At 41.5% G+C, this 72,089-nt stretch overlaps 6 non-coding genes across 6 annotated transcripts; 2 read left to right on the top strand and 4 right to left on the bottom strand.

The window, feature by feature from the left end:
• Positions 1-56,001: 56,001 nt before the first annotated feature.
• On the bottom strand, positions 56,002-56,074 carry trnav-aac. The gene has a single exon. It is a non-coding gene; the product is annotated as a tRNA-Val (tRNA).
• A 1,795-nt stretch (positions 56,075-57,869) lies between these two features.
• trnar-acg lies at positions 57,870-57,942 on the top strand. Its single transcript has one exon. It is a non-coding gene; the product is annotated as a tRNA-Arg (tRNA).
• A 1,324-nt stretch (positions 57,943-59,266) lies between these two features.
• On the bottom strand, positions 59,267-59,338 carry trnah-gug. Its single transcript has one exon. It is a non-coding gene; the product is annotated as a tRNA-His (tRNA).
• A 477-nt stretch (positions 59,339-59,815) lies between these two features.
• Positions 59,816-59,888, bottom strand: trnav-aac. The gene has a single exon. It is a non-coding gene; the product is annotated as a tRNA-Val (tRNA).
• An 827-nt stretch (positions 59,889-60,715) lies between these two features.
• Positions 60,716-60,787, bottom strand: trnae-cuc. Its single transcript has one exon. It is a non-coding gene; the product is annotated as a tRNA-Glu (tRNA).
• Positions 60,788-61,816: 1,029 nt separating this feature from the next.
• Positions 61,817-61,889, top strand: trnar-acg. Its single transcript has one exon. It is a non-coding gene; the product is annotated as a tRNA-Arg (tRNA).
• The last annotated feature ends 10,200 nt before the right edge of the window (positions 61,890-72,089 follow it).

The following is a 72,089-nucleotide window of genomic DNA, read 5'->3' as shown; positions in this document are numbered from 1 at the left end:
TGGATGATATTGATAAATTTGGCAGATGCTTATCTGCACATACTGATCAGAAGATTTGCTTCAGAGATGGGCCATTTTCAGTTTTCAAGTCTTCTACTTGGCCTCTCAATGAGAGTTTTTACAAAAGTTCTGGTTCTACTATTAGCAAACATAAGGGAACAGGGTGTGAGAATATTTCATTATCTGGATGATTTGAACTGTTGTCATTTTCAGACCAGGTAGATGAAAAGAGTTATTCAGAGGTTGCAGAGTCATGGTTGGGTGATAAATTATCAGAAAAGTCATTTAATACTGACCCAGTACCTAATTTATTTGGGAACCCTGTTTTTAAAACAAGAAAGGGGATTGTATCCCTTTCAGATGCCAGAAGATAAAGGTGGTGGCAGAAGTCACATCTTTGATTCACAAATTTTGGATACCAGCAAGACATTATATGAGAATATTAGGTCTTCTAACAGCAACTATTCAAATAGTCCCTTGGGCAAGATGACACATGAGGTATTTCAAAAAAATTTCCTGAGTCAATTGAACAAGAGGAGTTTGGGTCAAAAGATTATTCTCCCAGACAAATGGAAGATGGAGTTATCCTGGTGGCTGTCTCACCACAATCTGAGGAGGGGGTGCAGCTGCTCAGACCAGAATGGGAGATCTTAGTCTCAGGTGCCAGCACACCTGGCAAGCTTTAATAAAAATTAATGTAAACAAGGCTCCAGGGCCTGATGGCATACACCCCTGGATTCTAAGAGAGCTTAGTTCAGTTTTAGACCAGCCCCTATTTCTGATTTTCTCCAATTCACTTTCATCTGGTATGGTACCTATGGATTGGAGAAAAGCTGATGTTATTCCAATATTTAAAAAGGGATTACGATCTCAGCCTGGCAATTATAGGCCAGTAAGCTTGACATCTGTGGTGGGCAAATTATTTGAAGGCTTGTTGAAGGATAGGTCATGTCAGACAAATTTGATTGCTTTTTATGATGAGATAAGTAAGATGCTGGACAGTGGGGGCACATTTTTCTCAGAGCAAAAAGTTAAGAACAGCCAGAGAGGCATCGGTAGCTTTGGCACCAAAGATCAGGGGCATTGGTAAAGACTAGGTAAAGATTTTGATGGACAGCAAGACTGCACGTAGCAAAGCGGGGAGGAACACAAAGTCTGGTTCTTTAAGTGAAACAGAGGTAATCATGCTATGGGCAGAGAGGTGTTTGAAGAACATCACGGCAGTGTATTTGCCAGGCAAGAAGAATTTTCTGGCAGACAATTTCTGGACAGACACAAATGGTCTTTAACTCCCCAGGTGTTTCAGCAAGTGGTGTGAAGGTTTGGCTGTCCAGTTTTGGATGTATTGGCCTCATCAGAAAATACAAAGCTATCAAGGTTTTTCTCAAGAAAATTCTGCACTGAGGCAGAAATCACAGATGTCCTTGGCCAGAACAGTTACTGTACATGTTTCCACCTGGACCTCTGATTTTACCATTACACTGAAAAAGACAGAGAATCAGAGCCTCAGTCATAGCGATTATCCCATATTGGCCTTGATGCCCATGGTTTCCACTACTGTTGGAACTGAGTTGCGATCATCCTTGGCCTCTGCTGCAGAGATCAAATTTATAGATAGATGACAGACTCCTTCACCCAGCCCTTCAGAATTTGAAACTGATGGCATGGAGCCTGAGCGGAGACACTTAAGAGAACAGGGTATCTCAATGGAGGTAGTAAATCAGCTGCCAAAGCCAGAAAACAGTCAACAAATAGGATATATTCTAGGATTTGGCAAGTCTTTACATCCTGGGCAAAGCAAAGATGTTTACAATCTACACCATCAGTGTCAGATATCTTGTGCTTTAATCAGTCAGGATATGAGAAAGAACTAAGTGTCAGTGCCTTAAAGACTCAGGTGGCAGCCTTGTCAGCTTTAACAAAAAAGCTTTGAGCTATAGAAACCCCGATAATGCAATATTTTCAGGCTGTATTAAAGGAGAGACCTCCACAAAAACATTTTTTTCCTAAATTGAATCTTCAGGTGGTGCTGGAATATTTAACTTTCCACAACATTTGAACCAATTCAAGAAACAAGTTTACAGCTTTATCATTTAAGCTTTTGTTTCTAATTACTATAGCATCTGCAAAGAGAATGTGAATTGGGAGCCTTATCAATTGAGGAACCATTTATGGGCTTTTTTAATGATAAAGTAAAATTTAGGCTCGATCCAAGTTTTGCTGAAAGTAATCTCTGTATGTTATATTGGTCAAGAGATTGCATTGCCAATAATCAAGAAGACAGCAGAAGATAGACTTGCAAGTCTTGAGGTTGCTTGATGTCTTATCTGGACAGAATTGGACAGTTACATAAAGACAAAACAGCTTTTTTTTCCTTCCAGTCGGTCCAAGAAAGAGACAGCAATCCTCAACAGCTCCATTTTCCAGATGGTCAATATCCATGATTAAGGGAGCCTAGATTTCAAAGTGACTCAAAATACCCAGTGGGTTGAAGGCACATTCGACTAGGTCAATGGTAACTTCATGGGCAGCTGAGTCAGACCAAATTTGCTCAGTGGCTTCCTGGTCTTCTCGGAAGACATTTATAAACCATTATAAGCTGGATGTCAAGTCAACAGCAGAAGCCTTATTTGAAGAATCAGTTATCAGAACAGCTGCTAATAGATGCTAAGAGACATACATTAAATAATTGAGCATGAGAAGACTTGTATTGTATTTATGTTTTCGCCCCTCCACATTTGTGATACTGCTGTAGGAGTTCCCATTAGTGTGCTGCCATGGAGATGGCTGGGAAAATTAGAAATTCCCTATCATACTTACTGTAATTTTCTTTTCCCAGCTATCCTCCATGGCAGAACAATATTCCCTCCCTGTTGATGGTTGGCCATAAGAATTGTGATTAGAGACACTGGGGATGGGGCAGGACTCCTTAAATTAAGTGAGGGGTGGGATCCTTCTATCCATTGGCAAGCACGGAATATACCTATTAGTGTGCTGCCATGGAGGATAGTTGGGAAAAGAAAATAACAATAAGTATGAAAGGGAATCTAGTGGCATTCCCCTTAGGTGTAATTCCTCAGTGGCCACTAGATGGAGGCACTGCATTAAAAATACTAGTTCCCAGTACCTTTCACATAGCGAAGGGAATTTAGGCCCTGGATGGTGAGAAGTATTTGCTTATTTAGGAGAGTGTACATCCTACTCTACAGCATGGTAGCGAAAAGGGTTACACATATAAAACATGTATATGTTAAAAATGACAAAAAAAATATTTCTAAAACCTCTATGTGAGGAAGAATAAAGCATAGCTTATAGGCAGGTATATATCTCAGACAGACAGAACACAGAAAGAAATCGTCAGCGCTCGGTCTAACTCACGCTGTGGCGTTGACCAGCTGCTGTAGACAACATTGTCCCAGCGCTCGGACTAACCCACATTCTGGAGTTGACCAGCTGCCGAAAACAATAAAAAGCCAATATTTGTATACAAAGAGAAAGAGAAAATTTGCCAGCGCTCGATTTGCCTTTAAAAAATAATTACAAAAAATGAGGTGTTAGTACCATACTTTGGCCAAAATGAGCTTACATATTTTGGCCAAAGTGTGGTACTAACACCTCATTTTTTGTAATTATTTTTTAAAGGCAAATCGAGCGCTGGCAAATTTTCTCTTTCTCTTTATATATCTCTGACAGTTTCCCATTAAGGAAGAGGACAATGATACATATTAAATATCTTTGAAATTATCAGATGGACACATGGAACCTCCTAGATATACACAAGAAAATACTTCCGCAGCACTCCGATTATGGTGAGAAAATTGTTGCTACAACAATGCACAATAATTTGTTCACCATAATCGGAGTGCTGCGGAAGTATTTTCTTGTACGTGAATCAGACCTGGGCAGACAGGGTCACAGACGGCACCCGACGCTGCAAAGAGCGGTGAGAGTGTGTGTGTAGCACTACTTTGTGTTTCCTAGATATACACAGATACCCAATCACACACAGATCATCAGAAATGCACAAGTGTATCACTTACCTTGTACCTGTAATTATACATCTCTCTGTTCATTCTATTAGTTTCCATACCAAGTGACTGATGTGTAGAACTTAGTGCTCTAATAAACAAAATATTAGCAACTAACATGTTTATAGTATGAAGTGGAGAATTATATTGAGGAATTTCTGAAAGGCTTTCTTTTCCAGTGCAATTGTGCAGAGGTGTTGAATATTTTCTCATAAATAACTCATTCTTTTTGGGATTTTTTGAAAAACATAAATAATATAGCATCCAAATGTCTTCAAGTAACTTGTCATCAGGGAACCTTGATGGATGGCGCCTGTTTGTAAACTGTGCATATAGGGGATTACTGGGGTTGTTTGCTCTATTCTGCATTATTAACAAACTGCCATTGAAAACGGCACAGGAAAAACATAAAATATGATTATAGTATAACCAGTTTGGTGTAAAGATAAATGTCTTTTCAATGAGGATGTTATCTCGATAATCAAACTGCTTATACATTTGTAAATTAACTGTTCCACAGAAAATAATAACATTTGTTGAGGATTTCTTTGCTATCTCCGTGTTCCTTTTGTTCTCCTGAATTACACTAGTTATCTTTAGTGTGAACTCAATGCAGATGTTTTCACTAGAGAGATAATATTTCAGCAGTTGGAGATCTCGCTCTCCCCTCTCATCATCAAATAATATAATTCCAACCCAGTTCCAATGGAAATACTTTGCTATTTTGCTTATAACAAAATAATAACTGTCATCACTTCCTGTTGTCCGAAAAAAGTATGGGAAGTTCAATCTGTCGCTCAACACTGGGTCTGTAGCTCCGTAACTGATCTGTGAATATAGAAAGGAGATGAAACACTGACATTATTTGGATTTCTTCAGATTCTACAAGTGGTATTTATTTGTGTATCACAACTATGTAGCCTTTCACTTTATACAGTTGTAGCGCTGTAGTAAATTGAGTGCATCTTACTCTACTATAAGCTTCACTCCCAGTACATATGCTCCGGATGAGACCTTAAAATCTTAGGGAGTGAGTCTTTGCATCGATGTGGAAGCAGGGTGTAGTGCAACTGTAACTGTATTCAGGGTGCAAATAATTGGGCGCCAGTGGTTCTTATAATTTAACCATAGAACAGATTTATTGAGCATAATATACAATCCTCAGTGGAGTGTACATAAAGAGAACATTTGCAGGTTCATACAGTACATTGAATAGGCAGTACTCACAACACCTTTGGTCAGGATGATTCTCCTCAGAGATAGGAACAATACATGCAGCTTTGAGGAGGTACATCCAGCTTTCAGCCTTTTCCCTAATTGGAACCTGAGGGGAATCTATCTACCCTAGGTCTGTACACTTAGTCCCTACTTCTGGGAAATTAGTACCCTGGGATCTTAATCCCACTACAATCCTCGTAGGAGCCTCAAGCTGCTCAGCTAAATATCCCGACTGTCTGTCACTCCTAGAGTGACCTATAAAGGTGAGTAGCCTATTCTTACTAAAACTGACCTGTCTAGGTTCCACTCAAGCTCTGCCTCCTGCTCAGGCTAGAGCCAGCACAAGATGGACCCTGAAAACATGGCTTCAGAGCCTTTTAAACTCTAGCACAATACCATCTGCTGGTCACTGTGAGAAACAGCAAGGGGCATAGCTTAAAGCAGGAAAAGCAAAACAGTACCCCTTCCAACAGTACCCCAGTTAGGTGTCTATAACATGGAGGGACTGCCTGCACATAATACTAGGGGTAGCTATTTTATACACATAGACTTCTGTAGGGTGAATTCACAGACCTCTATCCATGGGAGAAATTCACTAAAGGACTTTGCCAAATTTCGCGCCACTTTGTTAGATGTTTATTCGCAGTGTATTCACTAATTCATCATCAAGTGCAAAGTTGGGTCTCTGCTGCCGAATGCTGGTGAAGTTCCCTAGAGTTAATTCATCAACACGAACATTTCATAGCGAACTTTCGCTAACGTTCATTTTTGCCTAGCAAAACCTATGTAGTAGTTACTTAGTTACTTATTATTATATTAGTTACTTATTAGTAAAAATATCCAAAATAGACAAAAGAGATCCTCTAATACCCTAAAATATGAAAAAATGCCAGTGTTTTTTTTTCTTTTTTAAAACTTTCCAGCGTACGGGATGTAGCTTCATCTTATCAGTTCTCCGGTTCTAACCTGGAGAAGGAAACTCTGGTGAAAGGATTAAATGAAGTCTATTTTCAGAGTAAAGATTGTTTGCCTGAGTAAAAATTAGCCTTGCGAAAGGGTAGGAAACTTTGCAATTAACTCTTTTGCTAGTAAGTTGCTAGTGATTGTATTTCTTAGAGACTCTGTAGAACTGACCATCCTGAGGTTTAAGATGTACTGGTTGTCCACCGGAGGCCAATCACACCCAGCTGGTCAGCCTGAAGCACTTCACTCTGTTACATACATATATACATACATATAAACATACATATATACATACATACATACATACATACATACATCAGTGGCACATATTGTTGGATTTTTCCTATATTTTATAGAGACCGGCCATTTCCAAAGATATAGTCCCCTTTCATTTGGTATTTTCAAAACCCACAGTGCGGCACACATTGTACACTGGGCCAGACAGACCAAATATTATATGTATAGGGACCCCTAGTGTTAAATCCCCTAATTGTATTTGTCTGTAACCTGGATGCCTGGGTGGGATAGAACTTCCTGCTGGCCCAGGATGGTTATGACTACTTCCTACACTTGTCAGAGCTGTACACACATGTATACACAAACACACACTTATAGGATCTTTTTACTTTTTTTTTTAGTTCTTCATTTTATCAGTTTCCCTCTTGTTATTCCCTAAAAAACTGTTGCTTTACCAGTGTGACTAGTGGATCAAGCATTCTGACCACTAACCACACTGTTGTATTTGATTTTTGTGGTTTTTATGCTTTCATTGTTGTTCCTTACAATTTTTTAGAGTCATTTGCTCTTTGATCATTTGGAGTACAAATACATTTTTAGCAATTTTGGGTTTGTCAGAATGTGTACTTTCCAAATATATATGGTTTTGGGTGTCCTTGTGCCGCTAGGAGGGTCTTGTGGCACACAATGCGCAGTCAAAGGTCTTTGTTCACAGAAGGCGAATCAGCAGCTGAGAAAATTCATATGCACTTTTGTATTTGGGGTCCGCACATGCCAGCTGCTTTGGTATATCTATGCATATTGGGCATTAAACTGTTCAGTAGACCCTTGGCATCAATATTTAGGGTGTTTTACAATTGTATGTAAGAAATTGGATGAGAAAAATGCAGCCAATTGCAATATTTTAGGTGATTTTTTTAGAAATGTCATAAAAACCACAGCATTTAGCGTAGCTTTGCAGTATGGTACTTTGGAGTAGAAAGACATGCATACCCAATTTGTATTCGGGGGAATGTGTACTTTCCGAAAATATAGCGTGTTCTGGAGTGAAATTACTCTTTTCTAACTTTGCCCCCCTCAAAATGATGTAAATGTGTTGCTTTTGTGGTACCTGAAATGACAGACCATATGGGTGTCTTCGTTTTGGGGCCCCTATATGCCACGTGCTTGGGTACACCTATATACATGTATACATATTGGGCATCAAACTGTTCAGAGGACCCTAGGCTTTCATATTTGGGGTGATTTCTCATGATACCTAAAAGTATGTGGGTAATACGATGCTGCAGGTTAGAAATTATGAGGTGATTTTTGGAAATGTCACCAAAATCACCAAATTTAGGAATGGTTTGTGGCTTGGTACTTTGGAGTACAAAGACAGGCATACCCAATTTAGATTTGTGGGAATGTGTACTTTCCAAAAATATATGTTTTTCTGGGGTAAACTTACTTTTTTCTACTTTTGCCCCCCCAAAAACGATGCAAATGTGTTGATTTTGCTGTACCTGAAATGACAGACCATATGGGGGTCTTCCTTTTGGGGCCCCTGTATGCCACGTGCTTGGGTACACCTATACATATTGGGCATCAAACTGTTCAGAGGACCCTAGGCTTTCATATTTGGGGTGATTTCTCTTGATACCTAAAAGTATGTGGGTAATATGATGCTGCAGGGTAGAAATTTGGAGGTGATTTTTGGAAATGTCACCAAATACACCAAATTAAGGAATGGTTTGCTGCTTGGTACTTTGGAGTACAAAGACACACATACCCAATTTAGATTTGTGGGAATGTGTACTTTCCGAAAATATATGGTTTTCTGGGGTGAACTTACCTTTTTCTACTGTTACCCCCCCCCAAAACAATTTAAATGTGTTGATTTTGCAGTATCTGGAATTACAGAACTGATAGCTCAAATGAGGTGTCTACATTTTAGTGGCCCTATATACCACATGCTTGGGTACACCTATATATATTGGGCATCAAACTGTTCAGTGGTCCCTAGGCTTTCATATTTGGGGTGTTTTACATTGGTACCTAATGATGTGTGGGAGATATGATTCTGTAGAGTGGAAGCTTTGAGGTAATTTTTCAAAAAATTTACCAATTTCTATAAAACATTATAACTTTAGGAAACAATTGCAACTTGGTAGTTTGGAGTACAAAGATATATTTACCCATTTTTGATTCACCAGAATCTGTTCTTTCTAATAATGAGTAGTTTTCTAGGGTAAACCTACTGTTAGCGGAATGTTTGGCCTTGAAATCAGAAGTATGCCGTTTGGGGAGCGGTGCTTTGGAAATTTGCTAGTGTACTGCTTGTAGATTTTGATCTATACAAGTGAGAAATCTCCATAAAACTATATATATTTGGTATTGCAGCGTTCAGGAGACATAGACCTTTCCAAATCGGCTGTGTTTTCATACATAAAATAAATGATGTTAAAATTAAAGAGTGCAAAATATCTAAAAACTGCTTGGCAGTAGATGTTCGCATCTAGGACAAAACGGCTGGCAGGGAAAGGGTTAAAGGCTTGAAGGAAGTGACAATGCATGGGGTCAGGCCTCCCCCCAGCAACAGTCCTACATGTGTGAATACTTTAACATAAACAAACCCTTGTGCATTAAAATGCAAATGAGCTGAGGCCATGTCAATGGTTAAACAATGCCCTGTACTGCTTAGATATAATTAGTACAAATCTCCTAAAGTCAATCACAGGACTCTGATGAAGTGTCAAGTCTTCTGACACGAAACGCGTATATTGGCATCAATATTTAGGGTGTTTTACAATTGTATGTAAGAAATTGGATGAGAAAAATGCAGCCAATTGCAATATTTTAGGTGATTTTTTTAGAAATGTCATAAAAACCACAGCATTTAGCGTAGCTTTGCAGTATGGTACTTTGGAGTAGAAAGACATGCATACCCAATTTGTATTCGGGGGAATGTGTACTTTCCGAAAATATAGCGTGTTCTGGAGTGAAATTACTCTTTTCTAACTTTGCCCCCCTCAAAATGATGTAAATGTGTTGCTTTTGTGGTACCTGAAATGACAGACCATATGGGTGTCTTCGTTTTGGGGCCCCTATATGCCACGTGCTTGGGTACACCTATATACATGTATACATATTGGGCATCAAACTGTTCAGAGGACCCTAGGCTTTCATATTTGGGGTGATTTCTCATGATACCTAAAAGTATGTGGGTAATACGATGCTGCAGGTTAGAAATTATGAGGTGATTTTTGGAAATGTCACCAAAATCACCAAATTTAGGAATGGTTTGTGGCTTGGTACTTTGGAGTACAAAGACAGGCATACCCAATTTAGATTTGTGGGAATGTGTACTTTCCAAAAATATATGTTTTTCTGGGGTAAACTTACTTTTTTCTACTTTTGCCCCCCCAAAAACGATGCAAATGTGTTGATTTTGCTGTACCTGAAATGACAGACCATATGGGGGTCTTCCTTTTGGGGCCCCTGTATGCCACGTGCTTGGTACACCTATACATATTGGGCATCAAACTGTTCAGAGGACCCTAGGCTTTCATATTTGGGGTGATTTCTCTTGATACCTAAAAGTATGTGGGTAATATGATGCTGCAGGGTAGAAATTTGGAGGTGATTTTTGGAAATGTCACCAAATACACCAAATTAAGGAATGGTTTGCTGCTTGGTACTTTGGAGTACAAAGACACACATACCCAATTTAGATTTGTGGGAATGTGTACTTTCCGAAAATATATGGTTTTCTGGGGTGAACTTACCTTTTTCTACTGTTACCCCCCCCAAAACAATTTAAATGTGTTGATTTTGCAGTATCTGGAATTACAGAACTGATAGCTCAAATGAGGTGTCTACATTTTAGTGGCCCTATATACCACATGCTTGGGTACACCTATATATATTGGGCATCAAACTGTTCAGTGGTCCCTAGGCTTTCATATTTGGGGTGTTTTACATTGGTACCTAATGATGTGTGGGAGATATGATTCTGTAGAGTGGAAGCTTTGAGGTAATTTTTCAAAAAATTTACCAATTTCTATAAAACATTATAACTTTAGGAAACAATTGCAACTTGGTAGTTTGGAGTACAAAGATATATTTACCCATTTTTGATTCACCAGAATCTGTTCTTTCTAATAATGAGTAGTTTTCTAGGGTAAACCTACTGTTAGCGGAATGTTTGGCCTTGAAATCAGAAGTATGCCGTTTGGGGAGCGGTGCTTTGGAAATTTGCTAGTGTACTGCTTGTAGATTTTGATCTATACAAGTGAGAAATCTCCATAAAACTATATATATTTGGTATTGCAGCGTTCAGGAGACATAGACCTTTCCAAATCGGCTGTGTTTTCATACATAAAATAAATGATGTTAAAATTAAAGAGTGCAAAATATCTAAAAACTGCTTGGCAGTAGATGTTCGCATCTAGGACAAAACGGCTGGCAGGGAAAGGGTTAAAGGCTTGAAGGAAGTGACAATGCATGGGGTCAGGCCTCCCCCCAGCAACAGTCCTACATGTGTGAATACTTTAACATAAACAAACCCTTGTGCATTAAAATGCAAATGAGCTGAGGCCATGTCAATGGTTAAACAATGCCCTGTACTGCTTAGATATAATTAGTACAAATCTCCTAAAGTCAATCACAGGACTCTGATGAAGTGTCAAGTCTTCTGACACGAAACGCGTTAGATGTAAATCCCCTCCTTCGTAATTTTAAAAAGCGCATAAATAAAGCCGACGCATTGATATTAACCTATCAGACTCCAACAATGCTTTGATCAGGGCTCCGCAGTGGTAACAGAGGTTTGATGGTCAATCACAGAAATGAACAATTAAGGTGATTAAGGGGTGGGGGTTGTGTGCTGTTGTATACCTTGTGTGTGCCAAGAAGAGAAGTGTCAGACCATTCAAATTTAGAAGGCCCTCAATTCTTTGTGCAGAGATTTACCAAAGATTGATTAGGCCTATGGCACACAGTAAAGTTGGCCATACACGGGCAGAAAAAGCTGCCGATATCAGTCCTTTAGACCAATTTGACAGTTTATCTGCCAGTGTATGGGGGCTTCCAACAGGTCTTCCTGATCGATGTCTGGCCATGATATCAGGAAGGTTTAATTTTTCCTGCGACAGACCCATCGGAGCCCATTGTGCCTCGTTGTAATCCGATCGTCCGGCCCTAGGGTCAAATGATCGGATTAACCCAATATATAGCCAGACGAGTGGATACATGGTATTCAAACACACATTGGATATCTCCTTAGTGTAGTTGTGCCAATCGTTCAATCATACAGTGGTGGAGTTCGCCAAGTCCACATGAACTTCAGGATACAAATAATAATTCCACTGGAGAGCTGGTTACAATGCAGTGTTGTGTTTTATTGGAGATACATAAGCACTACATGTTTCAGACCTCTAGGGTCCTTCCTCTGGTGCAGTTAAAGAAATTAAAGTGAAGTGTGCCTTTTTAAAGGCCTTCATCCCCCACAACCCATCATGTGACCAATTAAAAGTGAAAAAAAGAAACAAAGTACAAATAAACAATTCTTTCCAGGTACACCTGCTCCATCTAGTGGCCAGGTGTATGTATATACATTTCGGAAACTACCATTGGTCTATCAAATAACCAACACATGGTAACAAATAGTGTTTAACCATCTCAATATGTAACAAAAATATATTCATTCCTACCATCTGTTAGAGTTCAGTCCATAGTTAATGTCCTTATAGGATAATTCAGATGGTGGAAAACCTGTGAAAAGAGTTTTTTTACTTTAGTAATAGTAAATTGATTATTTAATGATATACTTATAAAAAGCATTTCAGGCTCCATGCCTCATTCATCCCTTTTGGTTCAATAGTTTGTAACTTTTCAATCCATTTTGCCTCCAATGTTAGAAGCAATGTTTTCCTGTCTCCCCCTCTGCTTGGTAACTCAATATGTTGCAAGACCATCCAGCGTAAGCTTGCTGCATTATGCTTTTCATTCAAAAAATGCCTGCCCACTGGTGTATGTGTTTTTGTTTTAGTGGGTGTAATAAAACCTACCTGCCCTGGTGGTCTAGTGGGGCAGCGGGGACGCCCGCCGTGTGGTCCTCTTCCTGCACCATCTTACCTTCCTTATGGCATGCGCGGCGTGCTTCTGTGTTGTTTATAGGCGCAAACACGCTGTCATGTTTGCGCCAGCGCGTTTTGGCGCGCATTCTTTCCCCTATAAAAGGCCCATTCTGACTGCAGACAGAGGCCTATGATAGAACTTGGTTTCTAGTGGTTCCTGAGCCTTGTGCATCTGATCTGTATCATGTTTGTTTGATTACCCGTGTTTGACCCAGCCTGTTCTTGACTACTCTGCATTCTGTATCCTGACCCTTGCCTGCCTACGACAACTTTTCCTGCTTAACCCCTTGATTGACAACCCGGTTTGACCCTTGCCTGCCTGACGATTCTGATATCCGCCTGCCTCGACCCAGCCTGTCTGACCATCCTTCTGCCTAATCCTTTTGTACCGTGACCTTCGGCCCAAAAGACTTTGCTACCAGCCGTGCCCCTTTGCCAGCTAGAACATCTCGTCTTGTACCCCTCGTTAAGTCCAGGTGGCTCCTCCCGAAGCCCAACGGTGGTCACACTACTGGTGAAGCTGAGCCGAGATCAGGGTACTTGGCACTTGTTCTGGTATTGGGTGCCGGTCGTGATATTATCACGGGCCATGGAGGACAAAAGTCACAATGAAGCTGCTGCTGCTCCTCCAACTACCACCGAATCGCTTCTTACCACACTGTTACAGCGCTTGGATGACCATGAACAGAAACAAAATGATCTCCTGCAGGGTTTCCACAACCTAACCCGACAGCTGGAGACTACGCAAGCTTCACAGCAGCAATCTGTTCCTGTTCCTGCTCCTCTTCCTCCTCCTGTGGGTTCAACTAGACACCATGAACCCAAAATTGTATTCCCCCGAAAAGTTCAGTGGGGATTGCACTAAATTTTTTGTCTTTAAAGAGGCATGCAAGCTGTACCTTAGTTTCTTTCCTCACTCTTTCCAATCTGGTGAGGAGAAAGTAAGGTTCGTCATGACCCTGCTTTTGGGTGACCCCCAAATTTGGGCCCTCAGGCTGCCTTCCTCTGACCCTGCTCGTTATTCCCTTGACACTTTCTTTAACAGAATGGCAATTCTTTACGATGACCTCGATCGTGCATCTTCTGCCGATACCGTGATTCATAAGTTGCATCAAGGGAAAAGGGATGTGGAGGTGTACTGCACCGAATTCCGCCGGTGGGCAGTGGAAACTGGGTGGAACGATTTGGCTCTATGGAGTCAATTACGTTTGGGGTTATCTGATTCAGTAAAAGATAGTCTGGTTAATTACCCCCTACCTTCTAACCTGGATGGTCTCATGTCCCTCGCCATCCAGGTAGATAGAAGGCAAAGGGAGAGAAGGGGTGAGACGAGTACAAATTTCTCTGGGGTTACTAATATAAGATCTAATGTGGTGACCAATGTAAAATCTTCTAACCCCTCTGTGCCTCTACCTCAGGAGGAGCCTATGCAATTAGGCATATCCCATCTAACTCCTGAGGAAAAGGCACGCAGGCGTTCCCTGGGTCTTTGCATGTACTGTGGTGAAAAGGGACATTTTCTAAATCAATGCTCTAAGAGGCCGGGAAACTCTGAAGCCTAAATGGAGATGGGGAACTCCATTTGGGTGCAGGAATTTCCTCTCCCCAATTTGCCGCTAAGGTTCTGCTACCAGTCAAACTAACCTGGCCTACGGGCTCTGTCAAGGTGTCCACTTTTGTGGATTCAGAGGCAGAGGGGAACTTTTTGGATGCTGCATTTGCAGCCAAACACAACATTCCTTTGGTTCCTCTAAGTTCCCCCCTGAAAATTTGGGCAGTGGACAAAAGACCCTTAGGGTCAGGTATAGTATCTCAGAAAACTGTTTTACTTTCTATGTCTGTAAATAATCTGCATGGTGAGGAGATAGCATTGTACCTCATTGAGGGTGCTACTTCTCCTCTCATCTTGGGGTTACCATGACTCCAGAGGCATAACCCTTTAATTGATTGGGTTTCAAAAAGGGTAGTTCAATGGGGTTCAGAGTGTGAGGGGGTCTGTATTCCTCAGGTAGTAGCTACTACCTCTCTAGAAGGGTTACCTGCAGATTATGCTGAGTTTGAGGATGTTTTCTCTTAAAAGGCTGCTGAGACCTTACCCCCACACCGGCCATACGATTGCCCAATTGATCTCATCCGAGGGGAACTAACGTGTTAGTTCTTCGCACTCCCACTTTTGCTGTACCACAATGTATGTTAAATAAAGCCGTATATTGATATTATTCCTACCGCCTCCCGTGTATATGTCTACCTGCGCTGCCAGCGGATATTTGGTTGGATGTATTGGAGTACTCGGTTGAGAGTTACCGAGATCCCGCGATAGCTGCACTGGACGAGGGAGAGAGGAAGGAGTGAGGAGAGCTGCGCCATCGACTCCTCTTTTGTTATCGGTGTTAGACGCTTAACTTTATCAAGAGGACAAACCTGGCGTGGGAGGCCCTCCAATATAGAACAGGCAATACAGACGGATCGATCGACATTGAGGAGACATTCAGGTACGCATTGCCTTTACATTGGATAATGAATATGGCAGATAACATACATACAAGTGGTGTAGTGGGAGTAGCGGTTACTATGGATCAGGGCTTAGAAACTTCACAGCGTGCACATGCTAATAGACTGACTAAAGCCCGAGCGATATTTGATGATGTTACTAGCACTGAAACAGCAGAAGGTGCATCCGCTAATGATACTAAGGATCAAACGGATACCAGCATGCAATCACTGTTTAAACAATTACAAAAAGTATTGATTAAGGAGATAAAACTCTGGTGGGAAATTACAACGTTACAAAATTACATTAAAGTTAAAAGAGTACCCAGAGGATTGAGAATTAAAAAGTTTCCAGCATTTGAGATACAGGATAAGGATTTAATGACTGAGTGGTATGAAGCACTTACGGACTGCTCGCTGAAATTAATGGGGATCTTAGTAATGAAATATCAAACGGAACAGGGGAGATTGGAGGCGGAGATCAGTCAGCTGGAAGTAACATTGAATGCTTATAAAGATACTCCTGACTATGATAAAATGAATAAGAGAATTGTGGATGATTTGTCTATACTTGAAAGAAAGATTATGGATACCAAACAGAAATTTTTTTTGTGGGGGATGAAATTAAATACCCAGAGAGGCAGGTGGGAACGCTTGAGGCCTTCTCTGAAAATCGACAGGGGATGAAGGCAGAATGATAGAGGCAATAATATGACTTGTGATGAATATGACAGTGTCTCCCCCAGTGTGTCTTTTTTAGTGACATCAGCAAGCGATCTGGATGTAAGCCAGGACGACGAACAAGGAGAAATGGAGTACAACATGAAAAGGAAGAAGAAAACAAGAAGAGAAGAAAGAGAGGCACAAGGGGAGGAACTAACAAATGGAAAAAGAGAGACAAGATCAAAGAAAGGGAGAGAGAAGGGATCGATCAAGAATTATTATTATTAACATGTATTTATATAGCGCCAACATATTGCGTAGCACTGTAAAGTAAATGTGATTATACAACTAAATCACATGAATTACATACATAGAATATATGGAGTAACAAACATCACAATCAATACAGGTACAAAAAGGTGAGGAAGGCCCTATGCATAGGCATACAGTCTAAAGGGAAGGGAGTAATACACAAGGTGTGGGAGTGGGCAAGATCGAATTAAGTGGGTGAGAAATGTGGTATTGTATGTGCTGTTGCGTTTGGTAGTTAAGCAGAGTGAGGGGAGGCTTCTCGAAAGAAGTGCGTTTTCAGAGATTTTTTGAAAGCAGAAAGGTAAGGAGAAAGTCGGACAGACCGTGGGAGAGAGTTCCAGAGGAGGGGTGCAGCCCTTGCAAAGTCTTGAATGCGAGCATGTGAGGAGGTAATGAGAGAAGAGTTGAGTAGCAGGTCAGTAGAGGAGCGTAGTAAGCGAGTGGGTGAGTATATAGAGATGAGTTCAGAGATGTAGGGTGGGGAAGAGTTGTAAAGTGCTTTGAAAGTCAGTGTCATTAATTTGAATTTGATTCTGAAAGGTAATGGAAGCCAGTGCAGGGATTGACAGAATGGCGAGGCAGAGGAGGAGCGGTTGCTGAGGTGTATGAGCCTCGCAGCAGTGTTCATTATGGACTGGAGAGCTGACAGTCTCTGGAGGGGGAGGCCAATTAAAAGAGAGTTACAGTAGTCTAGACGCGATATGATGAGAGAGTGAATAAGAATTTTGGCAGCATCTTGGGTGATAAATGATCGTATTTTAGATATGTTCCTTAGGTGGAAGTGACATGATTTAATAAGTGACTGGATATGAGGAGTGAATGACAGGGCAGAATCTAGGATAACCCCAAGGCACCGGGCCTGGGTAGAGGGGGTGATAGTGGAATTGTTAACTATGATGGATACTTTGGGGATGCTACTGGTGTTAGTTGGAGGAAAGAGAACCATTTCAGTTTTTGAGAGGTTTAATTTAAGGTAGCGTTGCGACATCCAGGTAGAGATAGCGGACAGGAAGGAGGAGACGCGAGTTAGGAGTTCTGGGTGAATCGTTAGACACCATCGATAAAGACATTGAGGATCTGGTAATTAATCTATCTGATTACACATTGACTTTAGATGAGAGATCCTTATTGAACAAAGGTCTAACATTTTGTCCGACCACACATTTTTCTTTATTGGATACTATTATAGATGTGAATCGATTAACCAGACAGTTAGCTTTAAAGAGATTTTTTTGCCCCAAGGACACTGTACAATATGATTTATTACAAGCAGAGGCTAATAATGATCATCAAACACAAGATGTCTTAGAGGTAATAGAACGGATGAATGAGGAGAATGATCATATAGCCAGCCAACCGGTTAGAACACCAGAAGTAATGGATACCGTAAGGGGCGTAATACATACAGACCTTAGGAGCAAGTCACACTTTAACCCAATAGGACACAGAGGTCCGTTTGTAGAGAGGTTCTATGAACTGGTTGTAGGTGATTTAAAGAAATTGGCCAATTCCCGTGAATCAGTGCATACAAATTTGAGTAATAAGATGACACACAACTTATCTAAACAGGAATATTTAGCTATAAGGACCCTCACAGAAAACCCAGAAATTGTGGTGAGAAATTCTGATAAGGGGGGATCTATTGTGGTATTAAATAGACAATATTATGGATCTGATATTAAACAACAATTATCGAATGAGGACAACTATTTGAAATTGAATTCCGATCCAACAGGGTGATTCCAAACTAAATTAAAGAGTCTGTTACAATACGGTAGAGAAATGGGAATCCTAAATGACAATGAGGTCAATTATATCTGGGTTGAATGCCCCAGGATCCCCATTTTTCATACCTTTCCCAAGATACATAAGGATCCTGTACAACCTAAAGGTAGGCCAATAGTGGCCGGAATAGGCTCCCTGAATGAGAGACTAAGTGATTGTGAATATATAGATAAACTTATACAACCTATGGTAATACAAATGGCATCCTATCTTTGAGACAGTGGGGACATTATCAATAAGATCAGTGATATGGAATGGAGACAGGACTATCTATGGGTTACTATGGATGTGACAGCGTTGTATTCCTCCATTAGACATAATGATGGCCTGCAAGCAGTACACTATTGGCTGAGAGAAATAGATATGTATGCACCAGAATAAAATCAATTTATTATACAAGCTATTGACTACTTGCTGAGCCATAATTATTTTATGTTCGGAAATGACTATTACTTGCAGAAGTGTGGGACAGCTATGGGGGCCCGATTTGCGCCCTCATATGCCAATCTTTTTATGGGGTGGTTAGAAAAGGTGTAAATCTTTAAAGAAGATACAATATATCTGAATAACATCAAGAGATATTATCGTTATATTGACGATCTCATATTGATATGAGAGGGTACTGAAATACAACTACAACAGTTTGTTGATTATTGTAATGATAATGGGAAGAATATCTTTTTTACACATAAATCCAACCCTTCCACAATTGAGTTTTTGGATATCCAATTCTCCTCCCAGGAAGATGAGATACACACGGATATATATAGGAAAAGTATTAGTAGAAATGCCCTGTTGCAGTGACGGAGCTGTCATCCTGAGCCTCTGCTGGAGAACATACCAGTTGGGCAGTTCATCAGGTTACGGAGGAGCTGCTCGACTTGGGATGCTTTCCAGCAGAGAGCTATGGAACTATGGGATAGACTACTTGATAGAGTGTTTGATACGAACTCAATAAAAAAAGCATATGATAGGGCGGTATTAAGTGATAGGAATGACTTACTTAGAGCATATAGAGACAATAACATTTTGAGGAAAGAACGAGGGAAACAAAAAAATGAAAAGAATGAGGTTTATTTCAACTTATAACATTGAGGCAAGAAAAATACAACATATAGTTAACAGACACTGGCAGTTATTGAAGTCGGACCCGTTACTCTCACAATTGGACTTGGGGACACCACAATTCACGTATAGACGAGGTTATAATTTGAGGGATAAGTTATCACCAAGTATGTTACCTGATAGAATGAATGAGAATAGAAATTGGTTACATACAGTAGGAATATTTTTTATAAATCTGTTTTTATTGATTTTTCAAAAGGGGGAAAATAAAAAATAAAATAAAAAAAAAAACAGGTATACAACAGCACAGTCAATACAGAGATAGAGCACCAGGAACAATACAGATAATAGCATCAGTCAGATAACCAAGCACAAACGCAGAATGACTCCACATCAACAATCTCAGGAAACCAGACCGTAATGAGCAGCATGTCGAGTCTCGCTCGCCACATGTTCATGGTTACGCATGGCGATGGCCACAAAAGCATAAACAAAGGCATTGTAAATAACTCAAGAGTCGATAGAGCTGTTCAATCTTCGCATTATCATGGTTACGCAAAACAACATATAGCCTGGGGTGCTAGAAGTTTGACCATAGAGTGCCGATGTAGCCGGTTTTGGATTCAGTACGCAGAGGGTACAGTGAGAAAGAGGGGAGAAAAGAGGGAGGGAAGGGGGTCTGGGTAGAGGGAGGTAAAGGGAAGGTAAGGGGGGGGAAAGGAAGGGGAAAAAGAGAAGAAGCTAACAGAAATGGCATACCGGCCTGGGGATATCCAAAGTCGTATATGACGTGGTCGAGCTCAAGTCAACTTATCACTGATTGGAACCTGCTAGGGGTGGAAAAAGATCCAAAATAAGCATTATAACGATTCTACTTGTCTGGATGCGCCATATGGGCAGGTACCGCTGGAACCCATCGCCTCCCCAGGGAACTCAAGAAAGAGAAAATGGAGAGTTATAGATAAAATATCAGGTCGAATCTCACACGGTGCACAATTGGACATAAGAATCTGAATTGGTAAATGCAATCCAGTGATACCATTTAGCCATGAAATTCTGGAAATCACTAGCCGTTTCAGTCTTCAGCTCCTCTAATTTATGTATCTCTTTGATCTTAAGCAACCAATCTTTCACGGACGGACTGTCTGTCTGTCTCCATTTAAGGGGAATTAATGCCTTGGCGGCGTCTAGCATTATGGGAGCAAGAGATTTCTTGTATGTCTTTAGTGGCAATGATGTGTCATGTAAGAGGACGGCCAAAGGGTTATCAAGTATTTCTATATCTGTAACAGTTTTGATAGTGTTGCGTATTGAGGTCCAAAAAGAGTTGAGTATAGGGCAATCCCAAAAAATATGCGTTAGGGTACAGAGATGTTCCTTACATCTCCAGCATGCGGGGGAGACTGCCTTGTAGATCTTGCTCAACTTGGTAGGGTAACGGTACCACTTAGTTAGTAATTTATAGTTAAGTTCTTGGAGTTTAGCGCATTTAGAGGATTGGTGTACCAATAGAGTGATTTTTGCCCATTGGGCATGTACGAGACAGGCATGGTCACATCTCGTTGGCTCTTGTCTTTAAGGATAGGGAGTGGGGTCGGTTTAAGGTCTATAATGTGTTTGTATATCCGAGAAATCGCACGGCTTGGTGGGTTTTCCTGGGACCAAATATGTTCCATGGGAGTGAGGGTAGGTCTGTCTTTATGGGGTGGAAATGTTGCCTGTAGAAAGTGCCTGATTTGTCGATACTTATATTATACTGATATTATTACTTATACTGATATTAGGCAATAGTTCGTCCAGGTTTTTCAATTTGCCTCGACGGTAAAATTAATCAGCTCCTGCGTGTAAGAGAATGTCCCATCCCCTGTAGTTATCTAAATTCAGGCCTGGTGTGAAGGTAGGATTGCCAAGAACCGGAGATAAAGGGGAGGGGGAGTTGATCCATTTGCGTGATTTAGCTAGGTTGTCCCAGGTGTCTAACGTGTATTTAAGTTTAGCATCTGTTCTTTCTCTATACATTCTGTTAGCTGGAGATAACAGGGAGCCGCCCACAAAGCGGTTACTAGGGATTCCTGCTCTATCTGTATCCACAATTTGGTCTTCCTGTAAAAGGCCCAGTCTAGGCATCTGTTTATAATTGTGGCTTGATGGTATATCTGCCAATCTGGAAGACTTAAACCACCCTGTGTTTTAGATGCTGTTAGTGTTGACCTCGCCAATCTCGGGTTTTTATCCGCCCAAATGAACTGTTTCGTGAGAGTATGCAGTGTTTGTAAGGTCCCCTTGGGAGGGGGGTATGGTATGGCCTGTCAAACATATAGGAAGCGGGGGAGAATGTTCATTTTAAGGGAATTAACGCGGCCAAACCACGATAACGTTTTAGTTGTCCAATCCCTTGATGGAATTTAAGAGATCACTATAATTTCTAAGGACAATTTGTTTCACATCTGGAAATATTTTTATGCCAAGGTAGGTGAAGCATGTAGTGGATGTCCTGATCGGAAGTAGTAGCAGCTGAAAACTCTTCCCGGGGAATAGAGACATTTTGAGCGACAGATTTAGTCAGATTTATTTTAAAGTTACTAACCGAATTAAATTTGTGCAATTCCGCTACTAAGTTTGGAAGCGAGATCCTGGGGTTCCGCAAAAAGAAAAGCAGATCGTCTGTGTATGCAGCGATCTTGTGTTCCATAGAACCAATTGTGACTCCATTAATGTTTAGGTCCTTTCGAACCCTGTTGAGAAAGCTCTCGAGCGAGAGGATGAAAAGGAGGGGGGAGAGTGGGCAGCCTTGACGAGTCCCGTTATGTATTCTAAATGATTGCGAGTATTCCCCATTAACCCTAAGTTTAGCAGATGGATTGGTATATACGGTAGTTATCCACGATAGCATTCTAGGTCCTAAGTTTATGTGTTGTAGGGTGGCTCGTAAAAATGTCCAGTCTACCCTGTCGAAAGCCTTCTCGGCGTCAGTGCATAAGAGCATAACAGGGATAGAGCGGCTTTTACAGTAATGGATGATACTAAAGAGTCGGTTCGTGTTGTCACTGGCCTCTCTATGCGGGACGAAGCCTACCTGTTCCGGTGAGATCAGGGAGGTTAGGACTTGATTTAACCTGGTGGCTAGTACCTTCGCATATAACTTGGTATCGACATTTAGTAGGGAAATGGGACAGAAACTGCCAGGATCTGTGGGGTCTTTACCTTTTTTATGAATTAAGGTTATATGTGCCGCTAGGGCTCCTGAGGGGATCGTATTAGTGGCTGTGATGGAGTTAGTAGCGGCAACCAAGTATGGAAGGAGGCAGTGATTCAGTTCCTTATAGTATGATATTGAAAAGCCATCGGGCCCTGGGGCCTTACCGGCTTTAGTAGTCTTAATGGCTGCAGTAAACTCGTCTATAGTCAAAGGGGAATCTAGGGTCTTTCGAATATCGTCAGATAATCTCGGGAGATCGGAGTCCACAATATAGTCAGCGCATTTAGTTAAAGTATCAAGGGTTTTGTTTTGTGTTTTGATAAAGTTTAGTATAATATTGACGAAAAACTTCCGCTATGTCCGTGGAGGTGTGCACCATTTTCCCATCCAATGTTCGAATTTTAGGAATATAGTTTCGTAACTGTTTTTTCTTCAATGCAGCAGCTAAAAGACGGCCACATTTGTTGCCGTGTTCGAAATAGAGTTTTTTATGAATTTCAACGGCTCTAGTCATGTACGCCGAATATGTGTCCCTGAGATCTTTCCTAGCTTGTGTCAGTTCGGCAAGTATGTGTGTGAATTTGGAGTATTTATGTTGCGCCTCGAGAGATCGGATTCTAGTTATCATCTGTTGTATTTTAGCGTCGCGTTCTCTCTTTTTGCGCGCTCCCAATTGTATCAGTTCCCCTCTAATGACACATTTGTGGGCCAACCATAAAGTCCATGGTTCAGTCTGTTCTAGGTTATTTTCTTGAAAATAATTCTGAAGCTTTTGGGTAAGGTCCCTCTTCGTAGTTTCCTCTCGGAGAAGGGAATCGTTTAATCTCCAGGAGACCCGTCGCAAAAGAGTGCACGTAATGGGGGCGTGGTCCGACCAAGTTATAGTGTCTATTGTAGCGTCTTTGAGAAGATTAATATCTGCATGGCGGATGAAAATGTAATCCAGTCTACTATAGGTATCATGCGGATGGGAGTAGAAAGTATAATCACGTACAGTGGGTTGCGTGAGGCGCCAGGTGTCCACTAAAGTGAGGGATCTAAGCTGTTGTTTAAAAACTTCAATTTTCCTATGTGGTATGCTAGATCGTGCGGTAGAGGAATCCAGTAATGGTTCAAGCGTCATGTTTAAATCACCACCCATAATGAGCATACCTTCCTCAAAATCTGTCATAGCATGAAGTGTTTGCGTTAGGGCAGGTAGTTGCTCATTGGGAGGGAGATAGACTGAGGCCAGAGTGTACATGCAGTCATTGATATTCCCCTTGACAAAAAGGTAAGTGCCTGCCTTATCTGATTTGGTCGCTATGGAAGTGAAGCCCACAGAATCAGCTACCATAATCATGACCCCCCTTGTTTTGGTGGTTAAAGGAGTGCTATGAAAGATGGCCGAGAAACCTTTAAATCTGAGGAGCGGAGTTTGTTGCTTTTTAAAATGGGTTTCCTGGATGAAAACTATATCTAGTTTAAGTCGTTTTATGTCCCGTGCGAGATTGTACCTTTTGATGGGAGCATTCAATCCCTTCACATTTAATGATCCAACTCGGATGTCAGTCATCATTCACCGTGGATACTGAGGGGGTCCAGCAGTAGTGCCCCATGGCAGGAGAGGCTCGTGTGCGGTAAGGGTGCAGGTATGACGGAAACCCAGGCCGGATGCCAAGAGAGAAAAGTAAAGAGAGAAAGTTGAAGTACACAAAAAATAAACATAATCAAAACAAGCAAGATAATAACAAAATGTAGCTGGGGTGGGATTGACCGAACAGCGAGTGGGGGAATTCCCCTTCCCACACTCGAGGTTAACCCAAAGGTCTGAGGTTGGGAGTACGTGAGAGTGGCGCGCAAAAGGAGCGTCATCCAACCTCCCGTACCCGAACTGCCACGTAGACGTGGCGAAAGAGTCTCTATAAGCAAAGTTATAAACAACAACATAATAAAAATATCAACAGTATGACCTCTACTGGCGGGAATACCACAAGGGGATTGGGGGGCCATAATTAAGTGAAATCATTCAAAAACATGCAAATATTATCCCTTGATACACAATAGAAAGATTGCAAACATAGGACAAGGAAGGGAGCTGCCGAAGGTTGGTAGGAGTTAAGCTAGATGGCGACCCTTGTTATAAGAGAGAAGTAGATCTAAAATAAGTGTTAAGCAGTGGACCGGAGAGTGAGTGAGGGGCATGGGTGATGGGGGGCCTAAGGTAATGCCAACAGTAACAACATATGGAAATGAACCAGCTGTTAAGCTACCGTATCCTCATAATCAGAGTGAGCTGAAGAGATCGATGAGCTGCAAAAGGAATGAATCTACTGCGCCTGAAAAAAAAAAGAAATCAGTCAAAATAAGGTGTAAGTGGGATATGCGGCACTGTCCAAAGTTGCTCCGGCAGATGTGATTTCAGGAAAAAAAAGTGCAAATTGCATGACAAGTGAGTCCGAGAACTCCTCTCAGCAAAAGATAGCTAAGAAGGCCAATGATCCGGAGAAATAATGAGTCTCAGTGCTAGAACAGAAGCCGCTCAAAAAGTTACTCAGGGAAGGGTTGTAACAATATCCAAAACGGTTCAGCCGTCGAAAATGTGGCAAAGTCTGGAAATGTCCAGAGTACCGGTATCAGTCTTCCATTATGAGAATCCAATGTCCCCATATGAGCAGAAATCAAACCGATCCAAAGGGTCAAACAGTAGTAGGAGAAAAATCAGTAAGGCAATAAACCAGCATGGGTAGGTATAGGCTGGGTGTGCGAAGGTTTTGCCATTACTATATAATTTTTTTTTTTTCCCCCTCTTCCCCCCAAACTTCCTTCATCTCTCCTGTTATCCTCTCCCATCGCCTCTCCGAGTCTTTGCCAGGACGTGTCCCTCCTAGAAAACAGAGGTGCGTAGGTGCGACAAAATGGTGCCCATAGGCCAGCATCGTATTGTGTGAGCAAAGGCCTCAGAATCAATCCATGCGCCTAGGGGTGGAAGGGCTAGAAGGTTTACTCATTCTGCTCCTGCAAATCCACTATTCCATTTCTAGAGTGTCCACCAGGTCTCCATTGTAGGCCAGTTCCCTCCATTCTTTAAGGTCAATAGAGGGCAATCCTAAAGCTCTCACAAAGTCCTCCAGGCCGTCTGGTTCCTTCAGACTGTATTGCCTGCCCTCCTTCACAACAGTGAGGGCAAACGGGAAGCTCCACCGATATTTTGGGCTCGCAGGACCGTGGTAAGTGGCCTAAGGGCTCTGCGTTGCTGGATTGTGAGCCACGCCAGGTCCTGAAAGATGGAGACTTCATAATCCTGGTACTTAAAAAGCTCCACATTCCGCAATGCGCGGGTAATGTCCTCTTTAATAGTGAATTTGTGGACACAGCATACCACGTCCCGGGGTCGTTCTGATCTAAACCTCAGGGTACCCAGAGCACGATGGACTCTAATTCAAGAGGGCTGGAGGGATCTCTGCCCAATATAGAATTAAAGATGGCTCTTACCGTGTCGCCAAGATCTGCTGCGGCAACGGAGTCGGGAATACCTCTAATCCTGAGGTTATTGCGGCGGCCTCTATTGTCCAGATCCTCCATGTGTTTCCGGAGTAGGTAGATAAACCTATGATGGTCATTAGATCTGTGGATTAGATGATTATGGGCCTGTTCCGCCTTGCCGAGCCTGTCGTCCATCTTACTGTAGGCCTCGCCTATACTGCGTAGCTCTGCTTTGATTTCCGCAAGGTCTGCTTTCTGCGACTCTCGTAGCGTTTTCGCCATCGCCCTTAAATCATCCTTGGTCGGTAAGGCAGACAACAAGGAGCGGATGTCCGTGCGCGTTGAGGCAGTGCTATAGCCGGAGGCCGTAGACCCAACTGGGCTTGGACTGCGCGCGGCCGACTCCGCCATCTTGGATGTGCGTCCATCCGAGCGGTGAGAGGATTTCTTGCCAAGAAATGGTGACATCGTGCTTTGAGCGGACTGTGAGGCACTTTGTGGTGTCTGCTCTGCTTTCTTGCCGTGTTTCCCCATAGTAGTGCGGGTCAGGTACTGCGTAGAGAAATGCTTCTGGCAGTTCGGGACGGGAGAGTGTATCAGGTGCGACCTCTCAGCATGCCATCTTGCCACGCCCCCCCACAGTAGGAATATATATGTGTGGTGCCAATATTTGTAAATGCTGCAAATTCATAAAAGTATCTAAGGAAATATGCAGTACAAGTAATGGCAAGATACATAAGAATGAAACATACGCTAACTGTCGAACTACGAATGTTATATATCTTGCCACATGTCGATGTGGAAAGCAGTATGTGGGCAAGACAAAGAGGAGACTTAAGGATAGAGTTCTGGAACACCTAGCCTGCGTAAATAGGAAGGATATCTTGTGGGTAACAGTATATACAGACCATAAAAACCTGATTTACATAGAATCGGCCACACGGCTAAATCCTAGGCAAGCTAGATGGGCATTGTTCTTCACCAGGTTTAACTTGCTGATGCACTCTCTAGGAGTTTTGAATCTACCTCCTCTGACTCTAGTGAGTGCATCCCCATCATTCCTAGGGAGTTGATTGTAGCCGCATTGGATTCTGACCTCTCCACCTTGTTATCCCCTGTCCAAGCTTCTGCTCCTGCAGACACTCCTGGGAGAATGTTTGTGCCTGAGGAGCTGAGGGAACAAGTTCTGGAAGAGGTTCATAACTTAGATTCCTCTGTAATCCCTCTGCTAATTCCTCTGTCAATCATTTTTCTAAGGTTTGGTCTCAAGTTCATCATTCTCTTTTTGCAGCTTCCTCTGCTCAAAAGAAAGCTGCAGATAGATCTCGTAGAGAGGCTCCTCAATACAAAGTGGGAGATTCTGTTTGGCTATCTACCAAAAATATTAAGTTGAAGGTCCCCTCTCTCAAACTGGGGCCCAGGTTCATTGGTCCATACCCAATAACTGAAATAATCAATTCTTCTTCTGTTCGTCTCCAATTACCTGCAGAGTATAAAATATCTAATTCTTTTCATGTTTCTCTCCTAAAACCAGCTACTCAAGTCTGTCATATTCCTATTCCTCCCCCAGTGTTAGTGTAAGGCAGGGGTCCCCAACCTTTTTCACCTGTGAGCAACATTCAGATGTAAAAAGAGTTGGGGAGCAAAACAAGCATAAATTCCTGGGGTGCACTGACAAATAAGGGCTGTGATTGGCTATTGGTAGCCCCTATGTGGATTGGCAGCCTACAAGAGGCTCTGTTTGGCAGTACCCCTTGTTATTATGCAACCAAAACTTGCCTCCAAACCTGGAATTCAAAAATAAGCACCTGCTTTGAGGTCACTGGGAGCAACATTTAAGTGGTGGGAGAGCAACATGTTGCTCACGAGCTACTGGTTGGGGATCACTGGTGTAAGGTCAGACTGAATTTGAGATCCAGGAGTTCCTCGACTCTCGTTTGTTACGGGTTAAGCTCCAGTATCTTATTAAGTGGAAGGGCTATGGCCCAGAGGAGAACTCCTGGGTCTCAGTCGATGACATCAAGGCTGATCAACTCACAAAGAAATTCCATCAAAAATTTCCTGAGAAGCCTGGGGATCCAGTGCCCCCCCCCTAGAGGGGGGCAATGTAATAAAACCTACCTGCCCTGGTGGTCTAGTGGGGGCGGCAGGGACGAAGGTTGATTTCTATAAATTTATTAGAAGGCTCAAACTTAAGATGTTGTTTTTGAACAAAAAAGTGGGTCCCAGTGTATATATGCACAAAAGTGAAGCACTAAAAAACAAAAGTGAATATATACCAGATATCATATGCCCGGCTCTAGAAACCTTTCAAAATGTTGTCTTACATGAGTTTTCTGAAGAATAAGAGAAACAAGACATACAGAAAAAGCCCTTAAAATATAACATTACGAAAAGAAGCATTTAAATCACTAGTAAATAATGATAAAATAGTGATTAAAAAAGCGGATAAAGGGGGGAGTATAGTCATCCAAAACAAAAAGGATTACATAACTGAAGCAAATCGGCAATTTAACATCCCAGGGCTCTATAAATATATAGATCATGACCCTACTTGGGAAATAAATAAAAAAGTGGATGACACTATAGCTTATGCATTTAAAGCAGGAATTATCAATGCAACTACTAAAGAGTTTTTAACTACCCCACATCCAAGAACCCCGCTCATATACCTGCTTCCTAAAGTACATAAAAGCTTGACTAACCCACCAGGTCGCCCAATAGTCTCTGGGATGGGATCGGTACTACAACCACTCTCACAGTATGTAGATACATTCTTACAAGAAATTGTGATTCAATTACCCCAGTGCCTTAAACATACCATCGATTTTTTGACTCGATTATCTAACTTAGGCACAATGAAAGAGAATTGTATACTATGTAGCATAGATGTCCAATCCCTATATACATCCATACCCCATGATGAAGGGATGAAATACATTGAAGAGAATTTGCTACTTGAAAACATACCACATGCCAAAATTTACTTCCTATTAGACTTAATTGCACTTGTACTTAAACAGAATTACTTTAGGTTTAACCAAGACCACTATATACAAATGCAAGGGACGGCTATGGAAAGTAATCTGGCCCCTAGTTACGCTAATATCTTTATGGATGCCATTGAGCATAAACTAATTCTTGATAATCCCATATACAAAGCCAAGATTGCGTGCTACTATCGTTTTGTGGACGATATTTTCTTAATATGGGAATCCACGGAGGCAGAGTTGGAAAATTTTGTGGCCACCCTGAATACACAACATCCAACCATAAAATTCACAGCGGAATACAGTGAACATAAAATACATTACCTTGATGTACAAATAAATAACCAAAAAGGGCCACTAACTACAGAACTGTATACGAAACCCCTTGAAAGGAACAACACATTATGTCATGATAGTTTCCACACACCAGGCACAATTAGAGGGATACCGAAAGGACAATTCTTGTGTATCAGAAGGATTTCTAATGATGATGAAAAGTATATGGAAGCCTCTGATACCTTAATTAAAAAATTCTCTGAAAGGGGATACGACAGCCGTCAATTAAACCTAACAAGGGATGAGGTCCTTAGGATACCACGTAATACCCTACTAAATGCCAAAAAGAAAGATAAAGTGTGTGAAAAAATTCCATTTGTAATGGAACATGGACCAGTAAGTAAGAAAGTGGAACAAATTGTTAAAAAACATTGGTCCCTATTGGGACAAGACTTTACATATGGAAAAGCTTTTAATGAGACCCCCCTGTTTTCATATAAACGAGGGAAAAATATAGCAAATTTTGTGGTAAGGGCAGTATTAACAACAAGTGGGAATACTAACAAAAAAACAAGATTTTTGGCCAAACCAAAGAATGGCACCTTCCCATGCCTCAACTGCAACTCGATCATAAAGGGTGACAATATTACACATCCGCATAAAGATATAAGATCCCCATTAAAGATTATTACACTTGCAATACAGAATATTTACTATATGCCCTTAAATGTCCATGTGGAAAACTGTACGTGGGACAAACATCACGTACAGTGAAAACCAAAATTGGTGAACATAAATGATCCATATCAAATTTTGACCCCACTAAAACAAAAACACATACACCAGTGGGCAGGCATTTTTTGAATGAAAAGCATAATGAAGCAAGCTTACGCTGGATGGTCTTGCAACATATTGAGTTACCAAGCAGAGGGGGAGACAGGAAAACATTGCTTCTAACATTGGAGGCAAAATGGATTGAAAAGTTACAAACTATTGAACCAAAAGGGATGAATGAGGCATGGAGCCTGAAATGCTTTTTATAAGTATATCATTAAATAATCAATTTACTATTACTAAAGTAAAAAAACTCTTTTCACAGGTTTTCCACCATCTGAATTATCCTATAAGGACATTAACTATGGACTGAACTCTAACAGATGGTAGGAATGAATACATTTTTGTTACATATTGAGATGGTTAAACACTATTTGTTACCATGTGTTGGTTATTTGATAGACCAATGGTAGTTTCTGAAATGTATATACATACACCTGGCCACTAGATGGAGCTGATGTACCTGGGAAGAATTGTTTATTTGTACTTTGTTTCTTTTTTTCACTTTTAATTGGTCACATGATGGGTTGTGGGGGGTGAAGGCCTTTAAAAAGGCACACTTCACTTTAATTTCTTTAACTGCACCAGAGGAAGGACCCTAGAGGTCCGAAACATGTAGTGCTTATGTATCTCCAATAAAACACAACACTGTATTGTAACCAGCTCTCCAGTGGAATTATTATTTGTATCCTGGAGTTACATGGTATATATAACCAGGCATGGATTTCCCCAGAGTTCTCCCAGAGGCCTGCATCCTCCGGCACCCCCGTCCCTCCCAAAAGATTGCGCTCATACTTTCTTATTGGAACACTAAATGTCTAGCCAGGGTCCCAGTGCCCACCAGAGCTGCTTCCTCAGGGACCCCTGTGCGTGTATATATGTAATGCCACCCTAGGCCCAGGCCTTTGCGATCTTTCAGCAAATTAGGGCCTGTATATAACGGCATACAGAGATGGCCAATAACATACAGTGAATGAAAGGGCAAGGGCAAGACAAATGGATTATATGCAGGCTGCTCCCCTTCTCTTTCTGTAGGCAGGGTGGATTTTGGCACAATGCAAAAAGGTGGGGGCTGTTTGGGCCTCTGTACTTGAAATGCCAGGTTCTATATTGAAGCCCAGCCCAGGCCTGATAAAGCAAATTCTCTGGGTGCATCAGTGTGACAAATAGTCAGTGAGAAGGGATAAATCAGTAGGAGGGAGACTGTCTCGGGAGAAGGGTGATATTTAACCAACAATCCAGAAAAGAGGGACGAGGCATTAGCAAGGGCATACAGAGGGGCCCATTTACTTAGTTCAAGTGAAGGAATATAGGAAAAATAGTTCAAATTTCGAATGATCGAATATGGCTACTTCGACCATCGACTACGATCTTTCACTTCGAATCAAACGATCCAAACTAAAAATCATTCGACTATTCGACCATTCGATAGTTGAAGTACTGTCTCTTTACAAAATTCTTCGACCCCCTAGTTCGCCACCTCAAACCTACCGAGGCCAATGTTATGGTCCCCATAGGCTTTCTAACAATTTCCTGATCGAAGGAATATCCTTCGATTGTTGGATTAAAATCCTTCAAATCGTTCGATTCGAAGGATTTACTCATTCGATCGAACGATTATTCCTTTGATCATTCGATCGTAGGAATAACGGTAAATCCTTTGACTTCGATATTCGAGGTCGAAGGATTTTACTTCGAAGGTAGAATATCGAGGGTTAATTAACCCTCGATAGTCAACCCTAGGTAAATGTGCCCCAGAGTGTTGGCTCTGTTGCTCTCAGGCTGAGAAAAGTAGTGTGGCCAGTCCAACCCTGGAAATGTTATATTTAGTTTATGCATCAGATTTTTTGATCAGTCCCATGATATTTTGACCCATGTGACGCCATCCAATTTGTCGGTTGCGGTTGGTCGGAAATCCGACACCATCCTACAAGAGTTATCGTGAAATTTAGCCCTTATACTAATCATTTTATGGAGTTGAAGAATAGTTATAGGGGCAAAATATTTTGTCCCTAGAGTCTATAATGTATAGTAAAAAAATGGGGTTTGGAAACATTTAGTTACTAAATGTTCTGAAATTGCTGGTCAGTGTGGTAAATTGATGGTGCTACTATGTATTTTCATTTTTTTGTTTGCTTTAATATAACATGATTGGCTTAATGTGCCATCAAATGTAAACTTTACTTTGCAGTAATAATTAGAGAAAATAGTATAAATTCTGAGTGTAGGGGGGAATTGAACCTACAACCTTTTCCTTCAAAAGCCAACACGTTTCTCACTGCGCCACCAGAAACCCATGTAATGTAGGAGGTTCAAATTGTTTTCTTATCTGTGATTTATCTAAAGGAACAACAACAAAAAAAACTAGAGGATGAGCCAACTATACTGTATGTAAAACTAGTGAGTTTATAGTCCTGCAGCCAATGTAAATGAACATAGACTGAAGTGGACAAAGGAATGGTGGAGGCAGCAGGAGTTACATTTGATCATAGATTTTTATACTATTCTTTTGTGTCCACATGTTTATTTAAATAATATTTGACTTGTTCTGCCTTCAAAACTAAAAGATATGCCCCCCATTCTTCTGCTTAGAAGGAAACACCTTTATTGCAGAGATGCCCTTATACTGTCACAGTTTGCACGTCTGAAATGTAGTGTTTTAGTTGGTCCCTTATAGAATTGCTTCTCCAACAGAATCTCAAAGGAGACCATGTTATGATCACTATTCCCTAAATGCCCCTCACCCACACAAATGTTAGAGATGAGTTCAGTATTGTTAGTTATTACAGGTACAAAAGAGAGTTATTCCTAGTAGGTTCTTGAACGAGCTGGAATAAAAAGTTGTCATTCAGCATATTTACAAACCTACGAGCTTTTTGTGTCTTAGCAACCCCATTACCCCAGTCAATGTCTGGATAATTGAAGTCACCCATAGCAACAACGTGACCCAGCTGTGAAGCCGCTTGTATCTGCAAGAGTAGCTGGGCTTCATACTCGACACTTATACCAGGTGGTTTATAACATACACCAATGATAATTCTTTTTGTTACCTTTTGCCCAGTCAAAATCTGTACCCAGAGGGATTCTACACCCTCACCAGTGGCAGCTATTGTTATTTCTTTAGTGCATGGCTTTAATTCAGGCTTTACATACAAACACACTCCTCCACCCGCTATTTAATCCCTCTGTCCCTCCTAAAAAGGGTGTAACCATTTAAATTCACAATCCAGTCACATGTTTCATCCCACCAGGTCTCAGTGATACCAATTATATCATAATGTTTAGAGCAATTAATTCCAGGTCTCCCATTTTACCTGACAAACTCTGTGCATTTGCAGCATACAGCCGAGGTTACTACTTTTACTTTTGAAATTTGCATTACTTAGTGGAGAATTATATGTTAAGTTAGTATTATTCTGTTTTCCTTGTAACAGAGGGACCTCCTTAGTAAACTGTATGCCCCCCTCACTCCTCCCTTATGACCCCTTACTAATCCCACTGCCCCATCTACCCTAGCTTCCCCATAATTCTTTGTCTCATCCACCCCCTCTTGCCTAGTTTAAACTCTCCTCCAACCTCTTAGTGATACTTTCCCTTAGCACCGTAGACCCCCTTCCATTGAGGTGCAATCCATCACTACTGTATAGGTTGTACCCCAAGGAAAAATCAGCCCAGTGTTCTAGTCTTCACTGAGGAATAGCAGAACATAGTAGTGATCTCTTATGGAATTCTGGCTTTGAATATTATTATGGGTTAGGCTGGCAAGTTCCTGTTTATTTAATTAATGCTGTGGGCATTTTACCCCATTTCTGGTTCCTATTGATTCATTAAGATCTCTAACAATAGGGTTCAATGGCTGAAAGTGAAGAGTCAATAAAGGAGTCCCATTGTCAATGAAAGAGCTGTGTTTCATCTAATATAAACATAACACTGAAAGATCAAAGATTCAATTGACATTTCCTGGTCTTAATTACTAATATCAATACACTTCTGGCACACTACATCTACTTCAACCTTATGTTTAGTATCCATTAGTTTCCATGGGTTACTATTTGGTCAGATTTGTAAAATGTTTATAAATGACCTCTACTTTCTTTTGTGAAACATGGGGAGGAACATTTATCAAGAGACAAATCTCAAAATTCATGAGAGTTTTTTAAAACAACCTTGAATTCGAATGAATTTGAAATTCAACTAGGGAAGATTTATTAAAAAAATGTAATTTATAAAACGCTGACTAATTGAAACAATCCGAAAACTCAAATCAAATTCAAATCAAATTCGATCAAACTCAATTTGAGTTTTTTCTCCGAAAAAAAATTGAATGTTGGGAAGGCTACAGACATCTACAAATTGATCCCTAAATCTCTCCCATTTACTTAAAGGAACAGGAACACCAAAAAATGTAAGTGTTTTAAAGTAATGAAAATATCATGCAGTATTGCCCTGCACTGGTAAAACTGATCTGTTTGCTTCAGAAACACTACTATAGTTCATATAAACAAGCTGCTGTGGAGCAATGGTGGAAATTGAAAAACGGCTATATGGCACAGGTTAACTAATGGATAACAGATAACACCATTAGACAGACAGAGTTTATTTGCTGTCTGCTGTGTAACTTGAGCCTTTTCTCCTTTGAATGGCTGCCCCCATTGCTACACAGCAGCTTATTTATATAAACAAAAGTAGTGTTTCTTAAGCAAATACAATAGTTTTACCAGTGCAGGGCAACACTGCATTATATTTTCATTACTTTAAAACACTTTTATTTTTTGATGTTACTGTTCCTTTAAACAGTAATTTGGCATGCTTTAGGGGGTGAATAGTCAAATTAGAATTCTTAAAGGACCAGTAAAACCATTTTTTTATTTAAAAAATAAAAACGACACCCTCCAAATAATACTTATGTCCCACTGCATGTTGTGTATTTCCCTCAGATTTAGCATAAAATTGACCAAAAAATATCGCCTCCATTCTCTTCAATGCATTTTGAAAAAAGGCGAAAAGGCGATCAGCGCGCACCCGACAGCTCTCCTCACAGGACTTCCGGTAGTCGCGTCATGAACCAGGAAATTGAAGGGCTGTTCAGTGGATCAGGAACGGCTGGGGGAGAGGCACACGTGTAAGGGCTTCTTCAGATGATCGCGGGGGAGAGGCACAGCTGATGGAATGGCTGCATTTAAGGATCGTCAAAGTATGCGGAAGAAGGTTGAGAGAAATAGGAGGTGGGGGAAGGTTGAGAGAGATGGGTACGGAGGTGGGGGAAGGCTGCTGTATGTGATGGAAACTGCTGGGAGACAGGAACGAAGGTGGGGGAAGCTGAGGTATGTGGAGGGAAAGGCTGAGAGAGATAGGAACGCTGAGGAAACACTTTGCACAGAGAAAGGCTCTATAAGGAGAATGCTTAGACTTTGACAGCCAATAAGACGTCAACAGGTAACTAATGGTTGCTATGTGACATCACTTTCGGAAGTGACGTCACAAACTAGGAAGCTGGAACCCAAAGAACAGGAAGAGGCTCAATGCGGCGCGCAGGCAGGGGTGAAGATGCTTTTCTAGTGCTACAAGATGGCGTGGCCCCTTGGACTCCATGAGAAAGCTGCGGTTTCAATTTTTTCCATTTTCCTTACGAGAAAGCAGGATGCAGCTGCAAATTGAGTGTTATTAATGTAAGTACATTGACTTTGTCTGGGTTCTCTAAAAGGTGTTACTGGTCCTTTAAAGGGCCAGATTATGATACATTTTAAAAATCGAATTTGAATCTTTTTAAAGAAACTCGAATCGAGTTTGGATATTTCAATAGTCAAATTGGACAGTTTTGACTATACAAAACATTTGAAAGTTCAAATTTTCTTTTCTTTTTTTTACGTAATAAATAAATAACTTATTAAATTTGCCCCTAAATGTCTCACCTGTGTGTAGCCAAACACATTCAGAATCTGGGCTATGGGTACAGTGGTTTCTGAGACAAGATCCCCAATAAATCCAGCAAGTGTTCCCTTTCCCACACAGGAGTAATTAGGAACCGGCTCCCTGGATCCAGATAATATCTGTAATATACTCTTTATAGCCTTCCGCGGGTCTGCACAGGAATCATATATACGGTATCCAAGAGTTTTGTTGGGTAAAACGTCAGAGTTGTTGTTATAGGCCTCAACCATATAAAGCAAATCCACAAGATATTTGAAATTTGAGGGACTTGGTCTGTGAAATAAGAAAACAACTCAATATTTGTTTTTACTTACAGTTTTAAGCAGCACTTTTATGCATATTTTATCGATTGATATAAATTTGATATGGTAAGCTCTAAACTGTACCACTATTTGGCCTTGGAAGCCATTACTAGAATTTATCTCAGTAACCCAGTGTCTCCTGTTTCATCCAAGAATTTTTAGAAATGCACAAAAAAAAAGGCTATTAAATACAATGCATTTGGTGTGATAAAAAAACACAGCAAAACAATTCAAATTCAACCTGCTAAAACATCTTTGTATCTGTTATTTTATTACACACTTGGGTCTTTATTTTGTACTCAGAAAACCCAGAGCAGAATGAGGGGTCAAATCACACAATATCCAACTGTTTGGTGCACTGAGTTAGTTGTACTAGTGTTAGTCACCTTGGGTGTTTAATTGTAAAAAATGAAACTTACAAGACACACGTCAGTCCTGTGAAATTATCCTGTGTATCAGACATACTGACAGTTATCACCCCTCCGATTATGATGTCTCCTTCTAGAATGTATTCATGTTCCTCAGGTGTTTTAATGATCTCCAGGTGACAAGCAGGTTGGATGATTGGGGTCTCAGATCTGCAGGGTCCCACACACATTACAAGGAAATAGAACAATATTTTTATGACAGTAGTATCTTCCATCATCTCATTTAATCCAAAAAATGGCATAGTATTTTCACTAGACTGATGTAACTGAGCTCACAATAATGAATGTGGTGTTTGGCAGCATGTGAAGAACAATGCAAGCGAAGTGGCTAATCCAACCTTTATTTTATAGAGAGCAGAGAGAGAGAATATAGACACAGGCACCAGGGGATCTCTTCTCTATTCTGAAAGTGCTTACAATTATTATCTATATTTTGAAGCTAAAAAGTCATAAATACAATGATTTAATGTATTGGATATTTTGGTGAGACAAATAACTTATTGATAAAACAATTGTGAAAATAAGATGGTAAGGGATGAGTTGTCTCAGGAACTCTAGTCTCACAGTTTCAGTGCCACATACATTGGTTTCCCAAACCCAAAACAGATGATAAGGTTCTGGTCACGGCTAATGCTTCTGTACTCGGATCAGTACACTCGCTTACCTCTGAGCCTGCTGGTCGGCGGGTGCATCCTCTTAAGTGCAGGCACGTATGAACAAAGTCCAGGTTGGCATCGTCATGTGTGCAATGATATCACAGCATGCATGGCTGCATGTTTTGAAGACGCAGGCGCCATCTTTGTTTTGGATTATGCTTGCTTTTGCCCTTTCTTCCTGTTTCCTGCATTTTGGCACCAAATATCACTATTCAAACCTACTCAGCCAGTCATTCCTTGCCCAAGCTGGCATCTGATCCTGTCAGTTCCTGCTCAAGCCTTTTCATGTGCTTTTATTCCAGTTTTTTACTTGTGGCCTGCACTTGGACTAGGCATTTCACTGCCCATCCTGACCACTGTCTGTTTGTGACTACTCTTTATTTGACCAGTGCCTGTGCAGGAACTTCTGACATCTGAAGTTGGTAGGATCCCGACTAGTACCGCAGCTTGGGCAATAATAATGGAACCTTCTCAGGCTGTTGGCACGCCTACTTCACTAGAATCCATTTTGGAAGCCCTGGTTAAATGCCTTAAACATCAAGAGGTCCAACAGATGCATCTCTTTCAAATGATACAACATCTAACCAGCTAGCAACATCTGCATCCACCTCCAGCTCCTTCACCCCCTCTTCCTGCACACTCCACCGGACCTGCTTATACCTCTGAATCCAAGATTGCTCCACATTTACACTATGGAGGAGACCCAGTGATTTGCTGTGAATTTCTGAAGCAATTTAAAATCCAGTTTGAGCTTTTTTCTCAGCTTTATCATACTGAGTAGTCTAAGGTTGCCTATATATTTGTTTATATTTTGTTTCTTTTTGGTAAAGCCCTTGCTTGGGCTTTGCCCCTTTAGGAACAAGACAATCCTTTGGTCAATGGTTCCTTTAAACTTTTAGAAGGTGTGTGTGTGTATATGTGTGTGTATCTATCCAGCCATGTCTTTTAGGGACATTATTAAAGGAACTGGCACCATTGTTATTGGCACTGAATTTATTCTGTTGTGTTTTCTGGTGTGTTATAAAAATGATTCTGCCCTGTGTTCTGGGGTATTCTATATTGCATTGAGACCATGTTTACACTGTGAAGGCCTAATATATAGAATATTGGCCCTATTTTTTTATGTTACCACATGGAGACAATTGAAATGACATTGGCAATAAAACGATATTCAGGGGCTTATACATCAGATTGGCACTGCATTGTATGTGCTGCAGGAATGACTGTGCCATTTGACTATGAAATGTATAGTTGAGTATAAGGCTGAAATTGCCAAAACATTACCCTGTGCCTGTGCTGCGCCACTACTGGAGCTCCCAGTAGCACTAGTGTGTAAGGGACCAATTGAATGTCTGCTCTGAACAATGGCCGTATCTCAGACATGTGCCAACCCTGATGTTTATTGGCTTCAACCCACTCGCTCATGTCTCTGCCCTGAGAGGGAACTTTAATGAGTTTCAGCACAAATACTGAATGTTTTCACTCCAAAATGTGCTGTGTGTGTGTGTCTGTACCCAGGCCCACGCTGTACCTGTCAATGAAGAGGCAAAAGTGAGTGGATTCCAGCAGATGATTCTCACTAATCTGAGACAGTATGTACAAATGGGGGAGTGGATAGAAGTGTGTAAGGAAGAAAAACCAAGGTTCCTCACTATTGTATCTGATGCACAGATTCACCTGCTAATATGTCTGAGCCCAATATATTGGTTTGCTTGTAAACTGGATAAAGATGGCCACATTGGAGTTATATCATTCCCTCTGCATTTCTATTCACCGTCAGACTATTTAACCCCACAACCACTTTAGCTGTCCAATAGTTCTTTTAAGCACATTAACAATTTCAGCCCTAGATTTGTGTCATCATTTTGCTTGAGATACTTGAGATTTACCTACTTGCCCCATCCTGAGATAGTTTCTGTGGATCCCCAAGGCTTCTCCTGCTCTGAACTGTTGTGGGGTTTTTAAAATTGTTATGGAAACAGGAGGCAGTGGGTCACAGTTTTAGTATAAAGACTTGGAAGAATTGCATAGAAATTGCTTGGTTAGAACTCAAAAATATGCTACAGTTATTGGACTTAACAAAGCAATTGAGTTGATTTTTTCTTTCAGTCCAAGTGCCCCAAATTACAGATATCTTGTGGATTTTATGTATGTGATGGACATTAATAAAAAAGAATTTGCTTCACACAACACAACTCTTGGATACCGTATATATGATTCCTGTGGAGACCCACGGAAGGCTATAAAGAGTATATTACAGATATTATCTGGATCCAGGGAGCCGGTTCCTAATTACTCCTGTGTGGGAAAGGGAACACTTGCTGGATTTATTGGGGATCTTGTCTCAGAAACCACTGTACCCATAGCCCAGATACTGAGTGTGTTTGGCTACACACAGGTGAGACATTTAATGAAACAGAGTGGGGCTCATTTATTACTTGACAAATGTGCACCTGGACAGTAACCCATAGAAACCAAAACAATCAACACGGTTCTGCTTCTTTGACAAAGATTATAATGTGCTTTGGCTCAGCCATAAATGAGATTATAAATATGAAACACTCCAATATGGTCAGTTCTGATGTCCCTTATTAGCAAATTATAAAAATAAATATTCAGCAGGTATCGGGGGGCGCATGTATAGAAAGTCTTGTAAATATGGGCAATGTTATGACGATGTTTCAGTGTAATGTTATGATGCAATAACAGTGGGACCTTACTTTTATGTGTGATAACTTGGATATACTGATATACTGGACATTTTTCATACAAAAATCAACCTTTAATATTTTTTATTCTTCAAATAGCTTTAACTCTTAACAGCTCCTCTTCATTTCCAACTGTTCAGAACAACAGAAAAGCAGCCATACCATGTGTGACAACTTCAAAGCTCCCTGTAATCAACAATCCTACATTTTTTAACTTGTTTAATGTCAAATGAAACCCCCTTCCTCAAGAGTAAATCCAATCTACTAACCCCATTGCCCCCCTCTTCCTTCCCACATACAGGGCAGCCATCAGGGGGGGACAGGGGAAGAGTTGGCCCGAGGGTAAGGGGGGCCCGGCCACGCCACACTTTCTTGATTAGCCGGGCCCCTCTGCTTTCTGAGAGCTGCTGACTTCGGGAATGCAGGGCGGGAGCACAAGGGGAGGGGTCTTCTGTCCATTACTTCCCCTTATTGGTCACTGAGTTTAAGTCGCTGTTGAGCTGCTCAGGGATTGGATAGCCGAGGTTTGAACTTCTCCTCCAGCTCATCCAATCACCATGCAGCTTTACCAGGACTTGAAATTCTGTGACCAATAAGGGAAGACAATTCTGTCACTGGAAGAAGATGCAGCCCCCTGTGCTCCCCTCCTCCCTTCTGTAGTTGACAGCTCACTGACAGCAGGTGGGCCCCACTAATGAAGTAAGTGTAACATGACAGGGCCCCCTAAAGGTAACCCTTTGTGGTCCCTATTATATACATATATAATTTGTATAGTGCTTCAAGCTCCAAATTGTAATTTTTTTGAGGGTTTAACTTACCCCTTTTTCATTTGATATCCTTTGTGGTCCCTGTTGTGTGGTGGGGCCCTGGGCACCAAATTTTTTTTAAACTTCTGGGGGGGGGCAAGTTTTTTTTACATGGACGTTTAAGGGGGGCCCTGGCCACCAATTTTCTTATAACATGTGGGCCTGGCCACCAATTTTTTTCACCATGTGGGGTCCTAGCCACCAATATTTTTTTTAAATGGGTAGGGGTGAAGGGGCACACCCCCAAAATGTTGTGTGCAACCTGTTTGACACAATAAAGTCAGGGGATCACACTGTGGATTAGCAATTACATGTGCCAACTTTGTTTCCTTTTTAGGCATTAAAACCTCACAAGCCAGAGTCCGCCAGTACCCCAACTGATAAGGTTCCTAAGCCCTCATACCATACTGGTAAAAGTGTGGTATAAGTGGCCACAATAGTTCAGACTGTCCAACTGGGGTGTAAAGCTTCCCTTTAGCCACTCCCAGAGAGAGAGAGAGAGAGAGAGAGAGAGAGAGAGAGAGATCATTAGGGAGGGAACATCTCCTAATAAGAAGAGCCAGATGAGGTCAGGAGCTGGAATTGTTGAGACCCCATTCTATTCCAGAAGATGACCGCTGCTACTGCAGATATCAGAATCACTAGCACTAGGATCACTTTATCTCTGGTAAGCCCTCACTGACAGGCAGACATCTAGGGGCAAATTTACATATGGTCGAATATTGAGGGTTAATTAAGCAAATAGTTCGATCGAACAAAAAATCGTTCAATCAAAAAATCCTTCAAATCGTTAGATTCAAAGGATTTTAATCCATCGATCGAATGATTTTTCTTTGACCTAAAAATTGTTCCAAAGCCTATGGGGACCTTCCCCATAGACTAACATTGACTTCGGTAGGTTTTAGGTGGCGAACTAGGGGGTCGAAGTTTTTTTTATTCTATTCCTTCACTTGAACTAAGTAAATGGGCCTCCTAGTGTACTGTGTCAATCATCTCCAACACATAAAATCATAATAGACAATGGCATCACTATGATATCATATTACTATAATATTGAAACCCAAAGCACATTATATAAAATGAAAAGCCAACTACATTATATACAGTGAGGCACATTATAGGCAGTGCCATAGCAATATAGTAATTTAGGTTGAAAAAGAGATGAATGTTCAGCTGACAGTTGATCCAAAAGATACAAAGAGGTGCAGTGGATATTGGAATGACAAGCACTTTATATACAGTAAGAAGCCCTGGCAGTGATACACAAGGCACAGTGGATAGTGACACACCAAGCAAAATATATTAAATAAGATGCAGGAACATTATGGTTAAGATCCAGGGCCCCCTACAGGCAAATGTCCAGGCCTGGAGAGTTTCTCAACAGGATTTTTTTAAATCATTAAAACCTCATATATCAACTTGTTTAGTTAAAGCTTTCAATGAGATTAAAAATGGACATTCCTGATCCTTGGACTCATTGGAAGAACATATTAGATTGATATTAAAAAAAATGGAAAGACCCCACCTCACCAATATCATCATTACAAATAATATAAAGCTCCTAGATAACATTCTGAAACCGGGACTATACCAATTAATACACATGGATCAAGCAGGTTTCCTTTCCTGAAGGGAAACTAGGGATGGGCAAATTTTTTCGTTTCGACGTAAAAACGATGCCCATAGACTTGTATGGCGTCGTGCATCAAAAAAAAAAAAAAGACATGCGGCAAAAACATTTTTTTGATGCCCATAGACTTTAATGGGCATCGGCGACATTTCATCGGTGGCAAATTTTTGGCGAAACTAAATGGGTCAAATTCACCCATCCCTAGAAACTAGAGATTAATTAAGTAAGATTTCCCTGGGCTGGATTATTGGCTTTACTGCTGTCTCCAAGACCTGTGAAATCCTGATCATGTTCCTGTTTCGGCCGCTCTCTGGTTCCTGTCCCTGAAGGCTCCTTAGCCTGTGCTCCTGGTGGCTCTTTAGCCTCTGTCCCTGGTGGCTCTCTGGTTCCTGTCCCTGAAGGCTCCTTAGCTTGTGCTCCTGGTGGCTCTTTAGCCTCTGTCCCTGGCAGCTCTCTGGTTCCTGTCCCTGAAGGCTCCTTAGCCTATGCTCCTGGTGGCTCTTTAGCCTCTGTCCCTGGTGGCTCTCTGGTTCCTGTCCCTGGCAGCTCTCCAGCCTCTGACCCTGTCATCTCTCCAGTCTCGGACCCTGGTGGTTTCTCAGCCTCTAACACTGATGGCTCCTCAGCCTCTGACCCTGGCAATCTGTTAATTGAGAGACTTGAATTAGAAGTTTTGTTATTTAAAATGTATGCTATTCATCTTGTATCGCCTGGATGACAATTTGGAAATGGGGGGGGGGTAGTGTTATGAATTCTCTGGTTTAGAACCAGGGACCTGTTGTATTCCAGGCACTACTTCTCCTGCTTGAGCCCCAGGAGGTGGAATGGTGGCAGCAGCCTGGCTCTGATGAGATGCCTTTTGCTTTGCTGCCTCCAGGTCAACCTTCCCTTGTACACACCCTCTGTCCAGCTGTGGGCAATTGCTCATTTAAACTCTATTTAAGCCTGATTCCCTGACACCTCAAGGCTGTGCTTCCCAGATGGGAACAAATAAGAGAGAATGATGCACTCCCACCTCAGGAATAGTTTAAATATCAACAAAATGCATAACGTTTAGGAGTACAACAGGTGACCAACTCTGCACAAATTTTGAAAACACAACCTTCTCTTCATAATTTTTCTGTACTATACGAGATCTTTTCATCGCAGACAGCCGCCCCTATAAGTCTAGTCCACCTTTAAAAATGGGCAAAAAGCTCTAAACACAACTTTTGCAGAACAAGAGCTAGAAGGAATCACACTTAAGTCATTTATGGGACAAAGAAGCTGTAGAGTACAGGAAAATAACTACAACATTATCACAGGAAGGGACAACACTCATTCCAAGATATAAACATTTTGGAATGAGAAACTAGACATTTGCAATACTAAACTACAAACGAAGATTGAAAAAGATCCTCCTACATAATGAATAAACTATTTTTTCCTACAAGGAATCATTAATCCAATATGCTCTAAATGCGGCTAAACTCCTAATTCCCCAAAAATGGAAATCTACTGTTCTGCCTACGATATCAGCATGGATCTCAGAAACGGAGGACATTCTCATATATGAGGACCTACATGCTGACTCCTATAAAGCAAAACGAAACCACTGAGTGACTTGGTGGCACTGGCTCTTATACATCAAATCTATTCCAATGTAAACTCAATAATGTGCTATATGTTGTGAGAATCTGCCAAACCATTATATACTTTAGACCCACTTTGTGTATAAGATGATTATCTATGCACCATACATAGCCTCCCCTTGGAGATATATATGTCAGGAACAACTCATTGGATATCTGTTTCCTTTTGGTTTCAGTGTGTAACCCGTGTATCAATAAGTTATGTTGTGTTCTTATAACTCTACGGGGGACAGCGCATATTTATATGTAAATGGTTGTATTGCCCATGTTTTTCCTGAACGCTAAAATATTGCACTGCTCTGGCCGTCTTTAAGGTTTTTTTGCGAATTCGAATTGAGAATAAATTTTCGCAAATTGCTTGCAAATAGACGGGTGTTTGCTTGAGTGTGCCAACTGTGCGAGGTTGTTGTGCGCAAAAAAAGCATTGACAGTAACTTCAACTTGTAATTTGCAAAACTGTTTTGCGAATATTTTCTCCAGCAGAGTTTGCACATAATATTGCCATTTTGCAATTTTTGGCATATTTAAAATGCTCTTATAGACATTCACAGTGTGAAAAAAAAATTGCAATTCTATTTGCACAATCGTATTCAGCTTTATAAATATAACCATGTGCAGGGCAAATACAGTATATTCACTGCCCTGCGTGAAGTTTATAAATGAGCCCTTATATGTCCAAGAATTGAAAAACCTGTAAAATACAAATACAAAATAATAATACAAAAAAAATATGCATCCAGGGCAAATGACTTGTCAAATAATTAATTAAATTAATGAGTTAATTGTTAATTCATAATTTAAAATAACCCTGAATGTTTTAAAATCCCCCTGAATTTTTAATTCATGGGGCATATTGTCAGTTTCCCAGGTGCCCCAGTGATGTGATTTGTGCTCCTATATACTTCAGTCACTCTTTACCGCTGCACTGCTGGCCTCACCTGGTGGTAGACATACAGAACAACACCAAAGCAGGACCATGACCCATGTCATGGTATAATACAATGGGAAAGGGAAAAACAGTAAAATGCAACTGTACATAAAGCCTATGAAAATGTTTATTCATCTAGATCATAATATACGGTAATTACATCCAAATAGATCACATTTACTGCCGCCCACTGCCCAGCATCTTACTTACCTCATCATAAAAAGCAATCAAATTAGTCTGACATGACCTATCCTTCATAAAGCCATGCTGATTGCTGCTCATAATGACATTCACTAGGACAACATTTTTGAATGTGATCCCTTAACAAGCCTTCAAATAATTTGCCCACCACAGATGTCAGACTTACTGGCCTATAATTGCCAGGCTGAGATCGTAATCCCTTTTTAAATATTGGAATGTAGGGAAGTGTTATTTGCCCTTTCCCTAACTGCATAACCCTGTGACTTTAAATCTGGATCCACCAAAAACATGGCTGCTGCTTGCACTGAAGTGAGACAGTTTTCAGCCACAGCCTGGCCAATCAGCAAGAAGGATTTGCTTCTGACCTTGTGACCTCTCTGAAAGAAGTTTAGAGCCAAAATGAAAGAGAGGCTGAGGTTAAGCAGGAAGAAGAGAAGAAGAAAGCCTGGTCTCTGCACAGCAGCCTGAGATTTCTTCTCTCTGCTGTAAGTGTTCCTGCTGATTTATCTGAGTAGGAAGCTAGGGATTTCACCTATAGAATATTTACCCATATAGGGAATCCCATAGTCAGAGCACAGGGAGTTAGTTAACCCTTTCCAGTCAGACATCATAGTGAGTGGAACTAGTGCAGCTGAGCTATTGCTGGGGAGTAATCCCTGTAGGATAGATAGGACTTCAGCCCTGTAGTGAGTTGCCAGCGTGTACACCCGATCTGGACTGTGGATTTCCCATCAGCCTCTGTGACACGTACAGTGGATCCTCAGGAATTCAGGAAGCCTTTCCCAGCATTCCAAGCTCAGTGTGGGTTAAAGCTGCCAGACTGCTTCCCTGTATCTGCTCTGTCTCACAGGATCTTTCACTGGCAGTTGGTGAGACCTTTACTTTACACAACCCGGGGGCATCAATCTGGTGTTGCAACACATACCTCTGATCTTACTACTTTGTTATATCCCCTCAGACCTCTAGTGTGCACTCACCACTCTTAAAGTGACAGTGGACATACTAAGGGTGATACTTATTATATTGTCTTATATTCATCGTATTATTGTTATTTCACTGTTCTTATTATATTGCATATATTGCATTTCTAATATTACATATTACTGCATATCTGCTTATTGTGTGGTTTATTGTCTGCTACAATTGGTACCAAAATCACTGCTATTGCAGTTCCCAGTGAGTTATATGCCACCAATACAAACTGAAGAAAATAACTTATTTGGCATATTTGCCTTTTCTGTATCTGTTACAACCAGACTGGTACCATTATTTAATGGAGCAACACTCTCAACCTGCATCTTTTTTACTATTAATATACTTAAAAAAAACTTATTGGGGTTAGTCTTAGCCTCCGCCGCAATGCACTCCATTTCTGTTCTGTGTTTTTAGCTGAAAACTTAATGCCCCAATCAATACTCTGTAGGGCAGCCCTCAAGGCACTAAAACTAGCTTTTCTGAAATTCCTGTTTTTTGTTGCCCCAGTGTATATTTTTTTTTTGCTTATATAGAAATAATTATATAGAAATAAAATAAGAAAAGAAGGCAAAATGCAACAACAACATCGCCCCTGCCCTAGAGGGGACATACTCATTCAGAGTGTGAGCACACCAAAGCCCCCTTTATCAGGATTTATCTTCAGGCAGATCCTTTACATTTCTCCACTACCTCAGGCTCAAGACCATCTCCTCCAGGTCAAGTTCCACCAATGCTCAGTGTCCCCATATCCCGAGTCCACCAAAGTCATCCATTTCCATTTGTTCCGAGCCGTATTCATTTGCACCTGGAGTGAAAGGAAAAAAAGGCAGAGCACATGATGCCTCTCCATTATAAAGGCTTATGCAACACCCTGGCTAAGTTTGGAACTGCCAGGACAAACTTCACTGCCGAAAAAAGGGAGCACATGCCCTTCCATATCCATTATTTGTATTTGCAGACGTTTATGTGTCCACCGTAGGGCCTTTATCGAGGAATATATATATATATATATATATATATATATATATATATATATATATATATATATATATATATATTATATATATATATATATAACCAATTACATTATAACATGTCTGGCATTTGGAAAAAAAAAGAATGTGTCTTATACAAATGAAGGCCAAAACAATTGTTTAGTGTTTGGATTACAACAAAAGTTAAATAAAATAGAGTCTAAATTGTATAGATTATAGCAAAGGCTGCCAATGGATTAAGGGAAAGGTAGATTTGTAGTTTAGGGGGTGGTCAACATTTTTGCAAATCCACACTAGAATTACACTATGCATTTTGTTTTCACTCATGGGAAAAAACTTGCAATACAATCAATAAATATTATGCATGTTGACTCCAATGCATTTTGTGTAAAAAAAAAATATGTACACACTACTGACCCCAATGCATTTGACATAAGAAAAAATGCCTATTGGTGGCATTTGGCCATTCATAGGCGTGCGTGCACACAGAACAGGACTCCAGCCCGGACAGGGGTAGGCAGCAGTTGAAGGAACATGCCGGGTGCCCCCCAAACTTTGTGCCCTAGGCACATGCCTACTCTGCCTACCCCTAGTTCTGGCCCTGAATAGGAAAATAAAGACATTAATCTTATGTTTATGTTCATCTAAATGTTTTCCAATAAATATAAAATAATGTATATTGTATGGTGATCTCTTTGTCTCAGGCCTTAGTTGCACCATTTATTTCGCTCCTTCCTCCCTCTCCTGTCAGTGGTTTTTCTCTGTTACATATTTTGGAGTTAAACCACTTGAGGGCGTTAAGAGTTTACATTGGGCATTTTAAATGCCACATTTAAAATGACCATTAATTGTATAGAGAAATGTGGTTCACCTTCAAGACCTAGGAGCTGGTTGATGCCTCTGCTATTGAAATCATCAAAGTATCAGGGAACAGACTGATTAACGAAAGCTTTTTAAGTTGCTGACATGATGACTGTTTTGCCAAAATAAATATTTGTTTTCATTTTTGCTTTCCCTGCTGAAAATAATAATCTTAATAACAAAGGTCGTCATTCCTTCAGGGACCTGCCACACGACAAAGATCTGATTGTAGTATTACACCAGCCACATATTATCTAATGGAAAAAACTTCCATTCATTTTGTTGGTGCAATAGTTTGTGAGCTCAGCAAGAACACATTCATCCTTGCAGTTTCATACAATCCAAAGATTCCAGTTTTCTGCTGATTCTCATATGTTTAGTTTAGTCTTTCTCAATGGCGGATCATCAAAGACACCTTCTTTAGAACCTCTTCATGAAGTATCCAACTGGATACATACCTCATGTCCTAGAATCCTAGATAAAAGCAGAACTCAATTACAGGGGATTGTGAATTCTCTAGACTCCTATACAGAATATGGAAAGATTAGCATGACTTAAACATCAGACATCAAAGCAGGTGACCATTCAACGTCTGAGCCCTTTTTGCCATACTTGCATTGGGAAGCTTGCATAGTGGTGCCCTCTCATTTCAGATGTATTAGATTTATTATATCTGGAATCAAGGATGAATGTAGGTTTTGATTTGATTGATCATTTTTTTGTGAATGGTAAAAATTTTCAAAAATGTGCATTAGAATTTTGTGCTTTGTTTTGTTAGGAAGTATATTTTTTCCCCTCTCTGCAGAGATTTTTTTAGTGAATCAAAGTTGAATGGTTTCCCTCGCCAACATTAAAGAAATATTTATGATGAAAAAATTAAAAAGAAAAAAACACCCCCACCCCCATCATATTACATTTCTTTGTGCTTTCTAGGGCCTCAATATGTCTTTATAAAAGGATTGTGTGGGGGATATAAATATGACATACACCTGCAGAATATGATTGTTATCTGAACAATGTTATTAATGTGTTTCATCTCCTTTCTATATTTACAGATCAGTTACGGAGCTACAGACACAGTGTTGAGCGACAGATTCAACTTCCCATACTTTTTTCGGACAGCAGGAAGTGATGACAGTTATTATTTTGTTATAAGCAAAATAGCAAAGTATTTCCAATGGAACTGGGTTGGAATTATATTATTTGATGATGAGAGGGGAGAGAGAGATCTCCAACTGCTGAAATATTATCTCTCCAGTGAAAACATCTGCATTGACTTCACACTAAAGTTAACCCGTGCTCTTCTTCTTGGGAGCAAAATGGTTTGGGGGACCTTACAAAAATCCTCAACAAATATTATTATTTTTTGTGGAACAGTTAATATAGAAACAGTAATACTTTTTCATGATTTAAAGAAAATAGTCAGTGAAAAGACATTTATCTTTACAACTAACTGGTTACATTATAATCATGTTTTTACCCTTTCCCATGAATTTTTTTATGGCAGTTTGCTATTAATGCAAAATAAACCAGACAATGCCAATAATGACCCGTATGTTCTATTCTCAAATCAATTCAACCCATCAAGATTCCCTGATGACAAATTAATTGAAAATATATGGATGTATTATTATTTCTGTTTGTCAAAAAATCCTCAAAAGAATAAGTATTTTAAAAGAGTATTTAAAGAACAACTGCACAATTGCTCTGGCCAAGAAAGTCTTTCAGAAATGAAGATGTTTTATAATGGATTTCACACTTTAAACATGATATTTGCAACGGATATGCTCACCAGCACACTGTATCATATGCATTACTCATTTGGCATGGAAACTTCTGGGATGAACAGAAAGATGTATAATTACAGGTACAAGGTAAGCGACACAATTATATAATACACAAAAAAGGGTTGTGGGAGCACTCCAAGACCAAGTCAAATATACAAGTACAGGTATGGGACCTGTTATCTAAAATGCACGAGACCTGGGGTTTGCGGATAACAGATTTTTCTGTGATTTGGATCTTCATACCTTAAGTCTACTAGAAAATCACGTCAACATGAAATAAACCCAATAGGTCTGTTTTGCTTCCAGTAAGGATAAATGATAGCTGAGTTGGGATCAAGTACAAGTTACTGTTTTATTATTATAGAATATAGAGGAAACAGAAATAATTTTTAAAAATTTAAATTATTTTAATAAAATCTATGTGAGATGACCTTTCTGTATTTCGGAGCTTTTTGGATAACGGTTCCAATACCTGTACAATTTAAAATAGATTGGATTGATCAATGCATATTCCCTGATCCCCTGGTTCATTGGTAAAATAGAATATATGCAAGTTCAGATATTTTCAAAACCAGGAGTTTTAATTAACAGTTTTTTGACCGTATGAATGGCAAGTCACCTTACCATGTCCAGTGTGATGAGGTCACTACTAGGATACCTGGGAAGGTCCAGGACGGAGCTTATTTATGCCCCAGGTTCCTAACAGAGGTTCCGGGACTGCTAGTCCAGCCCAGGTGTTTTGAGTTGTCCTGAGGTATCTCAGGTGGTTAATACAAAAAGGCAGCTCAAGCCAGAGTGGAGATCTCCTGGCTGGGGGAAAAGACACAATAATGTTGCCTGTGTGAGAGGGATTGAAAGCGCCAAAAGGTTTGGGATTTTGTATATTCCTGTATGTTCTCTGTTTTGGGGAGACAGGCTGTAGGCCTTCTCCTGGTTAGTTAGGAAAACTGACCTGTATTAGTTAGAAGCCCATTAAGTGGCAAGGATTTTATTTTGAATTGTTTGTTTTGTTATTTTGCTGCAAGAGACAATAAACTGCCAAAAAGAGACTACACTCTCCTGAGTTGTGCTTGTACCGTGGGCTGTGTTACCCCAGAAAAACTGATCCCAGCTACACAAACCCTTACACCAGATAAAGCACATATTGTGGTCCTAACTATTTAATCATATTATTCATAGACATGAAACCTCTGTGTATTAAACTATATTGCACAGGTGTTTATTAGTGCACTATAATCACAGCAACATCAGAAACACTGTATTAAATTGTATTAAATCATACCACAAGGCAGTGTCCTCCCACTGTCAGGATATCTCATGTCACCTCCTCTGATGAAGCGCCCAATGGAACAAAATGCACCAGGAGTGATTGTTTGACGTGAAGTATACTGACAGAGGGTGGACTCTACCTTGTGGTATGTATCAACACAATGTTTGCTGTGATTATTGTGTACTAATAAACACTTCATTTGAGCCACCTTGGATATTATTTATTTTTCACTATGGGGGGTATTTATCAAATGTTGAGTGTCAAGAGTTTTTTTTTTAACTCGAATGGTATCTTATTTAAGAAAAAACTGAAATTGTTAAAACCCAAAACTGCAATTTCGAGTCTCACAACCTAAAAACTTTAATTTTCTTTTTTGGAAAAAAAACTTGGGACAAAGCCCTCCTTAAAAACTCAATTGATGCATACAAAACCTAGACAGGTTTTAGATGGTGTATTTTTGCATTTGAACTTTAATATATCTCGAATATTCAAGATTTTTTTTACCAGAAACTGTAAATTTTGACCAAAAATTACAACTCGAAAACTTAAATTTATATGGAAAATAAAATTCGAACCTAAATAAATTTGCCTCTATATGTTTTTGGACCCTATGTCAAGGGGCTCAGATGATGATAGTAAACCACCATTTCCCAGCAAGGTAAATTGCTATTGCTTCAGTCTTTACTTTCTAGAGGAGAATATCCAGTCTGGAGATTTTCATCTCTTTCAGAAATACTGATAATTGATGTTCATTTCCTGATGACAATAGTATTTCCTAATAATAATTGATTTCTATCCTACAACTTTAGGTGCATCACTATCTAAAAACAATTGATTTAAAATATCCTAGAAATGAAATCCTTTTTTCGAATGAAAAGGGAGAGTTTATTTCTCACTATGTGATTATGAATTTATACGGTAGATCAGATCAACAATCTGCTTGGAAACAATGTGGAACCTACATCCCCTGGGCTCCAGCACATCAGCAACTGTATATCACACCAGATGAAATACAATGGAAAACCAAAGGAAACAAGGTCAGAAACTTATTGAACCTCTTCTCAATTTTTCCAGTAACATTTCAGTGGGCAGAAATTCCAGGGTTTTGTCACACCGGCAGCTACAAGAGTTGCTTTGCTGGGACACAATTCAAACCATGTGCAACATTTCTCCCACTCACCATTCCAAATATGGAGACAAAATTCTTTCAGAAATAAATGTGTAAATCAAGTGTTTTAATTATTTTAATTAGTGTCCCAAATAAATCACATTTAATTAAAATGTACTGCTTACTGTGGATTCTCTTAGTTGTTCTCCCTCCTCCTTTAGTATTTCCTTTGATCCTGATACACTGGTAAATACCTACAACTCACTCTGTCTGTTGTTAGCAATACCCATGCCCCATGGGATACCTGGGCCTCTTACAGGGCCTGATTACTAACAATTGAATCAAATTTTTCCACGAATCTCGAAAGATGTTTTTTTTTCTACATTTTTTAAAAACTCTAAAATTGAGACTTTTATAAAATAAAAAAAACACAAAAACCTCTAAGGAAAAACTTCACTGAGTAAATGTTGACAAGATCCTGCAGAAGTCAATGAGGGCTGCGCTGATCTGATTGCACTGCTTTAAATCAATTCAGACTTTAAGAGGTCTCTGCATTTTTTTTCTTGGAATTACCTGAATTTTTTTTAGAGGTTGTTAAGGTATTCTTATATTTTAGTGCATTGTTCCGTATTTTTTCCTTCATTCTTTTTTTTTATTTGGATTTTTTAAATAAATTCAATGACAACTGTGGTTTTAGAGTTTGTGAGTTTAGTCGTTTAGCTCTTAAACCTCTAACATTCAACCTTTAATAAAAAAACTTTTAATGGGGGAATGCAATATGTTTCTTTAGCACAAAAAAAACTTTTTCAAAAGCCATTGGAATCTTGGCAGCCATGTTTGTGTCCTTTTTGACCAATTACAGACCCCAAAGACTTTCAAGGTCAGAACATTCACAGTGTATGTAATAAAGTTTCCCAATTGCTAAGCAATAGAGAAACTCTTGGACAAGAACATTAACCTGTGTTGTAAAGTTTTAACTAAATATGTTTAAAGCAGAAGTTCCGCCTCGGTATAACATTGGATGATTTCCTTATTTAAGGTCCCAAGATCTCAGTGTTCAGACTCATGTCCCACTGGATTCAGAAAGACACCAAAGCCAAGAGCCCAGTCTTGTTGTTATGATTGTGCCCCGTGTTCTGAAGTAAAAATTTCCAACACAACAGGTAAAAATGTTTGCAAGATTATATGTTCTTTATTAGACATTCCTAAGTATATATGGCCTCTATGTAAATGTGGTGTAAATAGAAACAAAATGGAAATCAGAGTAACATTTTGTAAATTTGCAATGCAATAATGTTTATTGTACAGTTTTACACTGCAAACATTAGTTCTGTGTTGTGAACCTTTAAGACTAGATTGAAGTATTTTTTTTAAGTAATGGCTTTGTGTGTGTATGTGCATTTTCTAAAGTGTATAAAATCTGCCCATTGCCCCAAACAGTAGATGTTTGTGTAAGTGTGTGCTTATTTGTGTTTTTGACACTAGCATGGCTCAAGCAAAGGAACAGGAAAGAAATTGCCAGAAATTACAGAAAATAGGAAATAAAAAGCAGCAGTCGATTGGTTTCCAGCATCTACGCAACAGTGTGCCGAATATGTCATTTTATCCATAGAATTTGGATGAAACATGACTGGGGGGTGAATTCAAATGGTTACACTCATTCTAGAAGGGGCCGAGGGAATTAAAGGAGTTTGTCTTAATGTAAAGCCTAAATTAAAGCAAGGCTCCTAATAAATAACCAAGGATAGCACTAGGGAGGGTGTGAAACAATGTTCCCTATCATTTCTTCTTGGCTGCATGCAAATATATAAATATATATATTCGTTTTTGTGAGTAAATATAAGGTTCAGTATGAGTGTGTGCATGTACATGTGCTAGGGTTAATTTGGAGGGCCTTAACATCATAGACTTTGGTCTTTTTTCAACCAAACTTAACTATGTTGCTATGTATATCCTGCTACTATTCTCCTATTAAAAGGTTTATCATTTCAGTTTACATGACCATATTTTATCATTCCTAAGAAAATCTATTTTATAAATTGTTACCATAATAGACAGTGAAAGCTGCATCAGATGTCCATACAATGAATGGCCCAATCAGGAGCAGATCCAATGTATTGCCAAAGCGGAAGATTTTCTTTCATACACCTACGATGTAATTCCTGTGTTTTTTTCAGCAATTTCAGCCCTTTTACTCGTTATAACGATGATCATTTTGGGAGTTTTCATTTCATATTGGGAAACCCCCATAGTGAGAGCCAACAACAGGAGCCTGAGCTTCCTCCTCCTTGTCTCCATCAAGCTGAGCTTCCTCAGTGTGTTTCTGTTCCTCGGTCGCCCTGTGGATATAACCTGTATGCTGCGTAACATCACTTTTGGAATCACTTTCTCCGTAGCTGTCTCTTCTCTCCTGGCCAAGACTATCATGGTTTGTGTTGCTTTCAAAGCCACCAAGCCAGGGAGCTCATGGAGAAAATGGGTGGGAGTCAAACTGTCCAACTCTGTAGTCTTGTTCTGCTCATCCATTCAAATAATAATCTGCATGACTTGGTTGGCCATTTCTCCTCCCTTTCAGGAACTGGACCTTCACACTTACCCTGGAACCATCATCATTCAGTGCAATGAGGGCTCAGCTATTGGCTTTTACTCAGTTATTGGGTATATGGGGCTTCTGGCAGCTGTTAGTTTTGTTTTAGCATTTTTAGCTCGGACATTACCGGACAGTTTTAATGAGGCCAAGTACATCACTTTCAGCATGTTGCTCTTCTGCAGTGTTTGGATCACAATGATCCCGGCCTATCTGAGCACCAAAGGCAAAAACACTGTGTGTGTGGAGATATTTGCCATACTCACCTCAAGTACTGGACTTTTAGCCTCTATATTTCTGCCAAAATGTTACATTATTTTATTTAGAACTGAGATGAACCAAAAATCTAATTTACTTGTCATAGCATAATATTTCCATCAGAATTTTAAAGTCAGTGCTAATTCAGCTAATTGTGTGAATTTCAAAGAATGTAAAATGTGTTTATATAGACATATAATAAGCTTTCCTTATAAAACATTATTATCCAAACATTCAAATTAGTTTGTTAATCTTTGACCTAGGCACATCCGATGTTGTGTATGCTCAGTAATCTCAGCTATATAAAATGTGTCAATCAGATTTTAACACGTATCTAATGGATTTAAAAAAATTAAAAATATATATTTTTTGGAGGTTAAAAATATGTTTTACAGATGTGCTTGGGATCAATAATCTCTTTGTGCTGCTGGCCCATGCAATTGTTTGTAATAAACATTCTCTGACAGAAATTATTTTGTTTCTGATAACCAATGGGAGGGAAATATTTAATCAATAAAACCCCACTTAAAAAATTAGAGCAGAATGAAATGTTTTCAAACTGATGTGGTTTTCATACCAAAATCTCAGATGGCGATTCCCAATTAATTTGTTTTATGCATAACGCCAGCTAAAGAGTCGGCTAAAGAGTCGACCCACAGGAAACAATGGCTACCTATTCATTTTGCAAAAGTGTGCCATTTAAAAGTGAGGAATATGGATAGTTTTAGATTTCCGTTTGGAAAAAGGGTTAAGTTTAAACAAGGGTAAAAAGTATCTGTGACCCTGGGTTGCTACAGCCACAACACAGAGTACTAACCACTATACGATCAGGCACGTTGCCTGCCAAGACCACATTCACCATTAGTGGCGGCTGCTCTGTACACGTTGCTTGTGTTTATTTCCTCAGCACAATGGTAGTTGGCATTCATTTTCGGTTTCGACCCATTTTACCGACTCAGCATTCCAGGTGACCCACGGCAAGCCTCTCTTGAAAAAGTTTTGGCCCTTGTCCGACTTTCTGTGCAAAGAAGGAACATTGACTCACCTAATCCCTTTGGCTTTCCCATTTACAATTTCTTCTTCTTTTCAAAATGCAGTTTAAATGTAAGGAGGCGAACCTCAAACCTTCCGATCCACAGTTAAAATTCATGATAACCCACACACTCACTTCATTTGCCCGGGTTTTAGTTTTTTTCCAATCTTTCAACTGGCTTAGAAGGCTTTTTATTTGTAAATACATTTCTGCGAGAGAGGGCACTACGGGAAAGGAAGAAATAAAAGGTGCGACGCATCAGTGTTTCTGCCCAGTTTTTAACCGGGGACCTTTCGCGTGTTAGGCGAACGTGATAACCACTACACTACAGAAACCACTTGAGGAGCTGCTCTAGGAGCCTCCGATCTGAGTCACTGGGAAAGCCATCCTGCCGGTGACAGCTCTGAGGCCGTCAAGCAGCGGCCCACACTAATGAACACTAGGGACGCTGAAAAAGGCCATGGAAAAGCAGGGAAGGGCGGTGTCACAAAGGCCACGAGAACGGAGATGGTGGGGCTGGAGGAGGAGAGGGTGGTCCACCGAATCAAAAGAGCTGAGAGGTGTAGAAGTGTAAGTAGCGAGAAGTGGTTTTCTGGCTTCAGCTGAGCGCTGAAAAGTCATTTTGAGCTAAAGGGAAGCAGAGGGGAGGGCTTTGCAGCGCAATGTCATATTTAAATGGTGTTACCTAAGCTCCTTTGCTGATTGTGGTTTCTTTGCGGCGAGATCTGCAAATGAAGCCACTTTGGTTTGTGCGCTTAACACAGAATAGCGGAATTCACTGGGATCAAACATCCCGTTTAACACAGAAAATGGTGTCCCGGCATCCCATGTGAACAACGGTAGTATTGTATTGTTCGGGGAAAGGTTAAATGCACGACATGGCTTTAGATAAGACCGTTTCTTCAGTTTAGCTCGAGTCATGGCACCTTCACCATACGAATACAAGCGCCTTCTTCTCTACAGCACTGGAGACCTTGCACCACCTGTACTTTGGGAAAGACTTTCTCAAGCCCCGGCATTAAAGCCACCAGCCAGAAAAGTGCATTTACCCTGACCGGGAATCGAACCCTGGCCGCGGCGGTGAGAGCACCGAATCCTAGCCACTAGACCACCAGGAGGCCGATGGCGCCTTCCTTGATGCAACTGAGGTCAATCAACTCCTACACAGAATTGTTTACGATGACATTTCTTTTAGAGACATAATAACGTAGGCTATTGTGATACTAAATTCTATAGCTAGTATAAATATGGGTAAATAGCATTTATGTGAGAGTAGGGAGGGGCGTGTGTGGATGGATGCAGGGTTTTGATTTGGAGGGGTTGAACTTGATGGACTTTGTCTCTTTTCAAGCCGATTTAACTATGTAACTATTTTGTAACCCTCCTCTTCTAAAGAGTTTCTTCTGTGTTGTGCTCGTGCCACCTTCTGCATAAAGTAGCTGAGGCTTCGCCGAGCTTTCTCCACTTTTGGCGTGGTCAATGTTTTTCTTTTGTAATAATGTCTGGATGCCATTAGTGTTCTTGGGACGGGTGAATGTTTTGCCCTCGTTCCCAAACATTGGGCTTTCCATAGTCTGTACAAAATGTAAATTCTAAAGGAAAGTGCGCCGCATCTTTCCCATTTCCGCTTTGGGTTGATGAATGACAAACAAGCAGCTTGCGGCATAAGCAGAGTTTTGGGACCTTTCGCGTGTGAGGCGAACGTGATAACCGCTACACTACAGAAACTCACGCGCTGTACCGGACACCAGACTTTGTGACCTTTTTGCGCAACAGTTTCCACAAATGTTGCCGATTATGATCGTGTTTGTTTTCTGAAATTGTTTTTAATGTTCTGTGTAACACCGGTCCACAGCTACAAACAAGGACATCTGACTTATAAAAGCCCCACAAGTTTTATGAAGGCATTTAAAACAGGTCATCGTACAAATGGAAGGAACCCATGACGAGTCCAACAAGCTATTTCCCAAGATCCCTTAGGTTGAGAGTAGAATGCAACTCCTCCCTTAATTTCATCCAGTGATGAATTCGGGGACGTGAAGTCTCTCTCCTCACCATATTGTGGGGCGGAACGCAGAGTCTCTGGGCTTCACAGCAACTTCAGAGAGATTTGTTTTGCAGCTTAACGGGGGGCCAGTGGCGCAATGGATAACGCATCTGACTACGGATCAGAAGATTGTAGGTTCAACTCCTGCCTGGCTCAACGTGCCTCTAAATTCCTTTTCAATCGACTTTAAAAGGGACATTGACATTTGATCCCCATTTATAATTGATGGTCGAATTTCGGTGCACCAGCACCATGGGAAACCGATGGACGCATCCTGCTGCCTTCTGTGGGGATGCAAGAAATGTCCCCATCGCTCGTTCCTATGGGTTTTGCATTTCTATATTTTTTATTTATTTCTTTATTTATTTTTGAAGGTTTACGTTGGTGAAGCCTTTGCAAGAAAACAAAGCCACGCCAGGGCAAAAATGTCCTTGGCTTCATCAGTCATCATGTAGGATGTACGAATGCATGATGACTTTTTGACTTTTTAAAACCATAGTAATATCTTTGCGTTTCAAGTGTTGCCAGTCTGCATTGGGTTAAATAAAGAGGATACAACTTTGCCCACCAAAACCCACGCAACTGATTTGCTATGAATGCAAACAGCACTAAAAGAAACATGGCCGCGGGTCTGCCCTGTGCCCCAGTGGCCTAATGGATAAGGCACTGGCCTCCAGGGATTGTGGGTTCAAGTCCCATCTGGGGTGCTCGCGGTGCCACTTGCTCGAAAGAGACTTTGAAGCAGCTGGGACAAATAATGCTGCTGAGTCTCGGGTCCATGCTGGAGAATTGCAAGAAAGGCTTTTAGTTAGCTCGATGTTATGTCAGCAGGTCCGGAAGAAAACCCGTTCCCTGATTAGAAATCATATAGAGGTAAGATGAGGTGAGTTAGGAACGCCAAGAACACAAGCCGACTTCTGGAAGTAGCTTCCAGCATTAAGAGTAGACGGGTCAACAGTGGACCGTTACCGCTTGTTACTCGTTGAAGCGCCTCAAGTACATCTGTTGGACAGATATTAGAACTGCATTGGAGGATGGTTTTTAGCAGACTGCTTTTTGGCTCAGGAATGCCCTTCTCTCCCTAAAATTGTTTTCTCCCAGGCAAGGACATAAAAGAATTGATTAGCAGCCATTTATAGGGAAGGAGAGGAAGGGGCTAGGCATGTGAATACTTGGGGATAACGTTTGCTAGCATAAATGTAAAGCTTGCAAATTTCTTCAACAAGGGAGCAGAGGGAAATGTTTTCAAACCGATGTGGTTTTCATACCAAAATCCTTCATCAGACGGAGATTCCAAATGAATTGGTGTCATACAATTCAAGTGTAATGCGTAAAGCCAGCTAAAGAGTCGGCCCACAGCAAACGACGGCTACCTATTCAGTTTGCAAGGGTGCGCCATTTAAAAGTGAGGAAGAAAAGCCGTTTTCAAATTTTCGTTTGAGTGCTAGAAAAGGGCCAGGCTTAAGCAAGGGTGAAAAGCTGCCGTGACCCGGATTCGAACCGGGGTTGCTGCGGCCACAACGCAGAGTACTAACCACTATACGATCACGGCATGCTGCGGGCCAGGACCGCGTTTGCCCTCTACCCCTTGTTCACAAGTGGCGGCTGCTTTGTACACGTTGCTTGTGTTTATTTCCTCAGCACAATGGTAGTTGGCATTCATTTTCGGTTTCGACCCATTTTACCGACTCAGCATTCCAGATGACCCACGGCAAGCCTCTCTTGAAAAAGTTTTGGCCCTTGTCCGACTTTCTGTGCAAAGAAGGAACACTGACTCACCTAATCCCTTTGGCTTTCCCATTGACAATTTCTTCTTCTTTTCAAAATGCAGTTTAAACGTAAGGAGGCGAACCTCAAACCTTCCGATCCACAGTTAAAATTCATGATAACCCACACACTCACTTCATTTGCCCGGGTTTTAGTTTTTTTCCAATCTTTCAACTGGCTTAGAAGGCTTTTTATTTGTAAATACATTTCTGCGAGAGAGGGCACTACGGGAAAGGAAGAAATAAAAGGTGCGAAGCATCAGTGTTTCTGCCCAGTTTCGAACCGGGGACCTTTCGCATGTTAGGCGAACGTGATAACCACTACACTACAGAAACCGCTTGAGGAGCTGCTCTAGGAGCCTCCGATCTGAGTCACGGGGAAAGCCGTCCCGCCGGTGACAGCTCTGAGGCCGTCAAGCAGCGGCCCACACTAATGAACACTAGGGACGCTGAAAAAGGGCATGGAAAAGCAGGAAAGGGCGGTGTCACAAAGGCCAAGAGAACAGAGGGACTGGAGGAGGAGAGGGTGGGGCTGGAGGAGGAGAGGGTGGTCCACCGAGTCAAAAGAGCTGAGAGGTGTAGAAGTGTAAGTAGCGAGAAGGGGTTTTCTGGCTTCAGCTGAGCGCTGAAAAGTCGTTTTGAGCTAAAGGGAAGCAGAGGGGTGGGCTTTGCAGCGCAATGTCATATTTAAATGGTGTTACCTAAGCTCCTTTGCTTGGTGTTACCTAAGCTCCTAAGCTCCAGTGTCTTTCCTTCTTATCAGTTAACTGAACTTATTCACCACAATTTGGAAGGGACAGATACTCTCAGGACAAATTTCTGTCCATAACAATTTTGGTTTCTTTGGGGCGAGATCTGCAAATGAAGCCACTTTGGTTTGTGCGCATAACACAGAATAGCCGAACTCACTGGGATCAAACATCCCGTTTAACACAGAAAATTGTGTCCCGGCATCCCATGTGAACAACGGTAGTATTGTATTGTTCGGGGAAAGGTTAAATGCACGACATGGCTTTAGATAAGACCGTTTCTTCAGTTTAGCTCGAGTCATGGCACGTTCACCATACGAATACAAGCGCCTTCTTCTCCACAGCACTGGAGACCTTGAAACACCTGTACTTTGGGAAAGACTTTCTCAAAGCCACCAGCCAGAAAAGTGCATTTTCCCTGACCGGGAATCGAACCCGGGCCGCGGCGGTGAGAGCGCCGAATCCTAGCCACTAGACCACCAGGGAGGCCGATGGCGGCTTCCTTGATGCAACTGAGGTCAATCAACTCCTACACAGAATTGTTTACGATGACATTTCTTTTAGAGACATAATAACGTAGGCTATTGTGATACTAAATTCTATAGCTAGTATAAATATGGGTAAATATCATTTATGTGAGAGTAGGGAGGGGCGTGTGTGGATGGATGCAGGGTTTTGATTTGGAGGGGTTGAACTTGATGGACTTTGTCTCTTTTCAAGCCGATTTAACTATGTAACTATTTTGTAACCCTCCTCTTCTAAAGTGTTTCTTCTGCGTTGTGCTCGTGCCACCTTCTGCATAAAGTAGCTGAGGCTTCGCCGAGCTTTCTCCACTTTTGGCGTGGTCAATGTTTTTCGTTTGTAATAATGTCTGGATGCCATTAGTATTCTTGGGACGGGTGAATGTTTTGCCCTCGTTCCCAAACATTGGGCTTTCCATAGTCTGTACAAAATGTAAATTCTAAAGGAAAGCGCGCTGCATCTTTCCCATTTCCGCTTTAGGTTGATGAATGACAAACAAGCAGCTTGCGGCATAAGCAGAGTTTTGTTTCTGCCCGGTTTCGAACGGGGGACCTTTCGCGTGTGAGGTGATAACCGCTACACTACAGAAAATCCTGCGCTGTTCCGGACAACAGACTTTGTGACCTTTTTGCGCAACAGTTTCCACAAATGTTGCCGATTATGATCGTGTTTGTTTTCTGAAATTGTTTTTAATGTTCTGTGTAACACCGGTCCACAGCTACAAACAAGGACGTCTGACTTATAAAAGCCCCACAAGTTTTATGAAGGCATTTAAAACAGGTCATCGTACAAATGGAAGGAACCCATGACTAGTCCAACAAGCTATTTCCCAAGATCCCTTAGGTTGAGAGTAGAATGCAACTCCTCCCTTAATTTCGCCCAGCGATGAATTCGGGGACGTGAAGTCTCTCTCCTCACCATATTGTGGGGCGGAACGCAGAGTCTCTGGGCTTCACAGCAACTTCCGAGAGATCTGTTTTGCAGCTTAACGGGGGGCCAGTGGCGCAATGGATAACGCATCTGACTACGGATCAGAAGATTGTAGGTTTGACTCCTGCCTGGCTCAATGTGCCTCTATATTCCTTTTCAATCGACTTTAAAAGGGACATTGACATTTGATCCCCATTTATAATTGATGGTCGAATTTCGGTGCACCAGCACCATGTGAAACCGATGGATGCATCCTGCTGCCTTCTGTGGGGATTCAAGAAATGTCCCCATCACTCGTTCCTATGGGTTTTGCATTTCTATATTTTTTATTTATTTCTTTATTTATTTTTGAAGGTTTACGTTGGTGAAGCCTTTGCAAGAAAACAAAGCCACGCCAGGGCAAAAATGTCCTTGGCTTCATCAGTCATCATGTAGGATGTACGAATGCATGACAACTTTTTGGCGGTAAAATCATAATAATATCTTTGCGTTTCAAGTGTTGCCAGTCTGCATTGGGTTAAATAAAGAGGATACAACTTTGCCCACCAAAACCCACGCAACTGATTTGCTATGAATGCAAACAGCACTAAAAGAAACTCAGTGTAAAGGTAACTGTGTACCTCGCTTTAGGAAGGAATTACACCGGTGATTCCTATACTGCTGTTATCTTTGTATACAGTGTTCAGGAGGGCATTTTTCAAGTATAATCAGTAAGAATCTTCAAATAAAATAGTACACATATATTTATTACACTTTTGTTCATTGTGATATAATTTTTACAGAATAACTAACCAACTGTTTCCAACTCAAATATTTTCTGAGACATTTTGAATTTTGTTTTCATTTTTATTATTTGTGGTTTGTTATTTAGCTTTTTATTCAGCACCTTTCACTGTCATCTGGTATGGTGCCTATGGATTGGGGAAAGGCTGATGTTATTCCAATATTTAAAAAGGGATTACGATCTCAGCCTGGCAATTATAGGCCAGTAAGCTTGACTTCTGTGGTGGGCAAATTATTTGTAGGTTTGTTAAGGGATCACATTCAAAATGTTGTCCTAATGAATGGCATTATGAGCAACAATCAGCATGGCTTTATGAAGGATAGGTCATGTCAGACGAATTTGATTGCTTTTTATGATGAGGTAAGTAAGGTTCTGGACATTGGCGGGCAGTAGATGTGATCTATTTGGATTTTGCCAAAGCGTTTGATACTGTGCCCCACAAACGACTGCTTTCTAAACTAAGGTCTGTTGGGCTTAATGAAGTCGTTTGCACATGGATAGGAAACTGGCTACAGGATCGGGTACAGAGGGTGGTTGTTAATGGGACATTCTCTACTTGGAGTAAGGTTCTTAGTGGGGTCCCCCAGGGCTCAGTATTGGGTCCACTTTTATTTAACTTGTTCATTAATGACTTAGGGGAGGGTGTTGTAAGTAATGTATCAGTGTTTGCAGATGACACAAAACTATCAGCCCAATTAATTCCATCCAGGATGTGGCACTTGCAACAGGATCTTGACTAACTGGCAATCTGGGCAGCTAAGTGGCAAATGAGATTCAATGTTGATAAATGTAAAGTCCTGCACCTGGGATGTAACAATATCCACTTATACCCTTAATGGGACTGCACTAGGCAAATCCATAATGGAGACGGAGCTTGGAGTCCTTGTAGATAATAAACTTGTCTGTAGCAAGCAATGCCAGTCAGCAGCATCAAGGGCAAATAAGGTCTTGACTTGTATTAAATGGGGCAGAGAGTCACGGGAGGAGGGGGTCATTCTTCCACTGTATAGAGCACTTGTAAGGCCCCATCTAGAATATGCCGTATAGTTTTGGTCTCCATCACTCAAACAGGACATTATTGTATTAGAGAGGGTACAGAGAAGGGCAACTAAGCTGGTAAAAGGTATGGAAAATCTTAGCTATGAGGAAAGATTGGCCAAATTGGGGATGTTCACGCTGGAGAAGAGGCGCTTAAGGGGATATATGATAACTATGTATAAATATATAAGGGGATCATATAATAATCTCTCTAATGCTTTATTTACCAGTAGGTCTTTCCAGCTGACACAAGGTCACCCATTCTGATTAGAAGAAAAGAGGTTCCAGCAAAATATTGGGAAGGGGTTTGTTACAGGGAGAGCTGTGAAGATGTGGAATTCTCTCCCTGAATCAGTGGTACAGGCTGATACATTAGATAGGTATAAGAAGGGGTTGGATAGCTTTTTAGCAAGTAAGGGAATACAGGGTTATGGGAAATAGCTCATAGTACAAGTTGATCCAGGGACTAGTCCCATTTCCCCCCCCCCCCCTCTGAGGCAAATTGGAGAGGCTTCAGATGGGCTTTTTTGCCTTCCTCTGGATCAACTGGCAGATAGGTAGTTAATAAAAAAAAAAAAGTTGAACTCGATGGACATGTGTCTTTTTTAAACCTTACTTACTATGTTACTACTATGTAACTATGTATTATTTGCACCCCAGTTACTGACCTAGTGGAGAAAATGTTCTGCCTCATTTTATGGTGCATTATATTCCATGCAATATTGGGAGACACTCCTGTAATAAAAATATTGTTCTATCTAATTGTAATGTGTGTGGGACCCTGCAGATCTGAGACCCCAATCATCCAACCTGCTTGTCACCTGGAGATCATTAAAACAGCTGAGGAATATGAATACATTCAGGAAGGAGACATCATAATCGGAGGGGTGATGACTGTCAGTATGTTTCACCCAGTGGATTATTTCACAGGACTGAGATGTAACTAGTGAGTGGCATTTCTTGCAAGTAAACAAGCCAAGGTGGCTAACATTAACCAAACAGTTGGATGTTGTGTGATTTGGCCCCTCATTCTGCTCTGTGTTCGCTGAGTAGAAAATAAAGAACTAAGTGCATCATATAATAATAGGGGCAAATGTTGGGCATCAGGAAAAAATTACTGGTCACCTTTTTGGAAGCTCCCATCTAATTGGCTGTTGTGAATTACTAGACAGACGTTAGTCTATAAAGTTCTTTTTGCTTTTGTACTTCCTTTTTTTGGGGGGGGCAGGGAGGTTGTTTTATTTCTTGCAAACATTGTTATAATGTGTTCTGTATAATGCAACAGGTCTAATTACTGTGCGGTTTAAATGATTTTAGAATGTATTAAACTTTAATATTGAACTTATACAATTCTAATGCAGAAATCCCGCATTGTTAGTTCCCTTCAATTATTCTCACAAAGTTAAAGGGAAGCCCAGTGATTCTCAGTGGATCCAAAATGCATCAGAAAGTTTGTGGGTCACTGATAATGAACATGTTCTAACAATGGACCAGATTTTATTCAGTGAGAAAAAGGTTCATCATGTAAAAACTCATGGACAAGATTCAATTTGAAATGCAATTCAGTTCAGAAAAACTTATCTCAAGGTTTATCACATGAAAACTCTTTTGAAGTCTATGGAAAAACTGGAACTAAATTTGGAGCAATGTTTTTTCTTCTCAAATTGAATCCCGTCCATGAGTTTTCACATGATAAAACTTTTTCTCACTGAATTGAATCTGGCCCAGTGAGTGAGTTGCTGAAACAGATTTTAACTTACAAGATAACGATTGATGTCAGTTCCTAAAATACATATATAAAAATGTTTTGTTAGAACTAGAAAAGGCATTGTAGTAATTCATTTGTTTTTTCTCTTCAAGTCCAAGTGTCCAAAATTAGAAATATCTTGTGGATTTCATGTATGTGATTGACCGTATTAATAAAAAAAAATTGCTTCACGTAACACAACACTTGGATACCGTATATATGTGTAACGATCGCCGCCCGGAGCAGGCCCAGGAGCTCCGGGCGGCGCGTCCATCTTCGCCGGCGTCGCTCCCAAAATGGCGGCGCCCATGGCCGCCACGTGGGTAGCGGCGCCGGGCGATGACGTCAGCGCGCCGACGTCGGCGCAAGAGCGTCAATGACGTCAGAATGGCGCCAAATTTGAAAATAAAAACTCCAACTAGACGCCAGAATGGCGCCCAAGAATAGGATTACTTTCCTGAAGCATATCCTGGGGTTCCTGTGTGCCTTATTGCCTAATATTGTTCCTGCCTTGTATCCTGACCCTTTGCCTGGACTTTGGACTTTGATTGTATTCTGCCTGCCTGTGAACTCTTGCCTGATCCTGACTATTCTCCGTTTAACCCTTTGGATACCGCGACCTTGTTCCCTCAAGAGGGCTTCCTCCTTGATCCAGACAACCTCCCTGGAGGGAGCTCCCGGCTCCCTGACATTATTCTTGGGCCATGGATCCTTCTGAGGAAGCCACACCTCATGTCGGACAAGCGCTCCGCGGACTGGCATCCCGCATGGAGGACTACGAAAACCAGCAGGTTCGCATTGGGCAAGCACTTGATGTCCTGCTGGCTCAAGTGCCTTCTGCGTCCTCCACTGCTCCACCTACTGGGGATCCCCCCATGGCGGCAGCCCCCACGAACACAAGCTACCCGACAGGTGAGCCTCGCATTCCTCCTCCCCCTCGTTTCAGTGGGGACCCACAAGCCTGCAGGGGATTTGCCACGCAATGCCAAATTCAATTTGAGTTCCAACCCACACAGTTTCCAAGCGAGCGTTCCAAGGTGGGGTATGTGATGTCTCGATTGGAAGGCAAGCCACTGGAGTGGGCAACGTCTCTTTGGGAGAAGAATTCCCCGCTGACTTTTGATGTTAAAGACTTTCTCCAAGCTTTTCGTATAGTCTTTGATGCTCCAGGTCGGGTTACGAACGCCCCTGCCCGTCTCTTGCAGCTCCGGCAAGGAAGCCGCAGTGTCAATGAGTATGCTATAGACTTCCGAACACTGATGGCGGAGACTTCCTGGTGTGATGACGCTTACAAGGCTGTATACTACCAAGGCCTATCCATCCGCATCAAAGATGATCTCGTCTCCAGAGAGACTCCTGACACCCTGGAAGGGTTGATCGCTCTATCCATTAAGGTGGACACTCGTCTCAGAGAGCACCAGGTGGAGAGAGAGCGCAGTAGACGATTTTCTCCCATGTTGGCCCCTCGCTTTCAAAGGCCGATTCTGCAAACACCCGCTGTTCCTGTGACCCATGTGTCGACGTCTCCCTTGGAGGAACCCATGCAAGTAGGAAAGACTCGCCTCTCCGAGCAGGAAAGACTCCGAAGACGTATGGCAGGTCTCTGTTTATACTGTGGTGGGCATTCCCATTTTGCCAACGCCTGTCCTGCCAAAGCCAAGAGTTTTGTACCCCGAGGTATGTCTCAGGTTTCTTATGTAGGGGGCATCACTCGAGGTTCTCTGGAGAAGTATCAAGAAAATTCACGCAGGCTTCTCCTTCCTTTGCAGATTCACCTGGCAAGTAAGTCTATCTTCGAAAGGGCCTTCCTCGACTCCGGAGCGGATGGCAATTTCATGGATGCCTTTTTTGCCGAACGCATGAAGATTCCTCTGCTTCCATTGTCTTCTCCCCTGCGAATTACTGCCATAGATGACAAACCCCTGGAGTTTGAATTCGTCACAAAGTTCACGGCGGAACTATCTGTACAAGTTGGGGCGCTGCATCAAGAAAAACTTTCATTCTTCATCATCCCCTGTCCTTCTACTCCAGTGATATTGGGTGTTCCATGGTTACGTCTGCATAACCCCACCATAGACTGGTCCACTGGGCAGATCTCTCGTTGGAGTTTATTTTGCCTGCAACATTGCCTTCCGCCAAAACCCCTCGAGAAGGTGAATGTCTCCTCTGCGGAATTAAAGACTTTGCCCTCCACTTACAAGGGATTTTCCGATGTGTTTTGTAAAAAGTCTGCAGAGTTCCTTCCCCCACATCGCTCCTACGACTGTCCGGTTGAACTCCTGCCTGGAGCTATGCCCCCCAGAGGGCGCACCTACCCTCTCTCTCCTGCAGAGACTACCGCTATGAAGGAGTACATCCAAGAAAATCTCCAGCGGGGGTTTATCCGCCCTTCTACCTCTCCTGCAGGGGCTGGGTTCTTCTTCGTGGAGAAGAAGGACGGAGGCCTTCGGCCTTGTATAGACTATCGGGGTCTGAATAAGATCACCGTGAAAAACAGATACCCTCTGCCCCTGATTGCCGAGCTCTTTGACCAGCTGAAAGGGGCCAAGATTTTCTCCAAGTTGGATCTCCGGGGGGCCTACAACCTCATTCGCATCCGGGAGGGTGACGAATGGAAGACGGCATTCAACACTCGGGATGGGCACTATGAATATCTCGTTATGCCCTTCGGCCTATGCAATGCCCCTGCCGTCTTCCAGGAGTTTGTGAATGATGTGTTCCGAGATCTCCTAGGAAGGTTCGTAGTCGTATACTTGGACGACATCCTGATCTTTTCCAAGGACCTTGAAAGTCATCGCTCCCAGGTGAAGGAGGTACTCTCTCGTCTGAGGAAGAACTCTCTCTTCGCCAAGTTGGAGAAGTGTGTTTTCGAGGTATCCAAGATCCCCTTCCTAGGATACATTATCTCTCCAGAGGGATTTGAGATGGACCCCGTGAAAGTGTCGGCCATCCAGGAGTGGCCTCTCCCACTGAGTACCAAAGCAATCCAGAGATTCATCGGATTTGCTAATTATTATCGACAGTTCATCCGGGGGTTCTCTTCCCGCATTGCACCTATCCTGGCCCTCATCCGAAAAGGGGGTAAACCCAGCCTGTGGCCTCCATCTGCTATAGAAGCCTTTCAGTCCTTGAAAGAGGCCTTCACGTCCGCTCCTGTTCTTCGACATCCCAATCCTGCACTACCCTTCTGCATCGAAGTTGATGCTTCTGAAGTCGGAGCCGGAGCTATCCTGTCTCAGAGACATTCCTCTGATGGAAAATTGCACCCCTGTGCGTTTTTCTCCAAGAAGTTCTCATCCGCAGAGCAGAACTATGACGTCGGGAATCGAGAACTCTTGGCAGTCAAGCTTGCCCTTGAAGAATGGCGTCACCTCCTGGAGGGTTCTGAAATTCCTGTCCAGATTTTCACTGATCACAAGAATCTGGAGTTCATACAGTCCCTCAAGAGGCTAAATCCCAGACAAGCCAGGTGGGCCCTTTTCTTTTCCCGATTTAACTTTGTTTTGACTTATCGCCCAGGTTCCAAAAATCTGAAGGCCGATGCCTTGTCTCGTAGCTTCACTCCGGTGGACCGTGACCCTGAGAGACAGGAACCAATCATTCCACCAGTCAAGATCATTGCCTCTCTGTATCCCCAATTTGCCGACCAGATTCTGGCTGGGCAGTCCTCGGCTCCTCAAGATACTCCGATTGGCATGGCCTTCGTCCCTCCAGAACTTCGCCTGGCCATCCTGCAACAAACCCACTGCTCCAGGCAAGCTGGACATCCTGGTTCGGCTAAGACCCTTGAACTCTTGAGGCGCCTAGTCTGGTGGCCTGATATCCGCAAGGATGTAAAGGACTTTGTGGCTGCTTGTAATGTCTGCGCCACTTCTAAGCCTAGCCATTCCCGCCCCAGTGGGTTGTTACAGCCTTTGCCGGTACCCTCTCGTCCATGGACGCACCTCTCTATGGACTTTATTGTCGAACTTCCTCCCTCCGGTGGGAATACTGTGATCTGGGTTGTTATTGATCGCTTCTCCAAAATGGCCCATTTCATCCCTCTGAAGAAGTTGCCCTCTGCGGTGGAGTTGTCCCAGCTTTTTATCCAGTACATCTTCCGCCTGCATGGTTTCCCGGTGGAGATCGTCTCCGATAGAGGCACCCAGTTTACTGCCAAGTTCTGGCGTTCCGTATGCAAAGACCTGGGAATTGTTCTTCAGTTTTCATCTGCATACCACCCGCAAACGAATGGGGCAGCTGAACGTGTCAACCAAGCCCTGGAGCAGTTCCTGAGGAACCACGTATCCCTCTGCCAGGATGACTGGTCTGATCTCCTCCCATGGGCGGAATTCGCTCATAATAATGCTTGTCATTCCTCTACAGGAAGGTCTCCGTTCATGTCGGTGTATGGTCAGCATCCTCAAGCTTTTCCCCAAGACTTTGTGCTATCTGACGTCCCGGCTGCTGACGACTCCGCAGCCCATATGTCTGCTATTTGGGCGGCGACCAAGTTGAACCTAGAGAAGAGTGCTCTTGTTCATAAGACTTTCGCGGATCGTCGTCGAAGATCCTCTCCTCTCTACAAGGTGGGTGATAATGTCTGGCTCTCTTCCAGGAATATCCGGTTGAAGATACCATCTCCCAAGTTGGGTCCAAAATTCGTGGGACCATTTCCCATCTTGGAGATAATCAACCCTGTGGCTGTCAGACTCCAGCTTCCACCAGAGATGAGAATCCCCAACGTGTTCCACGTGTCTCTGGTGAAACCCGCCATCACCAACCGGTTCTCTGGCGGTCAGTCTCCTCCTCCTGCCATCTCAGTGGAGGGTCAACTCGAGTACGAGGTGGAGAAAATCCTAGACTCCAGAATCTCCAGAGGGTCCCTTCAGTACCTCATTCAGTGGAAGGGCTTTGGCCCTGAAGAATGCTCCTGGGAAGGACACCGTGATGTTCACGCTCCTCGTCTGGTGAGGGAGTTCCATTCCAAGTTTCCCCAGAAGCCAAGTCCTGGTGGTCCAGAGGCCCCCCGTGAGGGGGGGGGTACTGTAACGATCGCCGCCCGGAGCAGGCCCAGGAGCTCCGGGCGGCGCGTCCATCTTCGCCGGCGTCGCTCCCAAAATGGCGGCGCCCATGGCCGCCACGTGGGTAGCGGCGCCGGGCGATGACGTCAGCGCGCCGACGTCGGCGCAAGAGCATCAATGACGTCAGAATGGCGCCAAATTTGAAAATAAAAACTCCAACTAGACGCCAGAATGGCGCCCAAGAATAGGATTACTTTCCTGAAGCATATCCTGGGGTTCCTGTGTGCCTTATTGCCTAATATTGTTCCTGCCTTGTATCCTGACCCTTTGCCTGGACTTTGGACTTTGATTGTATTCTGCCTGCCTGTGAACTCTTGCCTGATCCTGACTATTCTCCGTTTAACCCTTTGGATACCGCGACCTTGTTCCCTCAAGAGGGCTTCCTCCTTGATCCAGACAACCTCCCTGGAGGGAGCTCCCGGCTCCCTGACAATATGATTCCTGTGGAGACCCGCGGAAGGCTATAAAGAGTATATTACAGATATTATCTGGATCCAGGGAGCCGGTTCCTAATTACTCCTGTGTGGGAAAGGGAACACTTGCTGGATTTATTGGGGATCTTGTCTCAGAAACCACTGTACCCATAGCCCAGATACTGAGTGTGTTTGGCTACACACAGGTGAGACATTTAATGAAACAGAGTGGGGCTCATGTTTTAAAACTTGACAAACGTGAACTTGGGTAGTAATCCATAGAAACCAATTGCTGATAGTTTCCATAGTTCTATAAGATATAAGCTAACTGCCTTGTAGAATTGTCTTGCCATTGACTCAAGCTATATTCACTGTATTTCATGATTTTATTTTTCTATCTATTTCACTAGTTTTACCATTGCACTTATTTATTACTACATTTGAGGACCTCTCTAGTGTGTTTTTATGATGCCACTTTTTGTACATTTTTGTCTTTTTTTTTAGTAATACATTTTATGGAAATTTGAAAGCTATTACCTCAGATACCGCATTGGTTTATTAATTATTCACATATTTGGGTACAGTTCCATAATTTTTGCTACTTTGGCTATTTTGCCCAATAGGATCCAGGATGAGTCCCAGTTGCTTGAGTATGGCTTGCTCATCAAAATGATTCAGTTGTATTGCACGGGGAATGTGGTGTACTGTCCCTTTCATGTTCATTCTTTTATAATTAATATACAGGCAGTCCCCAGGTTATGTGCCAGATTGTAATAAATGCAACAAATGTTTCTCTTAATATAGTGGGGCTCGTTTACAAACACTGGGCAAAATGTCAATTTTATTTAACTAAGCATTAGAAATATTTTTTCTTCAAAGTATTTCCCTTGAGAATTGAGAAAGATTTTCGCAAATGGTCCTGTTATGTTCAGAAGAATGACCAACAGCAGGGAGACAGGACATTTTGCAAGGTGCTTTGTTTGATGGGGGGAAATTGTGTTTTTTATTTGAGAAAAAGCATTATTAAAATTAGAATTTAGAAATGTATTTTGTTTCACCAGAATTTACAGTATTATCAGATTGTGTCAGTGTATTTGTCCTGGGGAAATAGTCTCATTCACTCGAATACATTTGACATAAGAAAAACACATGGGAAAAAACACCCATTGACTCCAATTCATTATCACTATCAAAGAAAAAAAGGGCACCCAAGACTTTATGAAATGGTTTTAAGTGGGATGTAAAAATAACCTACACATGCAAAATATGAGCCTATCTGAAATATATTATT

The sequence above is a fragment of the Xenopus laevis genome, chromosome 1L, assembly GCF_017654675.1.
Source record: "Xenopus laevis strain J_2021 chromosome 1L, Xenopus_laevis_v10.1, whole genome shotgun sequence".
Lineage (NCBI taxonomy): Eukaryota > Metazoa > Chordata > Amphibia > Anura > Pipidae > Xenopus > Xenopus laevis.
The sequence above is the reverse complement of the archived record's forward strand: the minus strand, read 5'-3'. Positions and strand labels throughout refer to the sequence as shown.